This window comes from Heptranchias perlo, chromosome 41, assembly GCF_035084215.1.
Source record: "Heptranchias perlo isolate sHepPer1 chromosome 41, sHepPer1.hap1, whole genome shotgun sequence".
Classification (NCBI taxonomy): Eukaryota; Metazoa; Chordata; class Chondrichthyes; order Hexanchiformes; family Hexanchidae; genus Heptranchias; species Heptranchias perlo.
In genome coordinates this window covers 8,850,098-8,911,045 of record NC_090365.1, presented here as the reverse complement: position 1 = coordinate 8,911,045, position 60,948 = coordinate 8,850,098, and the positions used below count along the sequence as shown (strand labels likewise).

At 47.4% G+C, this 60,948-nt stretch overlaps 1 protein-coding gene across 1 annotated transcript; it reads left to right on the top strand.

The window, feature by feature from the left end:
* The first annotated feature begins 2,574 nt into the window (after positions 1 to 2,574).
* Positions 2,575 to 45,744, top strand: LOC137306022 (transforming growth factor beta-1 proprotein-like). The gene is made up of 7 exons (XM_067975043.1): positions 2,575 to 3,408; positions 14,426 to 14,568; positions 24,270 to 24,384; positions 30,178 to 30,267; positions 31,414 to 31,552; positions 32,720 to 32,876; positions 38,173 to 45,744. Exons 1-7 carry the CDS (start codon positions 3,063 to 3,065, stop codon positions 38,329 to 38,331), a joined length of 1,149 nt encoding a protein of 382 aa, XP_067831144.1. The 5' UTR covers positions 2,575 to 3,062; the 3' UTR covers positions 38,332 to 45,744.
* Positions 45,745 to 60,948: the final 15,204 nt, after the last annotated feature.

Below are 60,948 nucleotides of genomic sequence, written 5' to 3'. Positions count from 1 at the left end.
CTAGTATTATTTTGATCAGTCCCAATGCTTTTGCCTCGATTATATTGAGTCCATTTTATACTCTTGGTGTAAAGAAGTTTTTCCTGATCTCTGCTCAAAATAGGCTGGAAATTTATATTTGCCATGAGCTGGCAATAGCATTGGGACAGCTAGCTGGTTGCAAGCATACTCGCTTGCCTGAGAGAGAGTGTATAGGAGGGAGGGAGCGAATCAAAGTGAATGGAAAACTAATAGTAAAACAGGTTTTATAATTTCAAGCTCGTGCAGTGATGTGAAGTCAAACTGAACACCACACTATCCTTCCACCCATTCACAACATGCTTCACATGTCGGGCAGTCAGTCCTGTTACACACAGTCAGTGCTGGGACAGTCAGTCCTGTTACACACAGTCAGTGCTGGGACAGTCAGTCCTGTTACACATACAGACAGTGCTGGGACAGACTGTAGCCATCAGACAGCAGGTGTAGGAGGCATATTACTGGCCTCTTTACAGAATTTACCAGACAGCGGGGACACTATTAACTACATTGTGAGCCGACTGGTGATTACTAGGGTGGGGAGTAGAGGTGAGTGGGGAGTGAAGGTGGGCGACTGTTTGGTCCATGCCTCTGAGCAACCCTCCCCCCACCCCCTTGAAAGCCACTCTGTCTCCAGTCAAATGTTGGAGGGGAAGGTTAGGGTTGGGATCAGGTCTCGAGCTCTGATGCTCGTATCTAACCCGTGCTGTACCTGCCCTGGGAGTGTTTGATGGGACAGTGTAGAGGGAGCTTTACTCTGTATCTAACCCGTGCTGTACCTGCCCTGGGAGTGATTGATGGGACAGTGTAGAGGGAGCTTTACTCTGTATCTAACCCGTGCTGTACGTGCCCTGGGAGTGTTGACAGTGATACTGGGTGTCTAACACACAAAAGCTTCTCACTTCTGCCATCCCACCATTTTGACAAGCAGCAAATTTGATTCAAAAAAATTTATGTACCAAACCAGCAGGAGTCAAAAAGGGGCTGAGTGCAAAGTGGCAGAGGGTGCCTGGAATTAACCAACGTGTCATGTTGGAAAGCCCCTAATTAACAGGAGTCAGGAGTTTTATAACATTTCAGTATCAGTACCAGGGACTTACCTCTTGCTTCTGAATTTGTTTTTGTGTCCACTAATTTGGATCACCAGCTGTGAGAGAGGCCTCGTTACTGCCAACACTGCTGGAAATTCTGCCCCCACAGAAACAAATGGAGAAAAGAAGATGCAGTAAATTCAAGGCCCTTGGCATCTCCCAGAGCGCGTCACGCACAATAACTTACTGCGCAGGCCGGTGTGGGTGGGCGTGACGGCCATTTTGCGCACTGGGTGATCCCACAAACCGCGATGAGCTGGGAGTGACCGGGTACGGTATTTTCCGCGACGTCGGTCAAGGGTTGACTGTTGGCCTGGTCACGGGGGTGGGGGTGGGGGTGGACGGACTACAGTTGGTTGCGATCAGCCCGATTTTCCACCCCTCCTCCATTTTTCATTTCCGTGAAGCGACTGCCTAACGATTCACGGCCACCTTTCGCCCGCACCCAAATTGAAAATTAACCCCCGGGGCGAACTCCCCTGCTCCTCTTCCAATGGTGCCACGGGAATCTTTGACGTTAAACCGAGGCCCCGTTTACCCTCTCGGGCCATGGCCAGTATTTCAAAGAAGAGCAGGGAATTCTCCCCGGTGTCCTGGTCAATATTTATCCCTCAACCAACATCATCCAAACAGATTATGTGGGCATTTATCTCATTGCTGCTCGTGGGATCTTGCCGTGCGGCAAAATTGGCTTCCCTGTTACCTACATTACAACAGTGACTACACTTCAAAAGTGCAACATTGGCTGTAAAGCGCTTGGGGGTCACCCTGAGGTCGCTGAAAGGTGCTACATTATCTGATCGAGAAAAAGGTATCGATTGTAATCGTATCGTGCTCAGTTTCTGTTTAAGCATGAGTCTTTTCAGGGCTGCTGGATTTGAACACTGTAACAATAAAAAAAAAGTAGCAATCAGCGGTTGAAGTGTCAAAAAAAGAGAAAATACAGTCATTTATGTAGAGAGAGAGAGAGAGAGAGCGCTGGGCTCAGCACTGCCGAGAGCTTTCTGTCGCTTCCTGCACATGTACGGTCCTGCTAACCGCCCTGATCCGGGGGCTACTACCGGCAAGTCCCTTGCCCACCCCAGCTCTTGGATCCAAACACGGAAGGGGAAGAGCTTCGGGGCAGCTGAACGCGGGGCAGCTCTGCTGTAAGCAGGAATAAAAACGCAAAACTGCTGGAAAGCACTCAGCAGGTCGGGCAGCATCAGTTAACGTTTCAGGTCAGGTCAGGTACCCCCCCAGAACCCCAGTCCAAATCAGAGGGGGCAGCAGGTTGGGGCTTCAGAATTGGGTTTCCTTCCCTCCCTTCTTGTCGCCTGTGTGTATTTGAAGGAAATAATTTGCAGACATTCTGTAACAGAAACGCAGCATGTTAACCACAGCTGTTGTACCCCCCACCCATTTCCTGGGAGGAGTCCGGACCTGCGAGCTTTATAAATTCTCAACCACTCACCCACAAAGCTTCGAGTCTTCGGGACCAGTCTGTGACCCTCTGGGACTATTTTACAAGGCTCAAGACCGCCGCAGGAGCAACGGGAAAGAAAGTTTGGCGAAACTTTTGTAGTTGTGTGCGTGTGTGTCATTCAAATCAAAACACACACACACACACACACACAGAGAAGAAAAGTTCCATTTCCTGACTTATTTGGGGTGTGAGGACGCAGCTGATTGAGAAAGGTATCGACTGTAATCGTATCGTGCTCAGTTTCTGTTTAAGCATGAGTTTGGAGTCCCAATTTTTAAAGATCTGATTGCTCCTTTAACCTGAACTCATCTTCTCGTTGCTGCTGTCCATTTTATTTTGAGGAACTGCCGTTATAAGTGTAATTTTAGATTAAATCGGGACCAAGCGACCAAAAACACACACACACACAAAAAAAAATAGGAAGTTGTCCTTTTTTTTTGTGTCAGTTTCGTGCCGTGAAATTGACGATTTGAGAGAGCCTGGGAAGGATGCAGGTCCGCGCCCTCCTCAGCCTGCTCTGCCTGTGGGACACCCTCACCCTCTCCCTCTCCCTCTCCACCTGCAAGACCATCGACATGGAACAGATCCGGAAAAAGAGGATCGAGGCCATCCGGGGCCAGATCCTCAGCAAACTCAAAATGTCCAGCCCGCCCGTGGCCGAGCAGGTGGCGGTCACCAAGGCGGTGATGACTCTGTACAACAGCACCAGGGAGCTCCTGGATGTCCTGACCAGGGAGCAAGCGGCGGTCACTGGGACCCAAGCGGACTATTATGCCAAAGAAGTCCACAGGTTTGATACCTTGCCGGACGATAAGGGGACGAGAGGAGGCGAGGGTAAGTGTTGCTTGCTCTCCCTTTTAATGCACACTGCTCTCAGTTCAAACGATCTGATAACTCACACTCGCCTTTGTCCACATGCTCAGTTCAAACTTGGAGAAGTCAACTATTTTTAGGGCAGGAAATGCCTTTGCATGATCAAGACTAGACTGCATAAGATCTGAAGATTACAGTCTTTCTTGGGGGGGGGGGAAATGGAATATCTCCCCTTGCACCGATATTACGACCAAATGATCATTTTCTGGCACCACACGTTGTGGAGACAATACCAAATTTATACAGCCCCCCCCCCCCCAGTGGGGTGTGCACGAATCACACGGCCCCCCCACCCGTGTAGCCTTGTATATTCTTATAGAGGAGGGGGTAGGGCTGGGAGCTGCTCCCACCTCCAGTTTGCTCCCCAATCCAAGTCACCGGGGTACATTCCCATTCGGGTGCTGGGCTCCCTCCCATACTTCGCGCCAATGGCTGGGTTTTCACACTGCTATTCGACTGCAGGGAGCATCACAGCCGAGCCTGATCCTGTTGCCCTCGCGCTTTGCGGTCCAAAGATGGTGATGACTCCCAGAGACCCCCCTCCTCCCCCTCAGCCCTCCTCTATCCCACACACCCATATAACACCCCCACTACTACCCAGACTGAGATCAGTTATCTGCACACACCTTAAACCTTACTGGCAGGGGCTGGGAGAGGGGAGTGTTGCCTTAAACCTTATAAAAAGAACAAAGATCTTATCCAAGGATGAATCTTTATTCACCTGATGAGAAAGGAGTCACAAGGTTGTCCTAATGTGACCCAGGTCCCATAACTTCACCTGTGCTACACTCCCGAACGAAGCTACTGATTTGTGTCTTTCATGGATTAAACAGGCAGAATCGTGGAATGTAATTCCCAGAATAATAGAGACCCCTTGTGATTAAACCAACATTTGACCGATTCACTGTTTAAATCAGTAGCCCTGCTTGGGATCGGTAGAGCTCGGTACATGTAGGGCCCGGAGCTTACAACAGTTTTGGAAATATACATCAACTTCTTGTAAAGAGACGGACATAAGTCAAAACTAACAGGCTAGGTTCCTGGATCTGCGCTCCCGGCAGAGAGCTCTGCCCCTCGGGCACCCGTGAGCCATGCACGTGCATTTTCCCGGTGTGAGTGTTCGGCGGGCGAGGGTCTCCGCCGGCAGCTCGGGCTATCAGCTACACCCCCCCCCCCGCAAGGTTCTCAGGCGACTTATATCTTGCAACCGATGACCCATCGTTACCCAAATATAAAATGTTACAGAAAAATGAGCTCCCCTCTCCGCTGGATGAACCCCTTCCTCACTGCTCAAGGGGGCTGCACACCCCTCCGACACGAGGTTGGGAGTTAGAAACAGCTTCTGGGCGTACCCCGGGGTGTCGCTGTTTTTATGCTGAGGTTTTGTTAATATCTCCAGTCACTGATGAAAGATCTGAAGCCTCTTATAAATGGATACATTACATGGAATGTACAGCACAGAAACAGGCCATTCGGCCCACAAGGTCCATGCCGGTGTTTACGCTCTACATGAGTCTCCTCCCCCTCCCTACTTCATCTAACCCTATCAGCATATCCTTCTATTCCTTCCTCCCTCATGTGTTTATCTTGCTTCCCCTTAAATGCCTCTCTGCTATCCGCCTCAACCACTCCATACAGTCCACATTCTAACCATTCTCTGGGTAAAGATAAAGCAGGTAGAGCTTGGATTGGGTGGGCCTTTTATTGTAAGTGTTTTATTGGTCAGTTGGGGGGGGGGACGAAAACCAGAGGTAGAACCACATTACTGGGAGCTAATTGAGGAAAAATATATTTACTTTATCCAATCACATCCATTAAACAATGGTGGTGAGAAATTCTGGCTTGGGTGGGAAAGGGACTGAATTCTTTCCCCTACAGCTCTTGGCAACTCTGGGTTGGGTGGTTAGAGGTGGGAGAGCCATTTAGGACCTGCTCTGTAACTTGGGTATCCAGGGGGGCTGTTCCCAATTAGACTGACAGGCAGAAACTCGCTATCAGCTGCTTTGCCATGAAGTTTGGAGCTGCCTTCAGTGAGGATTCATCTGACGAAGGAGATAATCTCCGAAAGCTTGTGATTTTAAAATAAATTTGTTGGACTATAACCTGGTGTTGTAAGATTCCTCACATTTGTCCACCCCAGTCCATCACCGGCATCTCCACATCATTCAGTGAGGATGTTTGTGTTGTTTATTAAACACCCATGACATCACCCACCCCAGGCCGAACGGGAATGATCATTTGAAAGATACTAGGACACTCTGAATACAACATTCCAAACACACAGTAAATGCTCCCAGTCAATCCTGGTGGGAATAGAGCAGTTTCTGTGGGTGGGTGTGTGGCTGGCATTGAAATATGTATGTTTGTATTTGTGTATTAGTGTTTTTATATGTGTTCCACTAGTGTTCATATATGCGTGTGTGTGCATGCATGTGTGCATATTTGTGTTTATATATGTTGTGTGCGTGCACTAGTGTTCATAGATATGTGTGCACATAGGTGTTTATTTGTTCGTGTGTGTGTGCATGCAAATATAATAGCGTTTATATATGTTTGTGTGACCAGTATTTATATATGTTTGTGTGTGTGTGCGGTATTGTTAATATGTATGTGTGCACAGGTGTTTGTGTGCAATAGTGTTAATATGTTTGAGTGCAAAGTGTGAGATACTGGGACTATTTCTACTGGAGTAGTGAAGGCTAAGAGGAGACTTATTATAAGTTTTTTAAATTCTGAAGGGTTTTGGACACAGAAAGTCAGTTTCCTCTAGTTGAGGGGCCATCAATTTAAAATAGTCACAGAGTGAGGAGAGAGAGAGTAGAAGAAACTTATTTATGCAGAGATAGAAGGCTTTGTCCAGGCAATAGTTGAGACAGAGAACATTGCATCTTTCAAGGGAAAAGTGATAAATATTTGAAGCAGAGGAAGATACAGGGCTATGGGGAGACAGTGGGGCAGTGGGATTGTTTTGAATTAGGAACATAGGAACAGGAGTAGGCCATTCAGCCCCTCGTGCCTGCTCCGCCATTTGATAAGATCATGGCTGATCTGTGATCTAGCTCCATATACCTGCCTTTGGCCCATATCCTTTAATACCTTTGGTTGCCAAAAAGCTATCTAACTCACATTTAAATTTAGCAATCGAGCTAGTATCAATTGCCGTTTGCGGAAGAGAGTTCCAAACTTCTACCACCCTTTGTTTGTAGAAAAGTTTTCTAATCTCGCTCCTGAAATGTCTGGCTCTAATTTTTAGACTGTGCCCCCTACTCCTAAAATGCCCAACCAGCGGAAATAGTTTCTCTCTATCCACCCTATCCATTCCCCTTAATATCTTATAAACTTCGATCAGATCACCCCTTAACCTTCTAAACTCCAGAGAATACAACCCCAATTTGTGTAATCTCTCCTCGTAACTTAACCCTTGAATTGCTCTTACAAAGAATGGCATAGACACGAGGACCCTCCTGTGCTGCAAGATTCTGTGGTACATAGAGCCAGGTATAAAGTTGCATTCTTGAATGCTGCAAGCGGTCTGAAGTCCTTCCTATTGTTGAGTGTCTAGTGTGGGTTTGCAAATTGGTGGCATTTTAAAGCCAAAGGTAAATCGTGGGTTGTCTCAGCATTTAAAAAATGCCAGTCAGTAAATCTAGACGTGTGTGCATCTGTCTGCATGTGTGTAATCTGCGTCAGTGTTATCTGCCTCTGTGTCTGCATGTCTCTGCGTGTGTGTGTGTGTGTGTGTGTGTGTGAAAGAGCAATGCTTGTGGGAAGGGAATCTCCTTTCTTTGATTGTACAATTACTAAAGAATGAGTCTGCAACAGTTTCAATCCAATTCCTTCCAGTCTCAGAGAGACTACAGAATGACTGGTGAGGGGAAATTGAAATATCCCAGTTATAGTTACTCTGTACCTAACCCGTGCTGTACCTGCCCTGGGAGTGTTTGATGGGACAGTGTAGAGGGAGCTTTACTCTGTATCTAACCCGTGCTGTACCTGCCCTGGGAGTGTTTGATGGGACAGTGTAGAGGAAGCTTTACTCTGTATCTAACCTGTGCTGTACCTGCCCTGGGAGTGTTTGATGGGACAGTGTAGAGGAAGCTTTACTCTGTATCTAACCTGTGCTGTACCTGCCCTGGGAGTGTTTGATGGGACAGTGTAGAGGGAGCTTTACTCTGTATCTAACCTGTTCTGTACCTGCCCTGGGAGTGTTTGATGGGACAGTGTAGAGGGAGCTTTACTCTGTTTCTATCCTGTTCTGTACCTGCCCTGGGAGTGTTTGATGGGACAGTGTAGAGGGAGCTTTACTCTGTTTCTATCCTGTACTGTCACATTCCCTGTCCAGTGACTCCTGATGCAGCTGGTGAGACTGACTGATTTGAGCAGTTGTTGCTGCTGAGACTGTGTTGTGTGCCCCTGACTGAGAGCGGGAATCCCAGGACTCAGCCCATCCCTGCGTCTGAGCAACACGGAGCCCAGCCTCCCCCGGATTCAACAACGATGTGATGAGGCAGACATCTTTTAACACTGAATATATAATCAGTGCAGCATGAACACGGGCTCAGTCTAGCTCTCAATCTTCCCTCTCTGTAATCTCTTGCAGCCCTACAGACCTCCACCCACCACCTGAATTCTTCATTGCTCTGACTCTCGGCTCTTCTGCATCCCCCACCATTGGCGACCGTGCCTTCAGCTCTGAACTCCCTCTGTAAGTCTCTTCGCCCCTCCACCTCCCTCTTGTCCTTAAAGACTCTCCTTAAAACTCACCTCTTTGACCAACTTTAAGTCGCCCCTCCTAATCCCTCTATGCCTCAGAGTCCATTTTATTCCCCCTCTATGTCTCTGTGAAGCGAATTGGGACATTATTCGACTCTAAAGGCGCTATATGAACGCAAGTTGTGGTTACTGCGTTAACATAAATAAAAAGAAAGAACTTGCATTTATATAGCGCCTTTCACAACCTCAGGACGTCCCAAAGCTTTACAGCCAATGAAGTACTTTTGAAGTGAAGTCACTGTTGTAATGTAGGAAATGCGGCAGCCAATTTGCGCACAGCAAGCTCCCACAAACAGCAATTTGATAATGACCAGATGATCTGCTTTTAATGATGTTGGTTGAGGGATAAATATTGGCCCAGGACACTGGGGAGAACTCCCTGCTCTTCTTCGAAATAGTGCCTTGGGATCTTTTACCTGACAGGGCTGATGGTTTAGTGTCTCATCCCAGACGAAGTATTTTGGGATACAGTATATGAGTAATTTGAATCATGTCATGTGGTGAGTGGATCAGGTGACTTTGGACCTATGGTTCCCAAAGCTCTCCACCACTGGGGGTTTTCCTCGCCTCATGTCTGGGCCTGTTGGAGACTCATTGATAGAGATTGATTGCTATGATTAGTCAACAACTCCATTATCATTGTCTCATGTGACTACCAGGATGGTAGAAGGCGAACTAGATGGACTTTGGCCTTTCTTCGTCCAGCAATTCCTATGTTCCTACGAAGTAAATAATGAGTCATATTATCCGAATAGACTGGGAGATGTTTGTGGATGGATTTCCCAAAACAAAGACCGTCCACAATGAGATTACAGTTCACCAGTACAAAGAGAACCATTTACTGATTCGAATAGGCCCATGTACCATTGGGAGCTCATCTAGCATTCACACTGCCAATAGTGCTTGTTCCTTAATTATCAGGCTGCTTTCCTCTCCCAATTCTCTCACTCACTGTCCTGGGACTGACTCTTGCTGGGTACGATTCCAACTGCTCTTTGGCACCTCGTCCAACTGCCCATTCTTCATTTGTGTGTCTAGACGGGCGAGCTATTCAATTGTGGAGACCATCACAGCCGAGCCTGATTCAGTCATCACTCAGCATCCTTTCCAGAGTTGGCTACTGGATAGCGATCAGGGACAGACTGATTTTCTTCCCCTCCGAATCCCAGGGGAACTGGGAGGTTATTGGAATTCCTCCCACCCCTCCTCTCAGTTGGGGAGTTGCTGAGCTGGTAGCAGTCTCACCCCTGCGTCAGAAGGTTGGAAGTTCAATTCCCACTCCAAGTGACTTGAGCACATAATTCAGCCTGACGCTCCCAGTGCAGTACTGAGGGAGTGCTACACTGTCAGAGGTGCTGTCTTTCGGATGGGACGTTAAACCGAGGCCTCGTCTGCCCTCGCAGGTGGACGTAAGAGATCCCACGGCCACTATTTCTAAGAAGAGCTGGGGAGTTCTCCCCGGTGTTCCAGCCAATATTTATCCCTCAACCAACATCACTAAAACAGAGTTTCTGGTCATTATCTCATTGCTGTTTGTGGGATCTTGCTGTGCATAAATTGGTTGCTGCGTTTCCTACATTACAATACTGACTCCACTTCAAAAGTACTTCATTGGCTGTGAAGCACTTTGGGTCGTCCTGAGGTCATGAAAGGCGCTATATAAATGCAAGTCTTTTTTCTCAAACTCTGCCAACTTGGATAAGAATATGAGAAATAGGAGCAGGAGTAGGCCATTCGGCCCCTCGAACCTGCTCCTCCATTCAATAACATCATGGCTGATCTTCGACCTCAACTCCATTTTCCTGCCTGATCCCCATATCCCTTGATTCACTTAGAGTCCAAAAATTTATCGATCTCAGTCTTGAATACATTCAATGACTGAACATCCACAGCCCTCTGGGGTAGAGAATTCCAAAGAGTCACAACCCTCTGTGAAGAAATTCCTCCTCATCTCAGTCTTAAATGGCCGACCCCTTGAGATCAGATAACTCAGCACAGACATAGGATTGGGGCATCGTAATATATTGAGCCCATGCCGTGAATACACTTGTTTCCTGGGTGTGGAGGATGGTGAGAACTGACCAGTAACTAACCATAGGCCGCAGTTAAGGAAAGCATCCTTGTAAAACTATCAGGGGACTTTAGTCGGGGTGGACTATATAATAAGTATTTGGGACAAACAGCAGAAAGTCGTAACCTCAGGAGGGCTGACCCCTCACTCGGTGGAGTTTCTTGGAATTTTCTGCTTATGCTCTGTGGTCACTTGAAAGTCAGAGTGCAGTGAATCAGCTGATGAATAAGTGATACGTTCTGGGCATGTTCTGTTTTCTCTGATTGTTTTGTTCTGTCTCTTGCCACAGGGGAAGTGGATCCTATTTCTCTAGATACTGCACATTAACTCTGCACAGCAACAACTTGCATTTATATGGACTTGAATGTAGGGGGCATGATTGGCAAATTTGCAGACGACACAAAAATTGGCCGTGTAGTTGATAGTGGAGAGGATAGCTGTAGACTCCAAGAAGATATCAATGGGTTGGTGGAGTGGGCGGAAAAGTGGCAAATGGAGTTCAACCCGGAGAAGTGTGAGGTAATGCACTTAGGGAGGGCAAACAGTAAAAGGGAATACACAGTAAACGGGAATATATGAGAGGGGTAGAGGAGGTGAGAGACCTTGGAGTGCATGTGCACAGATCCCTGAAGGTGGCAGTACAGGTAGATAAGGTTGTGAAGAAGGCATAGGGAATGCTCTCCGTTATTAGCCGAGGTATAGAATACAAAAGCAGGGATGTAATGATGGAACTGTATAAAACGCTGGTAAGGCCACAGCTGGAGTATTGTGCGATGTTCTGGTCACCACATTACAGGAAGGACGTAATTACTCTGGAGAGAGTGCAGAGAAGATTTTCAAGAATGTTGCCAGGGCTTGAAAATTGTAGCTACGAGGAGAGATTGGATAGGCTGGGGTTGTTTTCCTTGGAGCAGAGGAGGCTGAGGGGAGACTTGATTGAGGTGTACAAAATTGAGCGGCCCAGATAGAGTAGACAGGAAGTACCTGTTTCCCTTAGCGGAGAGTTCAAGAACTAGAGGACATAGATTTAAGCTGATTGGCGGAAGGGTTAGAGGGGACAAGAGGAAAAACATTTTTTACCCAGAGGGTGGTGGGTGTATGGAACTCGCTGCCCGAATTGGTGGTAGAGGCAGGGACCCTCAACTCTTTTAAAAAGTACCTGGACCTGTACCTAAAGTGCTGTAATCTGCAGGGCTACAGACCGGGTGCTGGAAGGTGGGATTAGAATGGGCACCTGGTTGTTCTTCGAGCCGGCGAGGACACGATGGGCCGAATGGCCCCCTTCTGTGCTGTATCTTTTCTATGGTTCTATAAAGCACCTTTAAGGTTGTAAAAGGTCTCAAGGCGCTTCACATGAGCGTTATCAGACAAAATTCCACACAATGTCAAATTCCACATGTATGCTGACAACACCCAGCTCTACCTCACCACCACCCCTCTCGGCCCCTCCACTGCCTCTGATTTGTCACACTGCTTGTCCAATATCCAGTATTGGATGAACAGGAATTTCCTCCAATTAAATATTGGGAAGACTGAAGCCATTGTCTTCGGTCCCCGTCACAAATTCAACGGGGGAAAGTGGGGACGGGAGGCTCTCCTGGTCGGTCTCCCATCTTCCATAAACTTAAGCGCATCCTAAACTCTGTATCCTAACTCGCACCAAGTCCCGTTCACCCATCACCCCTGTGCTCGCTGGTCCGGAAATTTAAAAAAATTCTCATCCTTGTGTTCAGATCCCTCCACGGCCTCGTCCTTTCCCTATCTCTGTAACCTTCACCAGCCCTCCGAGATCTCTGTGTTCCTCCAGTTCTGGCCTCTTGCGCATCCCCGATTTCCTTCATCCCACCACTGGCGGCCGTGCCTTCAGCTGTTTTAGGCCCCAAGCTCTGGAATTCCCTCCCTCGACCTCTCCGCCTCTCTCTCCACCTTTAAGATGCTCCTTGAAACCACCTTCTCTGTCTAAGCTTTTGGTCACCTGTCCTAATATCTCCTTATGTGGCGTGGTGCCAAAATTTTGTCTGATTACACTCCTGTGAAGCGCCTTGGGACATTTTACTACGTTAAAGGCGCTATATAAATGCAAGTTGTTGTCATCACTAACGAGCCAGATAATCTCATCACCTGACAGCCAGAGTAACACCATCCAGCAGAAAATCACTGGACAGTGATCGGGAGCTGGAATCCTGGCTGGTTTTATTCCGCTCCCTAGCCCAGGGGCACAGAGATCTAGCATAGCACCCCGATATCTACCTGGGCAGAGACCATTTAAAAGGGGATGCTGGATAAGTACACGATTGAGAAAAGAATGGCAGGTTATGCTCATAGGGTGAGATGAAGTAGGGTGGGAGGAGGCTCGTGTGGCGTATAAGCGCTAGCATAGACAAGTTGGGCCGAATGGCCTGTTTCTGTGCTGTGAATTCGATGTAATCGTGAACTCAGTGCAGTCTGAGAATTGAGACTTTTTTTTTATTGTTCTGTCATAAACCAACTGGAGCATTTAAGCATTTAACCATTCCCGATCTTTAGTTCAACTCATTGTTCACAGATTTTATTACTTGCCAGCAAACGTGTGACTGAAATGTGTCTGAGAACATTATTACTGGGCATTGCTTTCAGCCCCCGGAGAGCTGTGCACAGTTGGGCCTCTCAATGTTATCACAGATCACATTACTTCCCCTTTCAGAGAGAAGCAAAAAAAACACCGCCCGGATAACGCTCGACCTTGTTTCTCAACCACGACCATTCCCCCTTCGCACAGCGACCGGGAGCACAAGGAACAAGGCATTGGGTTACAATCGTAGAATTATACAGCGCAGAAGGAGAGGCCGTTCGGCCCATCGTGCCTGTGCCGACTCCTTTGAAAGAGCCGTCCAATCCGTCCCACTCCCCTGCCCTTTCCCCACAGCCCTGCAAATCTTTCCCCTTCAAGTATTTAAGTCGGGATATGAATTAGAACAGAACGTCAGAGGATTTTAATGAACGAACCTCCAGTTTGTGTGAACTGGTGGGGAGGGAGGGGAGGAACATGAAAGTGCCTCTTTGCCAGGGTAGGGAGGGTGGCAGTGCCTCGCACTCAATCGCCATCACTGTTTGCTGATGTTGGTTTCACTTCTTGGTGCCGTGACTTTTCCTGTAAATTACAGCGTGAGATCAGAGTGAAACATTCAACAAAGTACTTTAACGAACTCGTGCAAAGGTCCCAGCGTAAGAGAGCGAGGGACAACAGGCTGACCTTTCACCTCTAGGCCAGGGGTTGCAAGCCAGCGCAGGGCTCTATGGGGAAAGTCACGCGTGGCTGCTGGCTGTGAGGGCTCTGTGTCACATGAGTTGGGGACTGTCCCAACCCACGAGTTGTGCCACACAACGTAAAATAATTCAGCACTAATTGGCAGAGTCACGCTACAGAGAGGGGAAAAGGAAACAACACGGGTGCAGTAGAGGGTCCCCTTATAACCTTGGGATTGAAAGATATTGTTAGGACAGTGTAGAGGGAGCTTTACTCTGTATCTAACCTGTGCTGTACCTGCCCTGGGAGTGTTTGATGGGACAGTGTAGAGGGAGCTTTACTCTGTATCTAACCTGTGCTGTACCTGCCCTGGGAGTGTTTGATGGGACAGTGTAGAGGGAGCTTTACTCTGTATCTAACCCGTGCTGTACCTGCTCTGGGAGTGTAGATGGAGCTTTACTCTGTATCTAACCCGTGCTGTACCTGCCCTGGGAGTGTTTGATGGGACAGTGTAGAGCGAGCTTTACTCTGTATCTAACCCGTGCTGTACCTGCTCTGGGAGTGTAGATGGAGCTTTACTCTGTATCTAACCCGTGCTGTACCTGCCCTGGGAGTGTTTGATGGGGCATTGTAGAGGGAGCTTTACTCTGTATCTAACCCGTGCTGTACCTGCCCTGGGAGTGTTTGATGGGACAGTGTAGAGGGAGCTTTACTCTGTATCTAACCTGTGCTGTCCCTGCCCTGGGAGTGATGTATGGCAAAATTAGGGAAATCTCTAGTTATTTGACACTGACATCCCTTGCATTGAAAAGGCAACAAAGAAAGCTAAGATTAATTTCTTGCAGCAGTAATGTTGTATTTTGGAGGTATTGCAAGTGACCTGACCTGATCTTTCTGTTTCCCTGTAGGTGATGCAGAGTACAATATCTATCAGTTTAACATCTCACTGAACATCACCAGTGAATCCTTCCTGCATCGGGCCGAGTTCCGACTCTATCGAATGAGCAAATTTGATGCAGCTGACGAGGAACAGAGGGTCGAACTTTATCAGGTAAAACAGTGCGATGCTTTCACATGGCTTAGAGCCTCCGTATAAAGTCTGTCGTCTCCATCCAGTGTGCCCTGAGTATGAAAAGATTCTGCAGCTCATCAGCAGGTTCTAGACTGCAGTAGAGGCAGAGAATCATTCCCCTTTACCTGCTGTGTGCTGTACATGTACAGGAGCTGACACAGACACACACGGGCCGTACAGTACCAGACAGGAGTGAATCATTCCCTTTTACCCACTGTGTGCTGCACATTTACAGGAGCTGACACTGAGACACACACGGGCTGTACAGTACCAGATGAGAGTGATTCATTCCCTTTTACCTGCTGTGTCCTGTACATTTACAGGAGTTAACACTGAGATACACACGGGCCGTACAGTACCAGACGGGAGTGAATCGTTCCCTTTTACCTGCTGTGTCCTGTACATTTACAGGAGTTAACACTGAGATACACACGGGCCGTACAGTACCAGACGGGAATGAATCGTTCCCTTTTACCCACTGTGTGCTGTACATTTACAGGAGCTGACACTGAGACACACACAGGCTGTACAGTACCAGACAGGAGTGAATCGTTCCCTTTTACCCACTGTGTACTGTACATGTACAGGAGCTGACAGACACACACGGGCAGTACAGTACCAGACAGGAGTGAATCGTTCCCTTTTACCCACTGTGTACTGTACATGTACAGGAGCTGACACTGAGACACACACGGGCCGTACAGTACCAGACAGGAGTGAATCGTTCCCTTTTACCCACTGTGTACTGTACATGTACAGGAGCTGACAGACACACACGGGCTGTACAGTACCAGACAGGAGTGAATCGTTCCCTTTTACCCACTGTGTACTGTACATGTACAGGAGCTGACACTGAGACACACACGGGCAGTACAGTACCAGACGGGAGTGAATCGTTCCCTTTTACCCGCTGTGTACTGTACATGTACAGGAGCTGACAGACACACACGGGCTGTACAGTACCAGACGGGAGTGAATCGTTCCCTTTTACCTTCTATATCCTGTACATTTACAGGAGCTGATACTGAGGCCCACACGTGGGAGTGAAATTTCCACTACCCCTTGGTCCTGTTGCTCATAACATCACTAAGGCTCCAATAGAGATTTATTAACTGAGTCACAGATTGTTTTGTTTACGTTCTAGATGATGCAAGACTGCCCCCCCCCCCACCTCCCGTCTGCTCTTTGTATTGAAGTCTCTGAATGACATTCCTGAGGGGACAGGTTGAATCCTGACCATAGTCTGCCAGTCGAACGCCCTCCCATCCGCACTCGTGCCCACACAGAGCTTTCGCAGGAGCCTCTCTAACTGCTGCCAGAGTCTGTCAACGGAGCCTCGTCTCATGGCTCACGTCCAAACTGAGCGGACGCGCACTTGACTCTGCCACTGCTGTTCAGCATCGATGACTTATACTGGGTCTGCGGCACTCCCTGAGTGGCTAACAGATAACTTACAAATGTTTGAACCGCAAGCTCCTGCACAAGTGCGTTTCGGTGGGTTCCGCCGTTGGTAGAGTTTGATGCCAGTAATCGCTCCCTCTGTGCGCTGTCTTTAACTCCGTGGTTAACATATTAGTATGAATTCCAGTTTCATCCCCTTTTTATTTTACATGGATTGGCCGCCGCGTTAGAATTGTGCAGACGGGAAACGATGCCAACGTGTTATTTGTTCCACTGAAAGTGAAGTCCAGAGGGAATAAAACCTAATGGCGTCAAGAACACGCTCCCCACTGCCCCCTACCGACCATCTTGGAGGGACTGGGTGGCATGCTGCCCTTTGACCTCCGAGACTTGAGTTCAAATGCACTGCAGCCCAATGGGGTGAAAGTTGAGCTTGTTTCTATTGGAGAAGAGGAGGCTCTGAGGTGGCCCAATAGAAATGCTCCAAACTCTAAAGCTAATGGAGGCAATATGATCACATGACTGAGAAGGACTAAATGGGGCACTCGGACAGACTTGCATTTATATAGCGCCTTTCATGCCCTCAGGACGCCCCAAAGCACTTTACAGCCAATGAAGTACTTTTTTTGAAATGTAGTTACTGTTGTAATGTAGGAAACGCGGCAGCCAAGTTGCGCACAGCAAGATCCCACAAACAACAATAATTACCAGATAATCTGTTTTTAGTGATGTGGGTTGAGAGATAAATATTGGCCAGGACACCCACCCTGTTCTTCAAATAGTGCCATGGGATCTTTTATGTCCACCTGAGAGGGCAGGTGGGGCCTCGGTTTAACGTCTCATCCGAAAGACGGCACCTCCGACAGTGCAGCACTCCCCCCAGTACTGCACTGGGAGCGTCAGCCTGGATCTTGACCTCAAGTCTCTGGGTTGGGACTTGAACCCACGACCGCCTGACTCAAGAAGCCAGAGTGCTACCCACTGAGCCACGGCTGACAGGACTGCTCCATGCAGAGAGGTTTGAGGGGTGCGGTGAGAAGGTACGGCTGAGATCCACCACATAGGGGCAAGAGTTCCTCAGCACCAATCCTTGTGTGTGGCAGTAGTGCCATTGCACCATGTCACACTCCCAGTTGGCGAGTCTAGGGTCTGCTGTGACAGGACGCAATATTTACTTTCGACATTTTCACGGCAACTTACAAAAGAAAAGGACTTCCTAACAGGTCCGTATAACCTTTAAGATAAGTTTTGGAGCCCGACGCCTGGTTGAGCCAACTGTTCCCACCACAGAAAGGTAGACCCACCCGTTGTGTCTCAGACGTACACAGGCTAATTGCCAGACATACAGCCTTAATCTCAGCCTCCTCTGGTCCCAGAGGGTGGGGAGGCTGCAATCACAGGCTCTGAATATAGCCCACACCACATGCCTTGTTTAGAATACGTGCCATGCACTGTTCGCAATCCCATAACCGCGATTGTCGTGCCTCACGCTCCCTCTTGACTTCAGTTGAGTTTCTGTTTGAGATGGAGAGACTCTGTACAGAGGCCATTGGCAAGGATTATGTATTAGATCAGGCTGGGCTTAGAAATTAAAAAGACAACTAACAAGGTTTGATTTGTTTGCCCTGTGCAGAGTTAGCTGATCTCAGCTGGGAGCAGTAGTTCAGATGCTACAGTTCACAGAATTATGCAGCACAGAAGAAAGCCATTCGGCCCATCATGCCTATGTCGACTCTTTGAAAGAGCTTTCCAATTAGTCCCACTCCCATGCTCTTCCCCCATAGCCCTGTAAATATTCTCTTTCCAAGTATTTATCCAATTCTCTTTTGAAAGTTATTATTGAATCTGCTTCCACCGCCCTTTCAGGCAGCGCATTCCATATCAGAACAACTCACTGCCTAAAAAAATTACCTTAAATCCGTGACCTCTGGTTACCGACCCTCCTGCCAGTGGAAAGAGTTTCAGTTGGCATCAGCGCTGTAGAATAGGGAGGAGAATAAATCGGGATCAGCCAGGATTCCTGCTCCTGATTGTTATCCAGTGACTCCTGTTGAAAAGTACAGATAGGCCTCAGCTATGATGCCTCCTGCAGGCGAATAGCATATCAACATTCACTCTCCAGGTGGATGCATGAAGATGATCACAGGGCATGCAACCATGTAGCTTTCAGGACTTTGAATTGTACCTCAGTATGAGTCAGTAACTTTAAAGGGGGAAGGGGAGAAAACGAGGGGGGGGGAGGTGCAAGGGAGTCACATGCTCATTAGCAGCTCAACATGGTAATACAGGATGGTTACCACAGTATCAGGGAAAGAAAGAAAGATTTGCATTTATATAGCACCTTTCACGACCTCAGGATGTCCTAAAGCGCTTTCAACCAATGAAGTACTTTTTGAAGTGTAGTCACTGTTGTAATGTAGGAAACGCGGCAGCCAATTTGCACACAGCAAGATCCCACAAACAGCAATGTGATGCTGACAAAATAGCCTGTTTTTTTTTAGGTTGAGGGATGAATATTGGTCAGGACACCAGGGAGAACTCCCCTGCTCTCCTTCCAATAGTGCCGTGGGATCTTTTACGTTCTCCTGAGAGAGGGGGCCTCGGTTTAACATCTCATCTGAGAGACGGCATCTCCAACGGTGCAGCACTCCCTCAGTACTGCACTCGGAGTGTCAGCCTGGATTTTGTGCTCAAGTCTCTGGAGCAGGGTCTTGAACCCACGACCTACCTGACTTAGAGGTGAGAGTGCTACTTACTGAGCCATGGGCTGACGAGACAAGAGGGAGGGGGCGCAAGAGAGTCAAATGCTCATCAGTGGCTCGACGTAGTATTACAGGATGGTTACCATAGTAGCAGGGTATTATTGGGTACATACGCAGCAGGTTTGTATCCAGATAACAGTATTATTACTTAGAATTACACAAGATCTGGAGAGATTTCAGTATGGGACGGCTATTTTTTAAAGTTTTCAACTCATGCACAGAGACAAACACTGGTATTACAGTAATAAATAATCTCAAATGCCAGGGCTAGCATCATTACTAAAATATTAACCCTAAACTATTAAACAAAAGATTTAAAATAAATTTTTAATCAAATGCAATTTTATCCACTTTTAAAACCAAGAGGATGCTGAAGTACACAGCAGGCCAGTCAGTACTTTGTAAAGAGACAGATTGACGTTTAGAGTGTAAACGTTTATCAGAATTGAAAACTAAAAGATAAGCAGGCAGGAAAAGGTGAGGGAGGGAAGAGGAGGAAGTTGGTTGCCTATAGTGACACCACTATTCCCGGCTAGAATGGAGATGATTGGTTAATTCCCCTGTCAATCACACCTGGAGACTGCACTGGTGTGAGTGACGGATTGATTTTACGCACACAATTTGTATTACATAACCATCCTCCACTCTCTGCATTTTGCTGGAGAAATCACCCTGCTTTTATCAGGAGAAGTTGCTGCAGTTTCAGTCACAAATTCTGTTGCTGTAGTTCATACTCTTTTTAAATAGACTCTGTAGACTGTTTGCTATAGTGCACTGTTTAAATAGACTCTGTTTGCTGTGAGTCCTGCCCCGCCTCCAATTCATTGGCTGACACAGTGGTGTCAATGGACACTCTGGAGGAACTAACAGGTCCTCCAATCACAGAGCACAAATTAATGGGCTGAATGAACTGCAAACTGCTTAATGGAAAACTATTTGATTATATAATGGACCACCTTAATGAGGCAGTGGAAAGGCAGTAAAAGAACGTGCAAATAGTTAAGATGGTGAAAAGATAAGCCTGGAATAGAAATGGAAAATACTGACAAAACACAACAATGGAGAACCAGGGAGAAAGGGATGGAGTCTTCACAGGAAGCAGGGCAGAAGAAGCATAATCCTAACAGTTGTGGAAATTGGTGGCCTTGCAGTGGATATCTGTGGAGAGTCCATTGGCGGAGGTGGAGGGAGAGAAGTCCACGAAGGGGAAGGGCGGGTGGAAATTGGAAGCTTAGTTAATGAAACTGTCCGAGGGCAGGAGCGGGAAGCAGCAGCGGCATCAGCAAAGGGGCCTGAGTAGGATTGGGAGAAAGAGCGTCCCACATACCCTACTAAAAGGAGGTATAGCTGGGACCCACGTGGATTCCCACAGCAACACCTGGAGTTAAAAAGAGAAGTTTTTCAAGGTGAGGAAGGAGATGGGTGGGGGGAGGGAGGATGGGGATTGGGTTGGGCGGCTGTTCGAGGAAGAAGACCAGCAACCATCCTGGTGAGGGGTGGAAATGTAGGGGAACTGCATGTCCATAATGATTACCAGTTTGTCCAGTTCTAATGTCCCTACATACTTAGGGCACCCACAGACACATAGGCCTCGCTATTAAGACCCTCTCGATGGGTGGGAGAGGACCAGGGGGTTAAAAAGTGAAAAGTGGGGTACAGGGCCCCAATCTGTCGCGCACGTCCCCTCTGCCTTTTTTTACGGTGGCGGATATCGGGGTGTCAGAGTGACCTGCCGTGGAGAGGGGGCCCCAAGGGTCCCCGACTGCAGCCTCCTGGCCCTGGGCGGGAGACGGAGCTGCAAAATATTAACTAGGCCCTGCCGTTCAGATCAGCAGGACCCCTGCGTCCCCGGCCTTGCCGGGTTCTTCAGCCGTTTTTGTCCTCGCCCGCACCCTCCCCGCCTCCCTGTAAATATCGGGGCCATAGTCTTACCAAGACTCTTGGAGCAATGGAACGGGATGACCCTTTGGTGGGGGGGGGGAGGCATGAGTGTGGCCTGAAGATATAGCTCTTGACACTTCTACATAAACCACAGAAGAACGAAGACAGGGACAATGAGACACATTGTCTCAATCGGGCACCGTGCAATCTAAAGACCCGCAGCACCCAGAAAGAAAGCTTCAGATACTGGGACTGATCCACAGAAACTCCCCAGTCTGCAGCGCTTGTGTGCTGGAGAGAGGTGGTTTGTGTTTGAAAACCTAGAGCATCGTCCTCCACAAGGAGGGGTCACTCCAATAGTGACCAAGGGAACGAAACACAGGAACAGGAGGAGGCCATTTGGCCCCTCGAGCCTGTTCCGCCATTCAGTTAGACCGTGGCTGATCTGTATCTTAACTCCGTCTACCCGCCTTGGTTCCGTAACCCTTAATACTCTTGCCTAACAAAAATTAGAAACCGAGCCTAGGAATCGTATATATGGAAACTCAAAATATAATACACAAAACCCTGAAGATCATTCTAAATCTGATGACAGCAAACTTATTAAAATATGAAGTTTGAAAACCACCAGAAACAACCCACAGCGTCAAAGACCCTTATTATGGTCGCCATAACTGCTGATATCTTAATAATCCTTAACCAGTTCCAAATGCAAGAGCATAATGCAAGCCGTATGAGTTTGGATGAAATACATTGGAATTTCTCAGTCTGTGGGTAGTTGGCACATATTTACTTTTCTCAATGATCTGGAGAGGCGCACTCAGCATTACTCCGTAAAGCTGTGGAGTGTTCTTGTAAGGGCCTCCTGTGTGTCATGTGATGGTGCAGCCCTTCAGCGCAAATATCACACCGGGTTATGAGTCAATTAGCCCGCTGCAGAATCTGACACAGTCCCTTTAAACACTTCATCTGCACTGAACACCCAGGGGACACAGGTTAAAACTGAGGAAATTAGAAAGAACTTGCATTTATCCACCCTGTTTTTATTGATGTTGCTTGAGGGATAAATATTGGTCAGGACACTGGGGAGAACTCCTCTGCTCTTCTTTGAACAGTGCCATGGGATCTTTTACGTCCACTTGAGAGGGCAGTTTAACGTCTCATCCAAAAGACGGCACCTCCGACAGTGCAGCACTCCCTCAGTACTGCACTAGAGTGTCAGCCTAGAATTTATGCTCAAAATCTAGTAGGAAGGGAAGATGGGGGAACTTTTTCACCCAGAATTGTGGGATAAGTTACCAGGGAAAGAATTGAAGTAACAGTGTGAAAGGGTTTGATGGAATACCAGAGAGAGAAGGGATTGAAGGACTGAGGCAGTTTGTAATTGTTGGCTGTGGCGCAGTGGGTAGCGCTCTCACCTCTGAGTTAGAAGGTTGTGAGTTCAAGTCCCACTCTAGAGACTTGAGTACATGATCCAGGCTGACACTCTGATGCATTACTGAGGGAGTGCTGCACTGTCAGAGGTGCTGTCTTTCAGATGAGATGTTAATCTGAGGCCCAGTCTGCCCTCTCAGGTGGGTATAAAATATCCCATGGCTCTATTTTGAAGAAGAGCAGTGGCGTTCTCTCCAGTGTCCTGGCCAATATTTATCCTTCAACCAACATCAATAAAACAGATTATCTGGTCATTATCACATTGCTGTTTGTGGGATCTTGCTGTGCGCAAATTGGCTGCCGTGTTTCCTACATTACAACAGTGACTAAGCTTCAAAAATACTTAATTGGTTGCAAAGCGCTTTGGGACATCCTGAGGTTGTGAAAGGCGCTATATAAATGCAAGTCTTTCTTTAGGTGGGATTGGGATAGCTGGACCGAGCGGCTTTTCAGGAACAGGAGGTAGGCCATTTAGCCCCTCGAGCCTGTTCTGCCATTCAATGAGATCATGGCTGATCTGTGAGCTAACTCCATATGCCCGCCTTAGCCCCATATCCCTTAATACCTTTGGTTAACAAAAATCTATCAATCTCAGATTTAAAATTAACAATTGAACTAGCATCAATTGCCATTTGTGGAAGAGAGTTCCAAACTTCTACCACCTTTACGTGTTTCCTAACTTCACTCCTGAAAGTCCTGGCTCTAATTTTTAGGCTATGTCCCCTAGTCCTAGATTCCCCAACCAGTGGAAATAGTTTCTCTCTATCTCCCCTATCAGTTCCCCTTAATATCTTGAAAACTTCGATCAAATCACCTCTTAACCTTCTAATTTCCAGGGAATACAACCCTAGTTTGTGTAATCTCTCCTCGTGATTTAACCCTTGGAGTCCAGGTATCATTCAAGTAAATCTACGCTGCACTCCCTCCAAGGCCAATATATCCTTCCTAAGGTGCGGTGCCCAGAACTGCTCACAGTACTCCAGGTGTGGTCTAACCAGGGCTTTGTATAGTTGCAGCATAACTTCTACCCCCTTGTATTCTAGTCCTCTAGATATAAAGGCCAGTTTTCCATTAGCCTTTTTGATTATTTTATGTTCCTGCCCGTGACACTTCAATGATCTATGTACATGGACCCCTAAGTCTCTTTGGACCTCCACTGTTTTGAGCTTTTCACCATTTCGAGAATACTCTTTTCCTATACAGCTAACAATACTCAAGTGCTTTCGATACTTGGTGTGAGATCTCTTCAATGATAACTGAGGCAATTAAAATTATTGCAACACAAGAACCAGAGACGACATGAGGAAACAATTTTTTATGCAGAGAGTTGTTATGATCTGGAACGCACTGCCTGAAAGGATGATGGAAGCAGATTCAATAATAACTTTCAAAAGGGAATTGGATAAATAGTTGATGGGGGAAAAAATGTACAGGACTATGGGGAAAGAACAGGGGAGTGGAACTAATTGGATAGCTCTTTCAAAGAGGCATGATGGGCTGAATGGCCTCCTCCTGTGCTATAACGTACTATGATACTATGATCTCATTGTGGAATTGAGGCAAGTTATGAGGCAATGAGATTGTGATAGTTTGATAAATCACAGTGACTGGTTGATGTTATATCAGGTTCGGGAGCCAATGGGCTTGTGGCCAATAGCAAACCAGGCTCATAGAATTTTACAGCACGGGAACAGGCCATTCGGCCCAACTGGTCTATGCCGGTGTTTATGCTCCACACGAGCCTCCTCCCACCCTACTTCATCTCACCCTATCAGCATATCCTTCTATTCCTTTCTCCCTCATGTTTTTATCTAGCTTGTCCTTAAAGGCATCTATGCTATTCACCTCAACCACTCCTTGTGATAGGGAGTTCCACATTCTAACCACTCTCTGGGTAAAGAAGTTTCTCCTGAATTCCATATTGGATTTATTAGTGACGATCTTATATTTCTGGCCCCGAGTTTTGGTCTCCCCTACAAGTGGAAACATCTTCTCTACGTCTACCCTGTCAAACCCTTTCATAATTTTAAAGACCTCTATCAGATCATCTCTCTTCTATAGCAAAGAACCCCAGCCTGTTCAGATCTGTTTAGATTATTGTAACCACTCGAAGCACAGAGTGGATAATCTGGCCTGTTTGGTATTGAGTAACTGGTGACCAGACCAGACGTATTAATGACTCACATGTACCGTGTAATCCAGATGGGCCCGAACGCCAACACATACCTAGACAACCGCCTCCTCAAAACCAAGGGCAACGAAGAGTGGATCTCGTTTGATGTGACGGAGACGGTGAAAGAATGGGTGTTGACTAGAGGTAAGGGGAGACGCCAAATAAATTAAATCTGATTTCCAGATAGAAAGAAAAGAGAGAACTTGCATTTATACAATGCCTTTCACAACCTCAGGACGTCCCAAAGCTCTTTACAGCCAATGAAGTACATTTGAAGTGTAGTCACTGTTGTGATGTAGGAAACATGGCAGCCGATTTGCACACAGTCATGCTACACTGTGCAGATCCCTCAGTGGTTAGACACCCCCAGACATACACGTTGGGTAAAAGAACTCTCCTCCCAGTTGATATTTGATGTCTGCCTTTTCCTGAAATATTCTGATTTTTTTTTCTAAGAATGCTTTACATTGTGGAGACTGGTGACTGGGTTTCAATCCGCTCGAGGTCATTGGCTGTCTAGGTCCTGTGTGAAATGGGGTTGGAGAGTTTCAAATCAGCCCCTGGTGCTTGTAAATCCATAGCTCAAGATCGCCCTCTATTCAAGAGAAATTGACAGTAACCTGGCTACAGAGACGGCAGCGTGGGACAATCAGTTCACGTTTGGTGTACTCGTCTCAGATTGGGGTATCAGCATAAATTCTTGGAGCAAAGCCTTGCTCTGTATCTAACCCGTGCTGTACCTGCCCTGGGAGTGTTTCATGGGGCAGTGTAGAGGGAGCTTTACTCTGTATCTAACCCATGCTGTACCTGCCCTGGGAGTGTTTGATGGGACAGTGTAGAGGGAGCTTTACTCTGTATCTAACCCATGCTGTACCTGCCCTGGGAGTGTTTGATGGGACAGTGTAGAGGGAGCTTTACTCTGTATCTAACCCGTGCTGTACTTGCCCTGGGAGTGTTTGATGGGACAGTGTAGAGGGAGCTTTACTCTGTATCTAATCCGTGCTGTACCTGCCCTGGGAGTGTTTGATGGGACAGTGTAGAGGGAGCTTTACTCTGTACCTGCCCTGGGAGTGTTTGATGGGACAGTGTAGAGGGAGCTTTACTCTGTACCTGCCCTGGGAGTGTTTGATGGGGCAGTGTAGAGGGAGCTTTACTCTGTATCTAACCCGTGCTGTACCTGCCCTGGGAGTGTTTGATGGGACAGTGTCGAGGGAGCTTTACTCTGTACCTGCCCTGGGAGCTTGATACTGATGCTGGGCTGCATAGGTTGAAAAACGGTTCTCAGTAATAAGAGCAGAATTAAAAAAAGTCACCCAAGGGTATAAAGACGTGGAGTTGAAAGCAAGGAATCTGGAGGAACCTGAAAAATCTCAGGTAACTGGACCTATCCTACCAAGTCAGCAATTGTAATTCCCACCTGGCAACAATGCTAATCAGTGACAGGGGACGGTAGTGTAGTGGTTATGTTACCGGACTAGTTATCCAAAGGTCTGGACTAATAATCCAGTGGAACGTGAGTTTGAAATCCCACCTTGAGAATTTGAATTCAGTTTTTTAAAAATCTGGAAATAAAAAACTGGTTACAATAAAAGTGACAATGAGGCTGATGGATTATCGTCAAAACCCAACTGGTGCACGAATGTCCTTTAGGGAAGGAAACCTGCCGTCCTTACCCGGCCTGGGCCTATATGTGACTCCAGTCCTACACCAATGTGGTTGACTCTTAACTGCCCTCTAAAGTGGCCTAGCTAGCCATTCATTTGTATTGAAAACCACTACTGCAGCGGTTCAAGAAGGCAGCTCACCACCACCTTCTCAGGACAACTAGGGATGGGCATTGGCAGCAACTTCATCCCAAGAATGAATCTTTTTTCTGGATTAGGCTTGATCCCTTGATGCAGAACCTTGGGTAGGATGGAGTTTGCTGTCAATGTAAAAGATACTAATCAATATCAAATTACTTCAAATTATAGGCAGTCAGTAGCTCAGAGGGTAAATGTACTGTGAGCCAAACAGACCAGGAGGGTTCAACACCATCTCTGTGCATTGTAGGGACATTACAGTCTGTCTCGTCACCAGCAAGTGTTCCCATCATTGAGAAGCTCAGTGTTTTCCCACTGGTAAACGTCAACCATCGGGAAAACAGTTTGTGAGGGGTTGGGTGTGTGATCCTACCACTCTGTAGGACCTATACACCAAGGCTGCTTTGATAACACACAACAACGTGCATTTATATAGCGCCTTTAATGTCATCAAAACATCTCAAGGCACTTCACAGGAGCGTAATCAGAACAGAATTTCACACCGAACCACATAAGGAGATTTTAGGACAAGTGACCAAAAGCTTGGTCAAAGAGGTAGGTTTTAAGGAGCGTCTTAAAGGAGAGAGAGATGGAGAGGTTTAGAGAGGGAATTCCAGAGCTTAAGGCCTAGATGGCTGAAGGCACGGCCGCCAATGGTGGGGTGAAGGAAATTGGCCAAGAGGCCAGAATTGGAGGAACGCAGAGTTCTTGGAGGGTTGTAGGGCTGCAGGAGGTTACAGAGAGAGGGAGAAGCAAGGCCATGGAGAGATTTGACGCTACGCTCATGTAATAATAACACAAGCCTTACTCTGTATCTAAACTGTAGTGTACCTGCCCTGGGAGTGTTCGATGGGACAGTGCAGAGGGAGCTTAACTCTGTATCTAACCCCGTGCTGTACCTGCCCTGGGAGTGTTTGATGGGACAGTGTAGAGGGAGCTTTACTCTGTATCTAACCCCATGCTGTACCTGCCCTGGGAGTGTTCGATGGGACAGAGTAGAGGGAGCTTAACTCTGTATCTAACCCCATGCTGTACCTGCCCTGGGAGTGTTTGATGGGACAGTGTAGAGGGAGTTTTACTCTGTATCTGACCCATGCTGTACCTGCACCTTCATTACCAAGAACAGCTGAGTAGTCACTTGGTAGTCACACGTCTCCCAACCTCATCAACCCTCCCCAACATTCTGTGCGTGGGTCTATTTGATATCCTGCGGTCCATGGATAAATAATAGAAACATAGGAAATAGGAGCAGGAGCAGGCCATTCGGCCCTTCGAGCCTGCTCCGCCATTCAGTAGGATCACGGCTGATCCTCTATCTGAATACCATATTCCCGCTCTCTCCCCATACCCCTTGATGCCTTTTGTGTGTAGAAATCTATCCAGCTCCTTCTTTAATGCTAATTAAATCTACTGTTTCATCCCTGGGGCTTGTTTTTATTTCCAATGGAATTGTAGAATCCCTGCTATTTGAAATAAAGGTTTCCATCTGTTGCTAGTGAAGCCTCAGACTATTTGTGGTTTCTATTGAAGTCATCAGAGGCTGAGATTCTTTCCATCCTTGCAGTGATCTTACTTTAAATTTAGATATTCCAAATCCACAAATTAACCAGTGGTGTTTTTTTTGTATATTCAGGAGTTTTCATGCAGCATATGTGAAAGGTGCCCAGGAACAGATTATTATATCAGAGTTGGATGACAGTTCCCACTTCACAGTGCAGTAACTGAGGGAGTGCTGCCGTCTTTCGGATGAGACGTTAATCCGAGGCCCCGTCTGCCCTCTCAGGTGGATGTAAAAGATTCCACAGCATTACTTTGAAGAAAAGCAGGGGGGAGTTCTCCCCGGTGTCCTGGCCAATATTTATCCCTCAATCAACATCACTAAAAACAGATTATCTGGTCATTCATCAAATTGCTGTTTGTGGGAGCTTGCTGTGTACAAATTGGCTGCCTGGTTTCCCACATTACAACAGCACTCACACTTCAGAAGAGCTACATTGGCTGTAAATGCTTTGGGACATCCTGAGGTTGTGAAAGGCGCTATAAAAATGCAAGTTCTTTCTTTTTTTCACTGATAAATCAAAGGTTATCATTATGGTTTTGATAGTGAACACAATGGCTTCACTGATAGCTTGTTGGCAAAGGTATCACTCCCCCTCCTCCCCCCACCCCCAGTGTGGTCCTGGGCCATCCCAGACAGCCAGGAAGGTCATGGGTTCAATCCCTGGTCTGTGCTGATCTCGGCTGGGGTGCTTTACTGCCTCTGAAGGTCAAACACTGGGGCGATTGTGTTTTCCAGATGCTAGGTGAGACTGGCCGGCCTCACTTACAATGGTTTGTTAATGAGCTTCAGAAAGGGGGAAGTCCTTTATCTTCACTGGGCTGGATTCAAACCTATATCCAAGGGCCAAATGGACAGTGTCTACCCCATTGCACTGACCGGTTCTTTATCAGAGAAAAAAGACCCTTGTGTCCTCTGTCTGAGATGGCTGATAAATCGTAGCCTCAGACAGAAAGCCAACTGGAAGCCTCTTTAGAGAGAAGTCCAACCCATCTTGAGAGTGAGAACAGTTCCCATTAGGGTTGCCAACTCTGGCTGGCTGTATTCCTGGAGGCTTCATCACATGACCGCCTCCCTCCAACTGCCCCTCCCTGCCGCACTCCCCCCATTTGTCGCTCAACTTGCCCATCCTGATGGCACCCCAATTTCCCATGGCCAATTGGCCGATTCTTGACTGTCAGTCAAACATCCTTTTCTTTTCCCCAATTCCAACATTTTTATCACCAATATACAAAAGTGTTGAAAGAAAATGATTTTTTTTAAAAATGTCCCTGTGATTTTTCTCCCGGGTTTGCTCACAGCAGTGTCCTGGAGATTAATTTTCAATTCCTGGGGACTGCAGGACAATCCTGGAGGGTTGGCAACCCTAGTTTCTACTGAGGCCTTTGGTACCTCAAAGGAATCTGCCACAGGTCTCCTTAGACCATTGAACTCCTTGGATGTGAGGTAAAAGGCCCCTTTCACTCATTAAAGCTGTATTTCGTACCCTGTTTACGTTTACTCTGGTCTATCTGAGACTGGATAGTGCAGCATTGATTGCCACTTTAAGGAAGGAACTATATCCTCCGTGTAGGAGTTGCTAGCCCTCCAGGACTGTCCTGGAGGTTTCCAGGAATGAATCTCCTGGACGCTGCTACGAACAGTGTCCAGGAGATTAAGGGGCCTTAAAAAAAATGGTGTTTTTTATTCATTTTCTTTGACTATTTTTGTTTATTAGTTATAAAAATATTGGAGATGTGGAAAAAAGATTGTTTGACTGGTTGGGGAGGTTGGAGGTGGGATGTCATGTGATGAAACCTCCAGGAATAGGTCCAACTAGAGTTGGCAACCCTACCTCCGTGTGAACTCAGGAAATAGAAATGTTTGTGAACAACAACTTCCATTTATATAGCGCCTTTAACGTCCCAAGGCGCTTCACGGGAGTGATTATCAGCAAAATTTGACATCGAACCACATAAGGAGATTTTGGGACAGGCGACCAAAAGCTTGGTCAAAGGGGTAGGTTTTAAGGAGCGCCTTAAAGGAGGAGAGAGAGGCGGAGAGGTTTAGGGAGGGAATTCCAGAGCTTAGGGCCCAGGCAGCTGAAGGCACGGCCGCCAATGGTGGAGCGATTAAAATCGGGGACGTACAAGAATCCAGAATTGGAGGAACGCAGAAATCTCGGAGGGTTGTAGGGCTGGAGGAGGTTACAGAGATAGGGGAGGGACGAGGTCTCGGAGGGATTTGAAAACAAGGATGAGAATTTTAAAACCGAGGCGTTGCTGGACCGGGAGCCAATGTAGTTCAGCAAGCACAGGGGGTGATGGGTGAACGGGACTTGGTGCGGGTTAGAATATGGACTGCGGAGTTTTGGATGGGCGGAATGTGGGAGGCCGGCCAGGAGAGCATTGGAATAGTCAAGTCTAGAGGTAACATAGGCGTGGATGAGGGTTTCGGTGTAATGGGGCTGGGTGCAGAAAGTGTTGATACTTTTCAACAAGTGTTCTTCGTACTTCAAACTAAGTTTGTCCAAGAAATTTGACTGCATCTTTATTCTGAAAACAATATTCGTCATCCTTACAATATGTTTCTTTGCAGTGACTGACCAACGGCTGAAAATCGGTGTCCATTGCCCCTGTGAGGGGACGGCCACTCAATCGAAACAAAGGCTTCAACTGAGATTCTTTGGTAATATAAACCTCCCAGTCTGTATCGAGACTTCGTCACAAATAACATGGATCATTTTGTTTCTTTAATAATCCATTGCTCCATTGCTCATACGGCAGGTGTCTGGAGATTGAAAAGCTCATTAAACTTCATCCACAAAATAGGGGGGAAGATGAATTCATCGGCTCAATGTAGAGGGTTCCTCTCATTCTATATATAACCCCACCCCCACTGAGCCCCTCGATTAGATCCCAGCCTGTAACTCACTCCCCAGGTATCCGTTATTTTATGTATTAAACCCCCCCCCCGAACTCCTCGATTAGATTCCAGCCTGTAACTCACTCCCGGGTATCCGTTATTCTATATATAAACCCCCCAAACCCCTCGATTAGATTCCAGTCTGTAACTCACTCCCGGGTATCCATTATTCTATATATTAAACCCCCCGAACCCCTCGATTAGATTCCAGCCTGTAACTCACTCCCGGGTATCCATTATTCTATATATAAACCCCCCAAACCCCTCGATTAGATTCCAGTCTGTAACTCACTCCCGGGTATCCATTATTCTATATATAAACCCCCCAAACCCCTCGATTAGATTCCAGTCTGTAACTCACTCCCGGGTATCCATTATTCTATATATTAAACCCCCCGAACCCCTCGATTAGATTCCAGCCTGTAACTCACTCCCGGGTATCCATTATTCTATATATAAACCCCCCAAACCCCTCGATTAGATTCCAGTCTGTAACTCACTCCCGGGTATCCATTATTCTATATATAAACCCCCCAAACCCCTCGATTAGATTCCAGTCTGTAACTCACTCCCGGGTATCTGTTATTCTATATATAAACCCCCCCGAACCCCTTGATTAGATTCCAGTCTGTAACTCACTCCCGGGTATCCGATATTCTGTAGAATTTTCCTAAAGTATTTAATTTTAATTTGGGATTTGAAAACGTTGCGGCTTGTTGTATGTGTGCTTAAAGTGAACAGTTGGTGTATGTTTGTGTTAGTAGGTGTGGGGGAGGGGCGGGACGGAGGGGAACACAAGAAGAGAAAAGTGAATTTGCTGAGCGGCAGGATGTTAACGGGAATGGTGCAGGAAGTGGGATTTCCGGAAAGCCCCGTCATCTCTCCTACTTTCTTCTGTTTGAATGACAGGAAGGCCTCGGGGGGATATGGCCTCTCTCGCTGAGCAGAACCGGAAGATGCCTCACATCCTCATCATGTCGACCCCTACGACAAGAGCGCAGATGCACAGCCGGAGAAAACGGGACCTTAACGCAGACTACTGCGTATCGTACGTAGTCCTTAACCCTAACCCTAACCCTAACCCTGCCGACAGTGAGATAATCCACCTTCTGGTGTGATACTGTATTCAACCAGACCGAAGGCCCCAGGTTCAGTCCCGGGCCTGCAATGAATTAGGAACAGGCGTAGGCCATTCAGCCCCTCGAGTGCGTTCTGCCATTCAATTAGATCGTGGCCAATCTGTATCTCAACCCAATTGACCCGCATCCAACAAAAACCCTGTCAATCTCAGTTTTGACATTTTCAATTGACCCCCAGCCTCAACAGCTTTTTGGGGGGGGAGAGTTCCAGATTCCAGAATTAGTTGATCTCAGCCACTGTGATTGGCACCTGCATCTCTGTGCCAGAGAGGGGAGAATCAGCCAGGTCACCGTCCAACGATGCTGGCAAGTAAAACAACAACTTGCATTTATATAGCGCCTTTAATGTGGTCCCAAGGTGCTTCACAGGAGCGATTATCAGACAAAATTTGACACCGAGCCACATAAAGAGATATTAGGAGAGGTGACCAAAAGCTTGGTTAAAGAGGTAGATTTCAAGGAGTGACTTAAAGGAGGAGAGAGAGGCGGAGAGGTTTAGGGAAGGAATTCCAGACCTTGAGGCCCAGGCGGCTGTGTTATAAACTGGATAACCAGGTGGTGAAGGATAGAATACAAGAGCCTGGTCTTCAGTTGCTTCCAAGCCTTTATTCACAGAGATCCACATTACCCACTCCACACCCGAGATAAGCTCTCATATAAACGGATACCAGAGAGACCCCAATTGACAGGCACCACCTGAATACAATTAACACTAATTGATATAAATCATACAATTAACAGGCTGAAGGCATGGCCGCCAATGGTGGAGCAAAGGAAATCGGAGATGTGCAAGAGGCCGGAATTGGAGGAGCGCAGAGATCTCCGAGGGTTGTAGGACTGGAGGAGGTTACAGAGACCGGGGGGGGCGGGGGGTGAGGCCACGGAGAGATTTGAACACAAGGATGAGAATAGGCATGGGCGCCTGGTGAGGACAGGATTGGTCTTGGTTGCAACACCAGGATTGAAAAGCCTGCCCAACACTTTGGCGAGGCTCACAGATGAGCAGTGGTCATGTGGATTAGTCACTTTGAAAAACGCTCGGCTCTAAAACCTTTTCTTATACTCCATCATAATAGGAACACAGAAGAGAAGAACTGCTGTGTGCGCCCCATGTACATCGACTTCCGGAAGGATCTTGGCTGGAAGTGGATCCATGAACCCAAAGGTTACTATGCAAACTTCTGCATGGGACCCTGTCCATATATATGGAGCACAGACACCCAGTATACCACCGTAAGTGACAGCAGTATCACTAACACTCTCTGACCCTGCGAAATGTCGCTCGTCCCACACAGCCTCCAGCGGCTCAATCCATTTGTTTTCTTGTGATGTGAGTATTGACCGCTTATTAATAGCAGCAGTTTTAGCTCAGGCTCCCGGCGTCGCGCCAAACACTCCCAACTCAGTGTTCTTTCGTCCTATTTCCTTCCCTGGTAGGCTATCCCAAACATTTATTGCCTTTGGAGAATTGACTTTTTTTTCTCGGATCTCTTTAAATTTACTTTACACTAATTTGAGTTGATGTCCTTTACCTGCATTGGCCTGACTGACCTCACAGTAATATTCCGGGTTTCCCCTCTCAATAATTGATATTGCTTGATGAGGACCTCTCTTCACCTCCTCCGCTGTACATTGTACAGCTCTCGCTTGAAGGCTCAAATTCAGAGAATCGGCAACCACTGCAGGAGCCGGCAGCCTGTTCCAGAGGCCCACTGTTCTCTGGGCAAAGAAAAACGGGCTAAAGTCCAACCTAATTCTGCCCTTATGTACCTTGTAAAAGTGACCCTGGTCCTCCCGACCCTATTAAGTTGAAATAATTGGCCCACATAAGCACAATTTAGTACCTGCGTTATTTTATAAACCTTGATCAAACCGCCCCTGAGTTTTTTTTTAATCGTTCGTGGGATGTGGGCGTTGCTGGCGAGGCCAGCATTTATTGCCCATCCCTAATTGCCCTTGAGAAGTCTACTCTTCTCTTTGAACCTATCTAGGGGACTAAGGTGTTTTAAACTGAGGAATTAATCTTGTGGCCCTCCTCTGCACCCTTTCAAAAGCCTCAATATCCCCCATCATGTGGTGAGGAGACTGAAACTGGACAGAGTATTCCAACTGAGGCCTAACCAAGGGTTTTTAAGCAAGCACTGTGTGACATCATCATCCTGCGACAGAAGGCTGTGACCGGCCTCTGCAAACAGGCCCTAGCTGTTCTCGGGAAGTACAGAACACTCATCTTGAAACTTGTTTTAGCGTGTAGATAAAATAATAGAGATGAATTTGAGCTGGATATGTGGTGGGGGGGGGGGGGAGGGGGAGGGGGAGGGGGAGCAGCAGGGCGTTAAAGAGAAGTAGCATGGAAAATGGAATTTCCCCTTTAATTAATTTGTGATATGTTGGTGCTCAGGGCGTTTTAAGTTAGGCAACTCAGGCAGTTTCAGCTGCTGAGTATTTCGGTTAGAAAGAGCTGACCCAATCCCTTTTTCAGCAGTTTGATCAGAACCACATCAGGGTTTGGTTCAGTACAGGCAGGGGGAATGCTGAGGAGTGGTATTGCTCGCGGAGAGGGGCGGGCGCAGGGACACACATATACACTGGTACAGAGACACACATAGAAACTGTGTATATACAGGGACATACATGTACGCTGGTACAGGGACGCGCACGTACGCTGGTACAGAGACACACATAGAAACTGTGTATATACAGAGACATACACGTACACTGGTACAGAGACATACACGTACACTGGTACAGAGACATACACGTACACTGTTACGGAGACACACGTACACTGTTACGGAGACACACGTACACTGTTACGGAGACACACGTACACTGTTACGGAGACACACGTACACTGTTATGGAGACACACGTACACTGTTATGGAGACACACGTACACTGTTATGGAGACACACGTACACTGTTATGGAGACACACGTACACTGGTACAGAGACACACATAGAAACTGTGTATATACAGGGACACACACGTACACTGGTACAGAGAGACACATGTACACTGTTATGGAGACACACGTACACTGTTATGGAGACATGTACACTGGTACAGAGACACACGTACACTGGTACAGAGACACACATAGAAACTGTGTATATACAAGGACACACACGTACACTGGTACAGAGAGACACATGTACACTGTTATGGAGACACACGTACACTGTTATGGAGACATGTACACTGGTACAGAGACACATGTACACTGGTACAGAGACACACATAGAAACTGTGTATATACAAGGACACACATACACTGGTACAGAGACACACATAGAAACTGTGTATATACAGGGACACACACATACACTGGTACAGAGACACACACACGTACGCTGGTACGGAGACACACATAGAAACTGTATGTACAGGGACACACACACGTACGCTGGTACGGAGACACACACACGTACGCTGGTACGGAGACACACACACGTACGCTGGTACGGAGACACACACACGTACGCTGGTACGGAGACACACACACGTACGCTGGTACGGAGACACACACACGTACGCTGGTACAGAGACAGTTATTGGTTCTTACACAGCGGCATACCCACAGAGAGGCACATATACACACAGGGGCACACACTTGTACAGATATGAGGTGCACGCACATTTACACAAGTACACATATACACACAGAAGTATATGCGTCGATGCTCACACACCTTTTCCTCTCTTACATTCCTTTCTCCTTCTGCCCTGAAATGTATAAATGTAAGAAGTGCCCTGACTCACTAACGGGGACATTTTACTTCGATTCATTCCAGTGATTTTTTTTTGTGTGTCGGGTTAAAAGAAATGTTCCTGCACAGCTGACGATCTGAGTTCGCCAATCTAATGTGGCCCGTACCTTTTATAAAACGGAGGAACGGAATGCCGGAAATTGGAGCTGAGAACTAAATGTTGGAAGTGGATCAGGCGGCATTTGAAAGAGATGATGGAATATGTTTGGGTTCCTTTATCTTTCAACTCCTGACCAGCCCCTGTCCTTTTTTATCCTGAAATATCTAAATTTAATAAGTGCCTGGCTCACTAATTCATCGGTTTTGATCTGACGTGTGCTGCAGGGGCTTTCCCCACCCTGGAACCCAAGGGGATTTCCTCTGCCTCCAGTATTGTCTTTGATCTTCCCTATTGAGCTCTCTCTGGACGGAAGGGACTTCAGTGCTGATTAGCCTGGGGTTTTCCATCTAACCCAGAGCTTAGGCTTTTCCCATTACTGCCAGGCAGGGAGGAGGCTGACTTGACATAGGAACAGGAGGAGGCCATTCAGCTCCTCGAGCCTGTTCAGCCATTCAGTTAGATCATGGCTGACCTGTACCTCGACCCCATTTACCCATCCTTGGTCCATATCCCCTGATACCCTTACCCAAGCAAAATCTATCGCCCTCAGTCTTGAAAGTTTCAATTGATCCAGCATCCACAGCCTTTTGGGGGGCGTTTCAGATTTCCACTATCCTTTGTATAAAGAAGTACTTCGTGATTTCACTCCTAAATGGCCTATCCATTGTATCCCCCCTTCCCAGGGCAGGTACAGCCCGGGTTAGATACAGAGTAAAGCTCCCTCTACACTGTCCCATCAAACACTCCCAGGGCAGGTACAGCACGGTTTAGATACAGAGTAAAGCTCCCTCTACACTGTCCCATCAAACACTCCCAGGGCAGGTACAGCACGGGTTAGATACAGAGTAAAGCTCCCTCTACACTGTCCCATCAAACACTCCCAGGGCAGGTACAGCACGGGTTAGATACAGAGTAAAGCTCCCTCTCTAGTGTGATGTAAGAATGTGTCCCAGCCCTAACCTCGGCAGAGCCTCCCCTACTGCTGCACTGTAACTTCTATTTTCCACATCAGTCACTCTATGATCTCTGAGTCAGATTGCAAATGTGGTGCAGTATTGTGCTGAGGGCTGACACTCACTAGGAACTGACTGAGACTGACCAAACTCATTTCACACCGAGCCCTTACAACCAGCAAACTGACAGGGGACGCTTTCATCCCAACATTGTGGGCTGGATATTGACCCAGAGGTGAAAGGTCAGTGTAGCGCACTGCACTGGTCCATTCCCCCCCTCCCCCCAGGCAGTTTATGATTGCAGTTTATTTAAATGAGGCTAATCTGCATAAAGAAAGAACTTTCAGGACATCCCAAAGCGCTTTACAGCCAAATAAGTACTTTTGAAGTGTGCTCACTGTTGTAATGTAGCAGCTAATTTTTCGCACAGCAAGCTCCCACAAACAGCAATGAGGGGAATGAACAGTTTAGTGATGTTGGTTGAGGGATAAATATTGGCCTGGACACCAGGCAGAATTCCTCTGCTCTTCTACGTCCACCTGAGAGAGCAGACATTGGTTTAACGTCTCATTTGAGAGACAGTAACTCCAGCAGTGCAGCACTCCCTCAGTACTGCACTGGGAGAGTCAAACCTAGATCTTGTGCTCAAGTCTCAGGAGTGGGGCTTGAACCCACAACCTTCTGACTCAGAGGAGGGAGTGCTACCCACTGAGCCACAGCTGACACCTTTGGAAATTTCTAGATTTTTTTTCATGAGATATTTTTGACATTTGCAGATCATTCCCCAGGAAGCTGTGGAAGCTACATCATTAAATAAATTTAAAACAGAAATAGACAGTTTCCTAGAAGTAAAGGGAATTAGGGGTTACGGGGAGCGGGCAGGAAATTGGACATGAATTTAGATTTGAGGTTAGGATCAGATCAGCCATGATCTTATTGAATGGCGGAGCAGGCTCGAGGGGCCGATTGGCCTACTCCTGCTCCTATTTCTTATGTTCTTCTTATTTTAACAATGCGATAGGACAGGTTGTGTTTTCTTTTTACATTGAATTTACAGCATCTGGTCTATGCCGGCGTTTATGCTCCACACGCGCCTCCTTCCTCCTTTCTTTATCTCACCCTATCAGCACATCCTTCTATTCCTTTCCCGGTCATGTGCTTAACTAGTTTCCCCTTAAATGCCTCTATGTTATTCGCCTCAACTACTCCTTGTGGTAGCAAGTTCCACATTCTAACCGCTATCTAGTTAAAGAAATTTCTCCTGAATTCCTTATTAGATTTATTAGTGACGATCTTATATTTAGGACCCCTAGTTTTGGACTTCCCCACAAGTGGAAACATCTTCCCTTTCATAATTTTAAAGACCTCAATTAGGTCACCCTTCAGCCTTCTCTTTTCTCGAGAAAAGAGCCCCAGCCTCTTCAGTCTTTCCTGATAGTTATAACCTCTCAGTTCTGGTATTATCCTTGTAAATCTTTTCTCCACCTTTTCCAGTGCCTCTCTGTCCTGTTTGTAATATGGAGACCAGAAGTGTGCACAGTACTCCAAGTGTAGTCCAAGCAAGGTTCTGTGTAAGTTTAAGATAACGAAGGTGTTCAAATATCGAAGCAGAGACGCATGCGAGGCCACTCGGCCTTGGCTAAATACTTCCCAATGTTTGCCCACGTGTACGCACTAACGAGGTTGCCATCTCCTTCCCTTACAGGTCTTGGCTTTATACAACATGCACAACCCTGGAGCGTCTGCATCCCCATGCTGTGTCCCCCAGGTCCTGGAACCTCTGCCTATCCTCTACTATGTAGGCCGACAACCCAAAGTGGAGCAACTCTCCAACATGATCGTGAAGTCGTGCAAGTGCAGTTGAAGGGCCGACAGAAGGAGAGGCCTGAGGCCTCCGAAATCTAGAGCCAAAGTCGAACCAACTCGGAAGCCTCCAGGTGGATTATATCTGCACAGACTAGTTCAGCACACGACTATCGTGAGAAAATAGAGGTTTTCTGTTTGTTTTTTTCCCATTTGGTGACTGAGAAATCCGCCTGCTAGTTCCTGCCAGAAGCTCTGAACAGTCTGACCCAAGTCTGTATAGTTTTAGGCTCCAGAATTCGAGCTCGGGCACAATTCTGAGTTGGAGACTGATTTTAGTGTTTTTATTTTCTAAATGACGGACGTTCCTAATTTATAAATCGAGGGCTCTATCTGAACTGGTTTATTCTAGAGCCTGCTTAAAATATTCCCATTTTTTTGTCGTATCCCGCAATGCAGTGCCGAAGCCCCTATTTTCGAGGCCTCAAAAAAGCCTCACTGAATCACGGACCAAAATTCTCTCAGAGGTCTGCAACACTTTAACAACATGGGTGTCCCATTGAGTTCCCGTAATGCTTCATATAAATGATTATGCCTCCTAAAACCAGTGTGAAAACTATCAGCAGCTGGTTGAGGAGCAGAAGGTCAAGGAGATCGATGAACTTTCTGGTGCTCAGCACGGCAGCATTTCGATGAACGTGTTATTCCAGGACCAGGCCTTAGGCCTGTTGCCTCCTTGAAGCCTGGCAGGAGAACAGATTTAAAAACAAACAAAAAAAAAATAGTCGCACAACGGTGGACTAAACGCATCGAAAATCTGCTCGAAAGGATAGCGAAGCCATTTCGACACAAAACAAAGGTGGAATGGTAGCTTGTTTGGGCCTGACTTTTAGAGTTGAAAGTCAAAATCCTTGTTAACACAGTCCAGTCCGTTCTGAGTAAGTCGTTTGAGTTTCTGGGTCTTGGGGGCTGCACATTGGTGCATCGACTCGTCAAACATGCTGCCGTCGTGTCCCGCCAAACTAGTGTACGCCTTTCTAAAAATAATCGATTCTCAATCTTCTGCTGCTGAGGTCCTGTTTGTATTTCTGGGGGAGGAGGATGGGGAGAAATTGCTCGGAATGGACTTCCTCGCGCTACTCCCTCTCTGGTTGTCCCGTTTGTACTGAGCACTGAAAGGGTTAAACAGGCGAATGGACGACTCCTGCACCAATTAGCTCTCCGTCTGCGGCAACGTTCTGGGCGGTTCCACGTCCTAGTAATCCGACGATCGTTAGGAGCATCTTAACAGGACCGTTCCGACGTTGGAACTTCAAGAAGCAGCGGCTTCACTGCCCCCATGGAATGACATTGCGTGGCGTTCGATGTAGGCCACAGGGAAGGCGGGGAGGGGGGCAGTGGTCACCAACTGAAGGCCCCCAAAGGCCATGCGTTGTGCTTAGAATATCTGTGAATCTGGAATGTTCCGAACTCAACACTGAACCTCATTTTGCAGAACGCAACGGGAGCTTTGCACAGATTCAATTCGGTACAAGCCCAATTGTGGGGAGTGGGGTCCATTCACCCCACCCCTCATTTTGCCCCATGAACTTCTGACTCACCCAGAGCCATCTGCAGATGGACAAATGACAACCCCGCTGGGCAGGAGGAACACTAGAAAGGAAACAGGGAGCCTCATTGCTCCTGTCAGGCAGTCGAAGGTCAGGTCCTGAGGGCTGGTTTTCTCCCTCAAAGGACAACTGCACGTGAAGCAGAAGGAACTTTAGACAGACAAGAAAATAATCTGAAAAAGATAAATAATAATAACATGTTTAGCAAGAGGTGAGGCCATTGCCCAATGCCAGGGGCAGCTTTGCATTTGGTGCGTTGGGTTTGGACCAATTGGTTGATGGTGTTGAATGTAGGAACAGGAGGAGTCCCTCGAGCCTGTTCCGCCATTCAATGAGATCATGGCTGATCTGTGACCTAACTCCATATACCCACCTGTCTTGGCCTCATATCCCTTAATATCTTTGGTTAACAAAAATCTATCAATCTCAGATTTAAAATTAACTATTGAGCTAGCATCAACTGCCGTTTGCAGAAGAGAGTTCCAAACTTCTACCACCCTTTGTGTGTAGAAGTGTTTCCTAACTTAATTCCTGAAAGTCCTGGCTCTAATTTTTAGGCTATGTCTCCTAGTCCCCAACCAGGGGAATTAGGGTAGATAGAGGGAAACTATCAGTTCCCCTTAATATCTTGAAACTTCAATCAAATCACCCCTTAATCTTCTAAGTTCCAGGGAATGCAGCCCTAGTTTGTGTAATCTCTCCTCGTAATTTAACCCTTGGTATCATTCTGGTCAATGCATTTCCTCCAAGGCCGATATATCCTTCCTGAGGTGCGGTGCCCAGAACTGATCAGGTGTGGTCTAACCGGGGCTTGAGTTAAATAGTGTAACGATAGAACTGCTGGAACATTAGCCAAGCTCTAGATTCTCCATAACCACCAGTGACCCTTCTAGTGGGATGTTTCTGTTTATCCCCATTAATGGGGAGGGGGAAGGATCTAACGTTTTCTCCCTCCTCAATCTAACCAGGTGTGTGGGGGGGTGTTGTAGAATGTGAAAGTGCCTTTATACCAGTGGTTAGTCCCAACATTATTTTGTGCTATTGGTGAAACGGGAAGGGTTGCTTGTCTTGTGAGGATCCCATTGAGAGGCGGGAGTCAGGAAGATTGATTGCATCACTCCTTTTCCCACTAGCGTCTGAGGGCAGGACCACCCCACGCCTCCCTCCCATTTCCGTTTGTCCACTCGGCCAGAAAAGGCTGAAGGTTCTCGTTGGACACCTGATGCTAATGCGATGCCCAACGGGCAGCTTTGCTCCTGAGATCAAGCGGTGGGAGTTTGAACTCTGAAAGGAGCACATCAAGTCCCATTCACCCGTCACCCCCTGTGCTCGCTGACCGACATTGGCTCCTGATCCAGCAACGCCTCGATTTTAAAATTCTCACCATTGTTTCCAAATCCCTCCATGGCCTCACCCCTCCCTATCTCTGTCACCTCCTCCAGCCCTACAACCCTCTGAGATCTCTGCTCTCCTCCGATTCTGACCTCTTGCACATCCCCGTTTACCTTCGCCCCACCATTGGCGGCCGTGTCTTCAGCTGCCTGGAGCCTAAGCTCTGGAATTCCCTCCCTAAACCTCTCCCCCCTCGCTATCTCTCTCTTCTTAAAACCTACCTCTTTGACCAAGCTTTAAGTCACCTGTCCTAATATCTCCTTATGTGGCTCGGTGTCAAATTTTGTCTGATTGCGCTCCTGTGAAGCACCTTGGAACGTTTTCCTACATTAAAGAGGCTCTATAAACGCAAGTTGTTGATGAGCGATGACCGTAATAGTAACTAGACTGAAATGTCAATGGCCCAAGGCCAGGACTGGACTGTATAATGGCCCAGGACTGGGCCTATTCTCTCTGGAGTTTAGAAGAATGAGAGGTGATCTAATTGAAACATATAAGATTATGAGGGAGCTTGACAGGGTAGATGCTGAGAGATTATTTTCCCCTGGCTGGAGAGTCTAGAACTTGGGACATAGTCACAGGAGAAGGGATCGGCCATTCAAGACTGAGATGAGGAGGAATTTCTTCACTCAGCGGGTTGTGAATCTTTGGAATTCTCTACCCCAGAGGGCTGTGGATGCTGAGACATTGAATATATTCAAGGCTGAGATCGATAGATTTTTGGACTTTAGGGGAATCGAGGGATATGGGGATCGGGCGGGAAAGTGGAGTTGAGGTCAAAGATCAGCCATGATCTGATTGAATGGTGAGCAGGCTTGAGAGGCCGTCTCCTGCTCCTAATTCTTATGCTCTTATAATGGGCACCAGACTGAGCAGTGTGAAGCCCACAGGCCAGGGGCTCCTGATGTAGGAATGCGGGATTGTTCCGATGGTCCATGTCGGATGGGTTTCACAGATCACGTGACCCTTTGGCTTGGCCAGAACCCAGGTGACCCTTTGAATAATTGGGTGAACTTGCCCTGTAGAAAAACCTTTTTTTATGCAAATGTAAAATATCCGCGTGAAGCCAAATAATCTGAACTCCTGATATAATGAAACGTCAAGGCAAAGATTACAACATGGTTCAGCTGTGTAAGTTCAAATATCTTTGGCTAGATACAGTCTCGGCCTATCTCGCCAATGAAACATTATCCCTTGAGACGTTCTCTATTTACTGAATCGACCTCGGTTACTAGCACTTGAAGTATGAATAAAGTGTCAAATGTAAGTAGCGTTTCCTTATTGTCACAGGGATTGGGCTGAAGTGGGAGAAGCTGCTTTATCCTGGCACGTGTTGAAACTATTTTACAGTCAGGAGGTGGGGCTGGTATTCCGGCCAGCTGCTAAACCATGAGCACTCAACAATCTACCTGGCAGACTGGGACTGGGACTGTATAATGGTCCAGGGCTGGGACTAGACTGGACTGTGTAATGGTCCAGGGCTGGGTCTAGACTGGACTGTGTAATGGCCCAGGGCTGGGACTAGACTGGACTGTCAATGGCCCAGGGCTGGGACTAGGCTGGACTGTCAATGGCCCAGGGCTGGGACTAGGCTGGACTGTCAATGGCCCAGGGCTGGGACTAGGCTGGACTGTCAATGGCCCAGGGCTGGGACTAGGCTGGACTGTCAATGGCCCAGGGCTGGGACTAGGCTGGACTGTCAATGGCCCAGGGCATGGGACTAGGCTGGACTGTCAATGGTCCAGGGCTGGGACTAGGCTGGACTGTCAATGGCCCAGGGCTGGGACTGGGACTGTTGATGGCTCGTGGCTGGGATTAGTCCGGACTGTCGATGACTCGGGGATGAGATTGGTACAGTATCTGCACTGGTACTGGACTGAGCCTAGCACAATTCGTACACCGATACCAGCCCAAAACCTCCAACACTACAGGGCAGGAGCTGGGAAGGCCTGTATTGGTACAGGATGGGAGCTGGTATGTGCAGCAAGGGGGCAAATTGTTTCACTTCAAGGGGATAGAAAAGTTGACGGTGTTTATCTCACTTGCAGCCTGTCCTGTCGGCTAGGAGTGCAGATGGAAGAGGCCGGGAGCCTATGATCATTTTAGTAACGTGATAAACCCACTTAGATACCTGATGAGGGTCAGAGGTCACATTCTGGGGCCTCGATTCTAATAGTGAGCAAGACAATCTAATCTGAACTTTTGTATTTTAAACACAAATCTTATTAAAAATAGCCTTTGACACCTTGGTATATCCTGGACATCTTCTAATTGACTGGGGAGAGGGGAGGGGAGATATACAAACTGGAATTGTTCACATCGCCATCTAAACACCATGGTAACTGCTACATGCTGCTGCTATCACTGAAAATGAACCACTAGTTTTAAACTAATTGTGTACATGGGGAGATTTAATGGAGGTGTTTAAAATCATGAGGGGTTTTGATGAGAGTAAATAAGGAGAAACTGTTTCCAGTGGCAGGAGAGTCAGTAACCAGAGGACACGGGTTTAAGATAATTGGCAAAAGAACCAGGGGGGAGATGAGGAGAATTTTTTTTATGCAGTGAGTTGTTATGATCTGGAATCCACTGCCTGAAAGGGCGGTGGAAGCAGATTCAATAGTAACTTTCAAAAGGGAATTGGATAAATACTTGAAGGGGAAAAATTTGCAGGGCTATGGGGGGGAAGGGGGAATGGGACTAATTGGATAGCTCTTTCAAAGAGCCAGCACAGGCATAATGGGCCGAATGGCCTCCTCCTGTGCTGTATGATTCTATGAAAACCACTTTAAACTGTGCTCTTGTTTTATGGCCTCATCAAGATTCTAGTGCAGGAATAGAAACCTCTGTATCTCCAATATAACTGTCCACAAAAATAACCCTCAAAAGACCACAAACTGGACTATCAACAAACACAGCAGATCAGAGGGGTGGACTTCATTCTGCAAGGGTTCCTTTATCTCTTTGCAGTACAGGATGAGAAGGCAGCAGATCGGATTCCATGTTTAGCGTGTTTTCTTTAACAATGTGACTGCTTAGAGGGGAACTGAATGGACTAAGCAATGCTTTAGCACGGCCAAGCAGTAAACCAAGCAATGCTTTTTAAGTAAGAGACCCGGACAAAGGGGGACATTTGAGAGGGAAAAAGAAGCCCCAGAGAGGTTTTCTGATGTGGTCTCTCGCTAGGATATGAGTGGGGCTGCGTGTTCTCGACATCGCGCCCTCCGTTACACCTAGGATTCCGAAACCATAGGGAAAATTTCATCAGGTTCCAATCCCAACATGGGAGCTCAGGTCAGGCACAAGGCTATAACACGATAGGGCTAATGCTGCTGTCTAGTGAGGCTCCATGTTGGGAGTGGGTCTGATAAAATGACCCCTCCGAGACCATCCAACTTCCTCCCCCCTCCCCCGATGTCCAATTTTCAGGGGCTCAATCTTTGCTCCAAGGATTCGCAGTTGTGAGAATTTGGTGCATTGTGCCAACAAGTCTTGGTGTGATTTGTAAATACAATATATGATTAGGGCCAACTTTCTGAATGTCTCCCTTCTTCAGATAATCAGCCCTATCGCATTTCCTAAAGATGCTAGTGGGAATGCGGCAAATTTTCTTCCCTTCGTGTTGACTGGCTCCCCAATGTGGACATCTTGCACTCTTCTGGCTGGATGGTCAACACAACATTGGGCATTTGGGATACACAGCCAGGCCTGATGTACACCAGAAGGAGACCCCCCCCCCCACCACAAGCCAGCAACAGCACAGAGCAAACCTCCCTGCCCCATCACTCGCTGCGCTGGGCGAGGTCAAGAGGCTCGATCCTCGCTCTGTATCTCACACTTCGCCAAAGTGAAGTTTTAGTTCTTTTAGAATTGCACTATAACATTTTGGACATGTCTTAATATTTTGAAATGAGGAAAATTTGAAACTATTTGTAACCATTTTTCTGGGACGGGATGGGTGGTTGGAGGGGGGGTCTATTCTAAGAGTCCCTGGGGCCAGCGATTGCACAGAAAAGGGTTGACCTACCGTATTTACTCACATATAGACCGCACCTCAAATGTGATCCCCTGGGGTGGGGGGGAATTAATGATTCATTTATAAGCCTCATCCCCAACCCCCCAACTTAAAATGATTTTTTTGGTGTGTGTTTAAGAAGTGTAACTGATACTGAATATTGAGTGTCCCATCCCTCTCCCAACTCCCAAGGGTTTCATGGAAAAACATACACCCCTATTTTTGAATTTTGAACAAAATGGTGTTTCACAATTAAATAAATACACTGTCTGTCTCTGGGTTTCTTCGAAACTCTGTGTAACCAATCTTTGATCTCTGAGTTGTGCATTGGTTCAGTATTATCAAAGCTCATGTGGTTGTCTTGTGTAAATGGTGTTCCTCCCATGTACTGAATACTTATAATGTACAGAACCACATTTGTAAATAGTTAATAAAGAATTTTACAAATCTCTCCAGATACCTGTGTCTCCATTTATTCACCAATCACCAAACTCAGCCTCTTACATTCAGTGTTCTGTCTCTGTGACTAATACAAGCATTTCCCCCCGTCCAACCCATCAAGGGTCCATCTGTATCTCTACAATATATTAAAAATCTTAATCTGCACACACTACCTGTCAATTTTTTCCATTATAAATTCCTATGTCCACATTTATAATGGAAGCTCCCCATGTAAACTTGTCACACTGTAATTATACTCTCCACCACTGCTGGAGGAAGGGTGTAATTACAGTGTGACATGTTTACATGGGGAGCTTCTATTATAAATGTGGTCACAGAATGCAAGTATATAAAAATAACGACAGAATATATGACCTTAAAACGTGGACTGAATTATAGTAACAGGAGGAGGCCATTCAGCCCCTCGAGCCTGTTCTGTCATTCAATTAGATCATGGCTGATCTATATCTTAATTCCATTTACCTGGCTTGGTTCCATATCCCTCATACCCTTACCCAACAAAAATCTATCAATCTCAGCATTACATTTTCAATTGACCCCCAGCCTCAACAGCTTTTTGGGGGAAGAGAGTTCCAGATTTCCACTCCCCTTTGTGTGAAGAAGTGCTTCCTGACATCACCCCTGAACGGCCTAGCTCTAATTTTAAGGTTATGCCCCCTTGTTCTGGACTCCCCCCACCAGAGGAAATAGTTTCTCTCTATCGACCCTAACAAATCCTTTAATCATCTTAAACACCTCAATTAGATCACCCCTTAATCATCTATATTGAAGGGAATACAGGCCTAGTTTATGCAACCTGTCCTCATAATTTAACCCTTTAAGCCCTGGTATCATTCTGGTGAATCTGTGCTGCACCCCCTCCAAGGCTAATATATCCTTCCTGAGGTGCGGTGCCCAGAACTGAACGCAATACTCCAGATGGGGTCTAACCAGAGCTATGACATAACATCCACCCCTTTGTATTCCAGCCCTCTTGAGATAAAGGCCAACATTCCATTAGCCTTTTAAATTATTTTTTGTACCTGTTCACTAGCTTTTAGTGTTTTCTGTACTGGGACCCCAAAATCTCTCTGCTCCTCCATAGTTCCTAGCTTCTCGCCATTTAGAAAATACTCTCCTATCTTTCTTGGATGGAAAGTGAATGGCCTCTCACTTTCCACATTGAACTCCATCGGCCACAGTTTTGCCCACTCACTCAATCTATCAATATCCCTTTGCAACTTTCTGGTCCCATCTACACTATTTACTGTGCCACCTAACTTAGTGTCGTCAGCAAGCTTGGATATATGGCTCTCCGTTCCTTCAACTAAGTCATTTATAAATATAGTGAGAAGCTGTGGCCCTAGTTCAGATCCCTGGAGGGGGGGGAACCCACTAGTCACATCTTATTATCCCTACTCTCTGCCTCCTACCTCCTAACCAATTCCCTACCCATAAATGGGACCATTTATTCCACTTATCACAGGGCAGCGTTCTGCAGGTGGCCCCTCCTCCATCGTAAGGGTAAATGGGGCTGTCTAGCTCTGGTTGTAGCCTACCTAGAAGAAGGAACTTCAAAAATCAAAGCCTTGAGGGAGGCAACGAGAAGCCAATTCAGCTACTCTTCCCTAGTAAGTTTGCTCAAGAATCTCTCAAGTGTGTGAGACTGGAGTCAGGATCTGCACCGGGGGAGGGGGAGGAGGGGGTTTGCAGAGCACAGTGGATGGAGGACCACGATGTACTAAGTTTCAAAAATTCAGAAGACTTGCCACAGGAGCTGGGCGAATAAACGTAAGAACTTGGCGCCTTTCACGACCTCAGGACGGCCCAAAGCACTTTACAGACAGTGAGGTACTTTCGAAGTGTAGTCACTGTTGGAATGTAGGAAACGCAGCAGCCAATTTGCGCACAGCAGGATCCCACAAACAGCAACGTGATAAATGACCGGAGAATCCGTATTAGTGATGTTGGTTGAGGTGCAAATGTTGGTCAGGAGACCGGGGAGAACTCCCCTGCTCTTCTTCGAAATAGTGCCACAGAATCTTGTACGTCCACCTGAGGGAGCAGACGTTTATCGGCACCTCCAACAGTGCGGCACCCCCTCAGTAATGCGGCCAATACGCCTGCTGAGAGCAGACTGCATTGTTTTGCTCATCTTGGGAGAGTATCAGTACCTGCCCACTCTCCCCACTCTCCCCACTTCCCCCCCACCGTGGATAGAAACTGAGCAGCTCAAACTCTGTCGGCACTTGACCGAAAGTACTTTCCCTCTGAGGAATCGGCTAATTTTGGAAACGCACAAACTGCCAGGTGGGGAATCTGCTGCCGAATTAGCATCTCCGGAGAAAGCCAAGACAAATATATAGAGGATTTCCTGCAGGAAGTCATCAACCGGGCCGACAAGGATTGGCCCACAGCTCAGCTCCATTCCAGGTCCAGAGATATTCTCTTCGACATCACGGCGTCTGCTGGGATCACGTGAGGTCTCGTCTGTTTCTGACGCCAAAGGCCCGATTTTAACCCTGCCCGCCTGGCAGGGTTAAAATGGCGGTTGGGCACAGCATTCCTGACACATTTGCGCCCACCGTCACTTTAATTGCTGTTTTTTTTGTCAACGTTGGAGCCGACTGGCGCAGGCAGGCAGGGTCCTAATTAATATTTAATCCTCGGGGGCCTAATTAATATTTAAATGTCAGGGGCCTAATTAATATTTAAACCTCGGGGGCCTAATTAATATTTAAATGTCAGGGGACTAATTAATATTTAAATGCCGGGAGCCGATGACCTCAGTCAGACCCTGCTGTGATTTTTACCTCTGACCGTGCGACCTCCCCTTCCCCCAATCGTGAGTGCCTCTGGACCCTCCCCCGGAACTCATGGCTGGGGACCGTCCTTGGCACAAATGCAGCTCGCCGCCTGGGAGTCTGGGGAAATCCGGTAGGCCTGCTGTCATTTAAAGGCAGCTGGCAGTCCTTAAAGGGGAGGTTAACGTTTTCAAAGGCAGTCAATGGGCAGCACGTTACCGAGGCAGCAGACAGCAGAACGTCAGCCAGAGCAAGAATAATGCATACGTATTCCAATTGGCGGGGTGTGACTAGTGGTGTCCCCCAGGGATCTGTACTGGGGCCGTAACTTTTCACTATATTTATGAATGACTTGGATGAAGGAATAGAGAGCCATATAATCAAGTTTGCTGATGACACTAAGTTAGGTGGCACTAGTGCAGATGGGAGCAGAAAGTTGCAAAGGAACATTGATAGATTAAGTGAGTGGGCAAAACTGTGGCCGATGGAGTTCAAAGTGGGAAGTGAGAAGTCATCTCCTTTGGACCTAAACAATGGCGAGAAGCTGGGAACTATGGAGGAGCAGAGAGATTTAGGGGTCCCAGTACAGAAATCACTAAAAGCTAGTGAACAGGTACAAAAAATAATTAAAAAGGCTAATGGAATCTCAAGAGGGCTAGAATACAAAGGGGTGGATGTTATGATATTGGTTAGACCCCATCTAGAGACTGCATTCAGTTCTGGACACTGCACCTCAGGAAGGTTACATTGGCCTTGGAGGGGGGGGGTGCAGTGCAGATTCACCAGAATGAAACCCGGGGCCGAAAGGGTTAATTTATGAGGACAGGTGGCATCGACTAGGCTTGTATTCCCTTGAATATAGAAGATTAAGAGGTGATCTAATTGAGGTGTTTAAGATGATTAAAGGATTTGATAGTGTCGATAGAGAGAAACTATTTCCTCTGGTGGGGGGAGTCCAGAACAAGGGGGCATAACCTTAAAATTAGAGCTAGGCCGTTCAGGGGTGATGTCAGGAAGCACTTCTTCACACAAAGGGTGGTGGAAATCTGGAACTCTCTTCCCCCAAAAAGCTGTTGAGGCTGGGGGTCAATTGAAAATTTCAAAACTAAGATTGATAGATTTTTGTTGGGTAAGGGTATAAGGGATTATGGAACCAAGGCAGATAAATGGAATTAAGATACAGATCAGCCATGACCTAATTGAATGGTGGAAGAGGCTCGAGGGGCTGAATGGCCTCCTCCTGTTCCTATGTTCCAGAGCAACGTGATTGGCCAGTACAGCCGCGGCGGTCCTCTTTCGGATGGGACTTTAAACCGAGACCCCGTCTGCCCTCTCAGGTGGATGTAAAAGATCCCATGGCCACTATTTCGAAGAAGAGCAGGGGAGTTCTCCCCGGTGTCCTGGCCAATATTTATCAATCAACCAACATCACTGAAACATTATCTGGTCATTCAGCACATTGCTGTTTGTGGGATCTTGCTGTGCGCAGATTGGTTGCCGCGTTTCCTACATTACAACAGTGACTACACTTCAACGTACTTCATTGGCTGTAAAGCGCTTTTGGGGCTTCCTGAGGTTGTGAAAGGTGCTATATAAATGCAAGTTTGTACTTTCTATGCTGTTTGTATAAGTATTTTGTCTATGTTAAGTCAATGTGTGTATAAATGTGCAGTACCATATTTATTATATGTATATAGACGCACAGTGTGTATATATTTTTATATATATCTCTCTCATTATAATTGTTGCTCTTTCCCTACTTGCTTGTTATCTCGCTGTTCCCTGGGTGCATTCCAGGGCACTGCCGACAAGTTGCATTCTGCTCTCTCTGTTCAGGGAACAAGCCGTTTCTTGTCAGTGTTCAGTCACTGACACGAAAGGGAACCCAGGAAAATCGCAAGAACTGCTCGATTCTCTCACAGCATCTCCGTGCAATCTCGTCCTCTCAAATATCCTCTTCGCACGTTGTGTTCCATGGGGTTTAACCCTTCGAGTGCTTCACTGGCATATTCCTGGCAAAGCAGAGAAGATCGTGAATGCTTTTTCAGAGATTGTCAAGCTAGGAATTCGATTTTGTTTTTACATAGAATTTACAGCACAAAAACAGGCCATTCGGCCCAACTGGTCCATGCTAGTGTTTATGCCCCATTTGCAAGCCGATTTGCAAGTCTATCGTGAACGGTGCCTGATATTATGTACCAGGCGGTCTATGTGGTATCTGATAGTGTATAGGGGTGGTCCCGTCTCCTGGAATGCTCTTCTTGCCATCTATGATTGTGTAAAAGTGGCATTAACATGAAATATTAATTAGAAATAGTTTGGACCAGTTTGGCAGCTGCCTATGATACAGATAAAAGTGCTTAAATCTTCCTCAGTGTGAATTAATCAAAAAAAAACTAGCCATAATTACCGTCAAACTATTTCTTATGGGCTTAGAATCATAGAATCCTCCAGCGCGGCAGATGCCCATTCGGCCCGTCGTGCCTGTGCTGGCTCTTTGAAAGAGCTGTCCAATTTTAGTCCCACATCCCAGCTCTTTCCCCATAACCCTGCAAATTAGACCTCGTTCAAAAAAATAATTGGAATTCGAGAAGAAGGCGGCCCACCTCCACCTTCTCAGGGCAACTAAGGATGAGCAATAAATGCCAGCATCGCCCACATCCCGAGAACGAATTAAAAAACAAATCTCACCCAGCAGCTCGGTACAGCTAATAAACAAAAACCCGCTGTTGGGTGGGAGCAGCAGAGAATTTTCACAATCCTTTCCCACTCAGCATGGCGCCTCCTTAGGGTTACATTTCACGCTCCTGGGTGATTTGTTGTAAACACATACTGATGTGACCTGTTGTTTATGAGATCCAACTGGGTTAGTCATCATTCAGAGGTATTGCCCACCAGTATGGACTTGCTCCATGGTTTGGAAATGGTGACTGTTGACGAGTGTGTCCCATTGGATACTGGTTTCACATCACCAGCTTTTGCATCTTCAGTAACGACACCCTCATCGCTCAGAGTGTCCTGGAAAATGGTGTGGGATCTTGCTGTGCTGATTGATTTATACAACTTTTCTAATTCACTGACAGTCCAATTGCTGGAAAAGTTTTTTTTAGTTTATTCACAACAGGCGATGTTTCGACCCTCCACTCCCCCTCTCCCCAAGGGTTGCGCCTCTCACTGGGCTACAAGTTGGACACAAAGAGTTTGACCTCTGATGGCAGTGTCCAATGTGTGAGCCCAGGCAGTGAATGTTGGCAGGTTGCCCAACTATGGAGGGCATCACTACTATACCTGTTACACTCTCCCCCTCGACCCACACCTGACCCTCTCCCTCGACCCACACCTGACCCTCTCCCTCGACCCACACCTGACCCTCTCCCTCGACCCACACCCGACCCTCTCCCTCGACCCACACCCGATCCTCTCCCTCGACCCACTCCCGACCCTCTCCCTCGACCCACACCGGACCCTCTCCCTCGACCCACACCTGATCCTCTCCCTCGACCCACTCCTGACCCTCTCCCTCGACCCACACCCGACCCTCTCCCTCGACCCACACCTGACCCTCTCCCTCGACCCACACCCGACCCTCTCCCTCGACCCACACCTGACCCTCTCCCTCGACCCACACCTGACCCTCTCCCTTGACCCACACCTGACCCTCTCCCTCGACCCACACCTGACCCTCTCCCTCGACCCACACCTGACCCTCTCCCTCGACCCACACCTGACCCTCTCCCTCGACCCACACCTGACCCTCTCCCTCGACCCACACCTGACCCTCTCCCTCGACCCACACCCGATCCTCTCCCTCGACCCACACCTGACCCTCTCCCTCGACCCACACCTGACCCTCTCCCTCGACCCACACCTGATCCTCTCCCTCGACCCACACCTGACCCTCTCCCTCGACCCACACCTGACCCTCTCCCTCGACCCACACCTGACCCTCTCCCTCGACCCACACCTGACCCTCTCCCTCGACCCACACCTGACCCTCTCCCTCGACCCACACCTGACCCTCTCCCTCGACCCACACCTGACCCTCTCCCTCGACCCACACCTGACCCTCTCCCTCGACCCACACCTGACCCTCTCCCTCGACCCACACCTGACCCTCTCCCTCGACCCACACCCGACCCTCTCCCTCGACCCACACCTGACCCTCTCCCTCGACCCACACCCGATCCTCTCCCTCGACCCACACCCGATCCTCTCCCTCGACCCACACCTGATCCTCTCCCTCGACCCGCTCCTGACCCTCTCCCTCAACCTACACCTGATCTTGCTCCCTCTCCAATATCCACACGTGATCCATTCCCCCATATCTTTAGACGATCCTCTTTCCCGTATCCACACCCAATACTCTCTCTCATATCCACACTCAATCCTCTCTCCCATATCCACACGTGATCCATTCCCCCATATCTTTAGACGATCCTCTTTCCCGTATCCACACCCAATACTCTCTCTCATATCCACACTCAATCCTCTCTCCCATATCCACACCCAATTCTCTCCCCAATATCCACACCCAATCCTCTCTCCCATATCCACACCCAATTCTCTCCCCAATATCCACACCCAATCCTCTCTCCCATATCCACACCCAATCCTCTCCCCTATATCCACACTCAATCCTCTCTCCCATATTTAGACCCAATCCTCTCCCCAATATCCACACACAATCCTCTCCCCAATATCCACACACAATCCTCTCCCCTATATCCACACTCAATCCTCTCTCCCATATTTAGACCCAATCCTCTCCCCAATATCCACACCCAATCCTCTCCCCAATATCCACACCCAATACTCTCTCCCATATCCACACTCAATACTCTCTCCCATATCCACACTCAATCCTCTCCCCCATATCCACACCCAATCCTCTCTCCTATATCCACATCAGTGTTGTAGTCCTATCACTGCCTCCCTTGAGCAGGATTCACTGCCGGGAGTGCTGGATTGGCAATAGGTGGATAAAATGAACAATATTTAAAGAAATCAAAACGCCTCCAAAATCGGATGTGCTTGCAGTAACTGATCCCTTAGGCCCCCGGGCTGGGCCTAGCTGTATCTGGCTGTTCCCAGCGATTCCCAATTCTCTCGGGCGAGCAGTGAAGAGGCAAAGTTAACGGCTCAATCTCCGTCACACACGGCCACACCACCACTGTAATTACCGTGCATGCCAACGCTGCACACAGGCCGTTCTTGTGCACAATGTTCCAGAAGACTCTATACTCATTAACAGTGCCCGGAGGAGGATTGACACCACTGCACTGAGCATCAAACATTTCTGGAATTCTTTCATTCAAGCAAAGAAGAAAAATGGCCTTCAGAACTGGATTAACAGTACCTATCTTATTTCTGATCTTTCTTGTGTGTTTTTTATTTAACTCAGTGCAGGTATTCATGAGGAAATGAGCTCTGCGTGTGTGTGCGTGAGCGTGTGCGTGAGCGTGTGCATGTGCATGTGTGCGCGTGTGCGTGAGTGTGTGTGGGCGTGTGCGTGAGCATGTGCGTGTGCATGTGTGCGCGTGTGCGTGAGCGTGTGCATGTGTGCGCGTGTGCGTGAGTGTGTGCGTGTGTGTGGGCGTGTGCATGAGCGTGTGCGTGTGCGTGAGTGTGTGTGTGCGTGTGTGTGCATGTGTGTGTGCATGTGCGTGAGTGTGCACGTGTGCATGTGTGCGCGTGTGTGTGCGTGAGCGTGTGTGTGAGCGTGTGCGTGAGCGTGTGCGTGTGCGTGTGCGTGTGTCACCGTTGCTGGTTTGCGTTCCGGAGAGTGTTGGTGATGGAAGATTACCGTCCTCCTCTCTTTTACCAAACGGATGCCTCTCTTTTTAACTGCCGCTTTCTCCAAAAAAGTGTCCAGATAAAAGAGCCAAATCTTTGAGAGCGGGAAGGCCCAGAATTCCCTGGAGAGTTTCGGCGTAACTCCGGAGTTTTTCTTTATCCCCCGAGGAAATTTCGCGCCCAACCAATTTACCCTGAGACGTTCGCTACACGCAAATTTGGTCAAAGGTTGGCGGTTTTTAAGGAGGCCTTGATGGAGGAGAGGGAGGCGGTGAGGTGGAGGAGTTTATGGGGCTAAAACAAGAGATAGGGGTTAGGTGACGCCAAGCTCGAATTTCAAATTTAGACTGTTCTTTGTCGGAGGAAAGGGATGACAGGAGGACTGTTGCTTGTAGGAGGTGGGGAATTCCACAGTTTTTAGGTTGTGGGAATGAATGTGGGAACTTGTGGACACTGAGACTCTCCTGGGGGACCACACCTGTGGGAAGCATCTCCGCCTCGAGTCACTCTGGCTCAGAGTCGTTGAGCTGGACCACGAGACAGAGACACTCCAAGGCATTAGGGAGGGGGAGGAATGTTTGGATGGTTTACCCCAGATCACAGTCACACACTGTAGAGAGATGTAGGTAAAAGAAGAGGAGAGCGTGACTGACAGTCGACAGATTAGGGGGAGCCCAGCAGAGGCAGGGAAGGGAGGAGTGCAGAAGCTGGGCCTGTCCAACAGGTACGATGCACTTACTACCCTTGGGGAATAAGGAAGAAGTCTGGGGGGAGGATGCCCAGAATGCTGACCAAGACACCGTAGGGCAGGAGGCAGTCCAAGGGAAGGGGTAGGAACAGCAGAATAGAAAGGTTGTAGTTATAAGGGATTCGATATTGGCTCCCAGTGTGATCCGCCATAGAAGCTGTCAGAGTTGTGATCGGATGCTCCATCATGGTGGGTGCCACTGTGTTGTCAATGGAGCTGACGGCTTGGTCCATGTTGTACGGAAGGTTCTCCATGCTCTGCGCAAAGTCTTGTGACAAGTTGCGGCCGGACTCCTCCGTGCTCCCCGATGTTGTGCGCAAGCTCTCTGGCAAGGCTGCCCAGTGCACCAAGCATTTGCTGGTAGCTGCCCTTCCTCCTGTCCACTGCCTGCTCCAGGACCTCCAAGGCAGCCTCAGAGAAACTTCGAGCCCTCTCACTAGTTGCTTCAGCCACATCTTCACTCAGAACTGTTTCCCTGCTGTCTGCAGCCAGAATGCACCTCCCCTTTAAGGGGTGCTGGCTGCCTTTTAGTGGCCCGAGAGATGCCCGATATACCCCTCCCCCCGATATCACAGGGGCGCGGCCGATGGGATTTCCAGACCAATGGAATGAGTTAGAGGAGGAGACAGTAGACTGAACCTGAGGGTGCAGGGAGGAGGGAGAGATTATAACAGGGGACAAGAAGTAGGTTTAGGAATGGAAAAAGCTGTTAGGCCCAACAACAGGCTATTTTACACAAACCAATGCATCGTTCTTTCTGCATTCTAGAATAGAATACCCGCATTTAGATCTAAGAGTTACTTCCAGCAACACCCCTCAGGGTGAGTCCAACGTCACAATGTGGACATATTCAAATACTTTTGAAAATTTGTTTTGCACTTGCCGATTGAAGAATGGTTAATTGTGTGGAACTGATCGACACAGAACAGGAACGCTCCTGTCTCTGCCTCTGGTCAGTCCCGAGTTAGCTGATTTCAATGGTAGGAGCGTTCCAGTTGGTCATCAGTGTCCTTGAGCTGGAGAGGGAGAGATCATTCAGGATTCCTGGGACTGATCACTAATTTATTCAGCAGGGTAAGGATTATTCACTGTGTAACTGTACAGAGTCCCTGTTTATTCAGGGTGAGGGTCACTCACTGTGTAACTGTACAGAGTCCCTGTTTATTCAGGGTAAGGGTCACTCACTGTAACTGTACAGAGTCACTGTTTATTCAGGGTGAGGGTCACTCACTGTAACTGTACAGAGTCACTGTTTATTCAGGGTGAGGGTCACTCACTGTGTAACTGTACAATCGCTGTTTATTCAGGGTGAGGGTCACTCACTGTGTAACTGTACAATCGCTGTTTATTCAGGGTGAGGGTCACTCACTGTAACTGTACAGAGTCACTGTTTATTCAGGGTAAGGGTCACTCACTGTAACTGTACAGAGTCACTGTTTATTCAGGGTGAGGGTCACTCACTGTGTAACTGTACAATCGCTGTTTATTCAGGGTGAGGGTCACTCACTGTGTAACTGTACAATCGCTGTTTATTCAGGGTGAGGGTCACTCACTGTAACTGTACAGAGTCACTGTTTATTCAGGGTGAGGGTCACTCACTGTGTAACTGTACAATCGCTGTTTATTCAGGGTGAGGGTCACTCACTGTAACTGTACAGAGTCACTGTTTATTCAGGGTGAGGGTCACTCACTGTAACTGTACAGAGTCCCTGTTTATTCAGGGTGAGGGTCACTCACTGTGTAACTGTACAGAGTCCCTGTTTATTCAGGGTAAGGGTCACTCACTGTGTAACTGTACAGAGTCACTGTTTATTCAGGGTGAGGGTCACTCACTGTAACTGTACAGAGTCCCTGTTTATTCAGGGTAAGGGTCACTCACTGTGTAACTGTACAGAGTCACTGTTTATTCAGGGTGAGGGTCACTCACTGTGTAACTGTACAGAGTCCCTGTTTATTCAGGGTAAGGGTCACTCACTGTGTAACTGAGGGCAGTTCCATTTAGCTGGACAACGGAGGAGAGGTGTTGGAGGGGAATGGTGTGGTTGACTGTGTCAAAGATTACAGAAGGGGAACAAGAGGGGATAATGTAACATGGTCACTACCACAGAGGATGTCATTTGGGGCTTTGGCTGGAGCTGAGTCAGTGATTTGTCAGGGGCAGAAACAGATCGGAGAGATTCAAACTGGGAGGTACAGGAAAGGAGGGCAAGACATGACACTAAACAACAGTATATATCAGTAAACAATGGTACACCACACTAAACAACAGTGTATATCAGTAAACAATGGTACACCACACTAAACAACAGTATTTGATGTTAAGGAGCAGTACAGGCTACTAAATAATACTTAATAATTGCACATATAACTAAACGTGGTGCATAACACTAAACAACAGGACACGATACTGAACAATGGTACATAATACTAAAGTAAATGGTATATGATGCTAAGCAATAGCACATGCCATTAGCCAATGGTATACGACATTAAACAATGGCACATGATACTAAACCACTGGATTCTACACTGTACAGGGACACACATTGTACATTTGCACTGTATTTCTCTTTATCTCTCGCTCTCGCTCTCTGTCTCTCTTTCTCTCTGTCTCTGTCTCTCTCTTTCTCTCTCTCTGTCTCTGCCTCTCTCCGTAACTTCCTCTCTGTCTCTTTCTTTTTGTCGCTCTCTGTCTCTCTCTGTCTGTCTCTCTTTCTTTCTCTGTCTCTTTGTCTCTTCCTGTCTCTCTGCCTTTCTCCCTCTGTATCACCTTTTCTGTCTCCCTGTCTCTCTCTCCGTCTGTCACTCTCTCTCTGTCTCTCTCTTTCTCTTTCTCTCCGTCTCTGTCTGTTTGTCTCTCTCTCTTCCTGCCTCTGCCTCTTTCTCTCTGTATCTCGCTCTCTGTCTTCCAGTTTTGGCATTGAACATGATTCCCATGCTCTCTCATTCTCTCTCTCTGTTTCTCTCCTTCTGCCTGTCTGTCTGTAAGTTTTTTTTCTCTTTCTCTGCCTCTGCCTCACTCTCTCTCTCTGCCTCTCTATCTCTGTCTTTCTCTGTCTCTCTCTCTCCACAGGTGGTCTTTAACTCAAATTTCACGTCAATCCCAAATGCTCTTGGTGGGATGGGAATTGGTGATCACCCAGTATATAAGTTGTCATGGTGTGTTGGTTTTAAAAGACTTTCAAAAGCATTAAACTGTAGTCCCTTATCGGTTATCTACACCTGACACAGCCTGAGTCAAACCAGCATCTCGTTTATCTGTTAGCATCCAGCTGCCGACCGTTAAACACTCAAACAAACGGGCCTTAGATTCTGATCGAGATAGAATATTAACAGAGGTGTCCAATTCTCTTCTCACACTTTGCCTATTTTTTCCCTCGTGCTTCGCAACCACAGCGGGTGGAGATTTCCAATGTCACAAACACAGCGGAGGGAGGGGGTAGTGTGGGTGGTTAAGATGTGGTCAACACATCTCGACCATAGAGAAGAAAATCCACCAGTGTTAGGAACATGAGATCCCGGCCAAAGGGCAACAAACCCAACGACTCCTGAACCACACACTCCCGGCACTCCTTTGACTGACAATTCAAGGCTTCGAGTCACGTTTGTCCAGGTGACTTCCATGATGGCAATCAAGACCCCTTTTATCGAGTGACAGCACAAGCATCCTCAGACAAGGCTCCTTACATTCCTATTATCTCCTTATGTACATGGTACCTTCTCATGTACATGGTACCTTCTCATGTATATGGTATCTCATCATGAACATGGCATCTCCTCATGTACATGGTATCTTCTCACGTGCAGGGTACCTTCTCATGTACATGGTATCTCCTCATGTACATGGTATCTTCTCATGTACATGGTATCTCCTCATGTACATGGTACCTTCTCATGTACATTGTATCTTCTCACATACATGGTACCTTCTCATGTACATGGTATCGCCTCATGTACATGGTACCTTCTCATGTACATGGTATCTTCTCATGTACATGGTATCTCCTCATGTACATGGCATCTCCTCATGTATATGGTATCTCCTCATTCATATGGTATCTTCTCATGTACACGGTATCTCTTCATGCACACGGTATCTCATCATGCACACGGTATCTCCTCATATACATGGTACCTTCTCACGTACATGGAGTCTTCTCATGTACACGGTATCTTCTCATGTACATGGTACCTTCTCATGGGCTGTGCTCTGTCTCCTCTCCACAATTTACATGTAGGGTGGGGAAGGAGAGATCCAGCAGCAGTTCCTGCACGTGACGGGGGAGGGAAATTCTGGTGAGGCAGCAGCAGACCTCATCAACTACATTTCTCATCCTTGTGTTCAAATCCCTCCCATGGCCTCGACCCCTCCCTATCTCTGTAACCTCCTCCAGCCCCTACAACCCTCCGAGATCTCTGCGCTCCTCCAATTCCTTTCTCTTGCGCATCCCCAATTTCCTTTGCCCCTACCATTGGCGGCCGTGCCTTCAGCTGCCTAGGCCCAAAGCGTGGAATTCCCTCCCTAAACCTCTCTCTCTCCTCCCTTAAGACGCTGCTGAAAACCTACCTCTTTGACCAAGCTTTTGGTCACCTGTCCTAGTATCTCCTTATGTGGCTTGGTGTCAAATTTTGTCTGACAATCGCTCCTGTGAAGCGCCTTGGGACGTTTAAGGTGCTATATAAATGCAAGTTGTTATTCTTCTTCATTCTCCCTCATAAAGCCTGGCCTTTGCCTCAGAAATTGGCGCTATTAGCACAATGAAAGGATTTTAAAAAAAGCAACGCCCAGGATTCACAAAGAAGACACATTGGTCCAGAGGAACCTTTGGCAAGATGACCCAGCCCCTTCGAGCTGGAGTCACCGCTAGGCCTGGGTGCCCAGGAGGTACTTTCCATTTTATAGGCAAAGAACACGTTGGTGACCTCAGTCCTTGACCTCCCAAAAACGCCCCCCTCCCCCTCCTCCACCAGAGCAGTGAAAATGATTAACCTGTGCATTTACAACCCATTCATATTTCTCTAAAAGAATGTAGTTACAATGACGAGGGGAATTGGAGGAGTCAATGATTACAGGGGGAGCGTCGTTAGGAGAAGCTCTAATAACGGTCTGGTGAATGAGATCTGTGCCTAACACAGGCCCCAACACATCATCACACGCAAAGCAACAAGATAGAACCCAAAAACTTCTGCAGCTCCGTGTGTTTGACTCCACGAGGGGAGCGCTGCTCGGTGTGTTTACTGTCTTATTGTGCCTACTGCACAAGATTATCATTCTGAGGTGTAATTATAGAGATAATTCCAGCTTTTCCTTCAAATTATTATTTTTACTGCCTGTCTCTGATGATCTCAATGCAAAATAATCAGCCAATGAGAATTCTTTTCCATAATCTCTCAAAGTCTATTCAAGAGCAACCCATAAAAGGGAGCGCCCAACCATTGGGATCCCTTTAAAGAAAGAATCTCACTATCAAAGACCCTTTACAGAAGGAATCTCATTATTAAGACCTCTCTTAAATAGAGAATGTGACTCTGGGAGCCCTTATAATGCCATGTTTTGGTGACTGGGACCAGCATGTCTTGCCATTCACACCATGAGGTTGGATTATCTAAGAAATGTACGAAAACTCACTGATGTCCAATCTTACACTGCCCCGTGGGGTGAGTGCGGTCTCCTATCTGGAAGGGCTAAGGGTTTTATTTTAAGAGAGAGCGAGAACTTGCATTTATTTATCACTTTTCACATCCTCTGTACACCCCAAAGTGAGTCACAGCCAATGAAGCACTTTTAAGGTGTAGACACTGTTGTTATGTGGGCAAACTCGGCAGCCAGTATCTGCACAGCAAGATCCCACAAACAGCACTACATAGAATTACA

Excerpts from the sequence above, each read along its gene's own strand:
- LOC137306022 (XM_067975043.1), top strand. The coding sequence starts at position 3,063 with ATGCAGGTCCGCGCCCTCCTCAGCCTGCTCTGCCTGTGGGACACCCTC. Across the intron at positions 3,409-14,425 it reads GGGGACGAGAGGAGGCGAGG|GTGATGCAGAGTACAATATC; the intron begins GTAAGTGTTGCT and ends GTTTCCCTGTAG. Across the intron at positions 31,553-32,719 it reads AACGCAGACTACTGCGTATC|GAACACAGAAGAGAAGAACT; the intron begins GTACGTAGTCCT and ends CCATCATAATAG.